Below are 60,948 nucleotides of genomic sequence, written 5' to 3' on the forward strand. Positions count from 1 at the left end.
ACTCCAACTTTAAAGTCAAAGTTTCTTTATTTGTTTAGACTAATAAATAGTTCTTACAAATCGTCATTTTGCTCTTAAGGAGCCTCTACATGTCTCATAATCTTTTTACCCTACCAGCGCTTCGAGACCAACATTTGGCAAGTGCTGAGAAGAAGCGCCGCAACAAACTCNCATGTCTTCTCTAGTACGTAGTACATTATAACTCAATGTTTATATGAGGGTAGTTGTGAATTGATCATAAATAATTTCCAAGTGAAGGCGCTCAGTCTGTCGCGAGTGCCGATGCGCGGTGGCTGCGTAATTAATTGTGATTATCGGTTTGGACAAAATCTTAATAAATTAATTATTTCTTTCTTATTTTAGTCGAACTATTTTATCAAATGCCCTGCGTTGTTAGTGATTTGTGCACTTTTGATTGAAGTGAAGTGTTGTGAGTTGTGAATGTGAAACAAAGTGACCAGTGGCTGGAGATTGAAAGGACGCCGTCGATAAGAAGAGGTATTTATAGCATTTACTCACTTTTTTGAATGCGTATCAATGTTTTAGTAAAGTAAAAAAACTGTCAAAAATCATAGTATACCTGCGTAGTTTGTATCGGACCCGTATAATAATTAAATTATACCAATTATTGGCGCAAATACGCGCAAGACACATAGTGTAAACACGCATTTCATGAAGCTTCGCCGTGTGTCGCCCATAGTTCGGTATGCATGCTCGCGCTTCGTCTCGGTCAATTTCCCGCTTAGTGTAACTGCGCAATATAGGGAATTAGTTATTGTCAGCTATTGTATTGTGTCTGCCTGTATTACCTACGACTATACACCTACGTAGGTTTATGTGCTTTACGTTGTTGCGGTTGTAAGAAAGTGATGTATTATTGCATATTATTACGCACCTTTTGTAACAGCTTTATATCGTGACCTGCAATTTGAGATACGCTCGAATGGCTTCGGAAGTGGAAGCATATTTCGCAACCCCATCATTATGAGGAGCAAGAGAAATTCCATTACATTATGTTACTTTACATTACTGTACAGCACACGCACAATTAATTACCAAGTTAGTATCCAGATTATTCTTAGAGTTAAATTACATCTGATCTATTTCTTCATCGTCTTCAGAACAATTACTTTACTGTTTTCTTTTGTTATTTTTAAACAAAATTATGGTGACACATATCGATTTAAATACTTGATTTTCTTGGATAAAATATTTATAAATTAAGTAGTAATTTATTATGCAAAGTAACGGTTGACTTGAAAACTTTGAACGTTTGACAATCCATTATGTCTGCTTTGTTGTAACTACATTATTTTCTTATAATGGGAAAAAGTAAGCATAATTCTTAAGTTGTTGCTATAAAATTCGCGTGTCACTCAAAATATCTTAGGACCAGTCAGGACAATGGTAATTCGTCAAGTAGGTACGTTTAGTTTGGCGGTCAATGACATCCGTGCCCATTACCGGGGCATTATCCTTTGCCCTTTGTGCCTCATGATACAGGCTGTCCGAGAAGTATCCGACTTCATAACATGGCAAAGCAAGAATAGAAATATCCATATTTATGTTAATGTATTGCAAATAAAACGTATTTCAGTTTAGTACTTTGAATATCGACTTATATTTTAATTAGCTGACCAGGCGAATTTCGTACCACTTATGTTCATCAGAAATTTTTAGACTATTCAAATCAGTCCACTAGTTTCGGAGATTATTACAAAGAAACAAACACTCAAATGTTTCCTCTTTAACATAATTATTAATGTAGATAAATTAAGCGGTACATACAGACAAATCTGCATATTGGAACTCAACTACTACCTAGGCTTCCAGCTACCAAATCAAAGTGCAGCATAAATTCAAACTTGTGTGTCAGTCAGTCAGTCTTCAATCTATCAATTTAATACTTATGTTATTATAAAATATTACCAGTTTAATTATTTCTGAATTAATCGGTAATCATAATGGTATGAATTCCTCCATACCTCTCATGTAAGTCGCAATGTTTTAATTGAGATATAAGGCCTTCTTTTAACCTAGATTCAGGAAATTCAGCGAAGCGACTGTGTTATGTAGGATTTTGACATGTTTGAAGTAGTCCACAGGCGACGTAATCTATACTATCTTACTTCTATTCTAATATTATAAATGCGAAGTAACTCTGTCTGTCTGTCTCGCTTTCACGTCTAAACCACTGAACCGATTTGGATGAAATTTGGCAGGGAGATAGTTTGAGTCCCGGAAAAGGACATAGGATAGTTTATATTCCGGTTTTTGAAAGTTTTTCTGTGACAGGCAAAATTCCACGCGGGCGAAGCCGCGGGCGGAAAGCTAGTATTTTTTATAAAGTTTTGATATCTTTGTCCAGAAAACATAGATGTGATCTTTAATGTCAGTCTTGTTTAACGTGTGCGGTCGGATATTACATGGACTAGTATTAAACAGCCGTCCGTCAAAAGTTTTGTATAACAAGTTAGATTTGTATCATACATGCTGTTTGCCTACAGCGCTATATCAGTTTTGCAAATCTTTGCAAAAAGTCACATGTTTTTATAAGTTTCCTCTCTTAGTTTAAACGAACTAGAGTAGCTTGTTTAAGTTAGACGATAAATGGTGTTGCTTGTTAATTATTTACAAAACACACGCTAGGATTAAAATGCGGTAAAAAGGCTCTTCATAAGGTTGTAACTTCACTGCAGGGCGTGCAATGACCGTTGATAAAACTAAGAAATTTTACCTAAGGATCCCAGGACCACCAGAACTGAACTTTTCTATATTAATAGGCCTTCTTTCTCGTCAATATCATTAAATTACCGAAAAATTTAATAAAACCCTTACGAATTCTCTTTAAACTGAGTGTACCTTGTCCGACACCTGATCTTCAACTACCATTAGGCGTGAAGAGAGTTGTTGAGTAATCCAAAGGTGGTCAACACAAACAAATGACATTTTCATCTAAAGCCTAGTTCCCACCATTATGGTGCTTGGCATCATTCAAAAACGCATTATATTCTTTCCCAACCCTTGCAAAATGTCACACGTATTTAGCCGGCCGGCACGCTGTCATATTATCCGACCTGTCGCTAAGAATGACTTTGCGCCTGTTCACGTAATTATGGGTCACGATGGGCTTTTTAAAATTAGGTACCGCAAAGTAGCTATGAAAAGTAGCAAACTTTCCTGTATACGAGTTTGTGCGTTTTTTCCGCGGCCTAATCTTCAACCACTGTTGTGGTAAGAGTTGCTATTACCGGTCAAGCAAATCTAACACATATGATGGTCAAAAACATAACCCTCTTCTGGCGCAGTCGGGTAAATAGGCTTAGTTCCCATCATCTTTCAAAAACGCATTATTCTTTCCCAACCCTTGCAAAATGTCACACGTATTTAGCCGGCCGGCACGCTGTCATATCCGACCTGTCGCGAAGAATGACTTTGCGCCACTCCTGCGCACGTAATTATGGGCCACGCACAGAGGGTCGCGCGTCGCTGCGGCCGACCCAGTTCGATGGGATTGCACAGTGGAGGAAAACCATGGGTCGTTTGCCGGTTGAACGAAGACATTGGTGTTTGCGTTAAGAATGGGTGTTTAGGGAAAGAGTGTAGAGCCTTTTTTGAAGTCGAGGACCAGTGAGAGAATTTAGGAAGTGCTGATCAATTTTGGCTTGAGTTTGGAATACCTATAGAATAATTAATGTTCATGGAAGGGTTTGCTACGAATTTTATATAGTTTATTTTTTAATTATATATTAATACCAAATACTTCATATCAAAATAATCACGTAAAAATAATTATGACGAAAACAATTTAAATTCACTTCAACCTAATCTCAAAATACAACAAAATATTTTTTAATAAAGAGTAGATGCTAATATAAAATTACTGCATCAGCTCTACTATAAGATTAAATGAATGGAAATTATAGCCACTGCCTTTATTAAGGTTAATGGAAAAATTGCATCCTTAAAAGCTCTGATGTACTACACGATAAATAAATTCATCCATTCACCGAAACATATATTTTAACAAGTTAATAAATGGAGACCATCTCCAAATACAGAAGCGCATCATTCAACCGATGCGTTTGCGCACGATTTCAAAATCATTCATCCATTTTAGATCAAAGGTCCTACTATGTAATCCGATATCGATATGTCGTTATCTAACGTGGTTTTTATTATTTTAGTAAATGGTTTCAGTAAAAAGTTGAGAATAGCGTACCTAAAAGCTCCACTTTTGTCATTTTTGCTTATGTGTTATAAAACATTTAATTAGTTAGGTGATGATAAAAAAGTTCAGTTAAAATTAAAACTCAAAAAAAGTTGTCTTTTTGATTTGGGAAACCACCACGTGAATAAGTAGTAGTGGTAGGTTATTTCATAGTCTACTCTTTGCTTAGTTTTGGGTTACAAAAATGACGGTTATGAAAATGACATTAGACTTTATGATTTTTTAAATGTCTTTTTTTTAATAGGAGTTTTTACTGTAGAACACAGGGTATTGTGTAAAAAAGGTATAGCCTGACCAGGAACATAAAAACCCTGGCATAGAGGCGCGTCAATTGCATTTGATAGTGCAACACTGAGTACAGTCGTACCTGTGTTAAATTAATAGGCTAACTTTATGTATCAGGATTTAGGATTACGGGCTAATTTGATATTTTTATAAATTAACGAANTGTGTCATGTGTTAAGCAGCCAGGGTCTACATGTTGACCACCAGCCACTCTAATGAGCGGTGCGTGACGCTAAGGAAACACTAGTGGAAATTGACGTGGGTCTTCTTTCGCCTGGGACTATCCCAGGACTAGTCTTAACACTCCAACTCTTAAGCGTTTGTTAGTCGTATACCTCGAAATCAAAACAATCTTGTAGCTTTTCACCTATTCGCATTTCGCCGCGATATCAAAATTTCTGAATAGATTTTTATTCTTGTAGTATAATTTTTGATCGCTAATTACAATTGTCTAAAAAATTCATAGTAGATTTACTTTCCTGCCGGAGTGAGGAATATGCACATAAATTACCATCCTTTTTTACAAAGCGAGACGCTCTGTAACGAAATCGAAAAAGGCACACTGGAAATTGTACTTTTCGAACCACTGCTGATGTTGTAATTCCAGAGCACTTAGCTACTGTTGTAAAAATCTGTTAAAAATATATGCTAGTAACAAAATATCCTACCGATATTACACGCTACAACAAAAAACGCTATCACGGTGAAATGCGAATAGGTGAAAAGCTACAAGGATTTTTTGATTTCGAGGTATACGACTAACAAACGCTCTTAAGTAGCCAGGTTCAACATGTTGACCGCCAGCCGCTCTAATGAGCGGTGCGTGACGCTAAGGAAACACTAGTGGAAATTGACGTGGGTCTTCTTTCGCCTGGAACTATCTCAGGACTAATACTAATTCTCCAACTCTTAAGTAGCCAGGGTCTACATGTTGATCGCCAGCCACTCTAATGAGCGGTGCGTGACGCTAAAGAAAATTTGGAAAGAGGCGTGGCTTTTTCGTCTGGAGCGATGATGGGCCTATTTCCACTGTTCTCACTCCTGTGTATCCAGGGTCTACATGGTGACCGCCGGTCGCTTATGTGAACGCTGCGTGACGCTAAGGAAACACTTGGAAATAAACATAGTTCTGTCGGCTGGACTCCAGGCAATATAACTAATTTGAGAATCGTTCGTTCATCCGTTTCAGGCAAATGACGTGCACTGCTGGACAAAGGCCTCTCCCAAGAACTTCCACACTAAGCGGTCCTGCGTTGCCCGTATCCAGTTATTTCTGACGACCTCCAGCGGANTAACCGGATCGTCAATCCGCCTAAAGTTCAGAAAAGTTCTCGAGTTTAACAAACTCAGAAGGATGTCTTTCAACGATGCTTCTTGTTCCTATTGAAGGTCTCCCAGATTTAATCTCTTTTGCTAATCGCAGTTTCTATCCAGTTCAAACAATGTAATCGGGGATCGCACTTTTCATATCGTGTAATTTTCCTATAGAAGCGAATCTTGATTTCTTTATGAAAATTACGCTTGGCCCTGCGCCAGCTAAGTAACTCATCTAAACAATAAAAACCCTTGAGGTGGCGTTTTTATTCGATTATAAATTAATTTTATTTACAAGCTAATATACTTCTTCCGCAAGTGACTGGCCAGCGCTGAATGAGAAATAACTAGAAGGAAAATTTCTATTTTTTACATTCTAATTTTTTATTGGGGTTAGAATTGTTACCCCGAAATGGGTACCAATTCTAAACTCCCATTAATCATCAAAGGTGACAATTTTAATTATTTAACTGATTGTTGATTAAATACAAGTATTAAAACTTTGGGGTCTTTAGGTTTGTGGTGTATCTACCTAACTAATAACAAAAATTCGAGGCACATTTCGAGGTTTTTGGTGCGTCATTTAACGTCATTCGGTTCTTCTATACTTTTGTTCTGCACACCAGTCATCCTTTATCTGTCTAGCTCATCAGCTGTTGTCTGATGAGGCAAAGCTGTTGTATCTAATCTGTTTCCTTATGTAATGATTGTTGCTAGCTTCTTCTCAGCACTGGCCCAGTCTCGAAGCAGTGGCCTGACTGGTACTTGTAAGCGCTTTTTAAAAGCCTACTTGCAAAAAATATAAGTTTTTTTTTATGATTGTATATTAGTGCATGCTGATAGGGTTGCTTTTGCTGCAGGACTTGGCTATTGAGTTTGACAATGAGATAATATGTGGCACCTATCGACCAAGGCAAAGTTCGTTTATTAGTTACATTTTAGAGAAAATAAAACGACTGTACAATTAACATTTTTGATTGTGCTTTGTGGTAGTAAACTACCTACACCAGTTTTCGCTAAGTTCAGTTGACAGTATGACACATTTCTTGGAATCAAGCGCAGGCGCAGTGTTTGATGTTCGTTCCCGTGAACATTGTTATTTGGACATACGTTTATTACTCACTGCAGTAACTACCTACAGTTTACTGAGGAAGTTAATGACTGTCTGACTTCAGTTATTAACACTTACGGATACCCGCGACTTTGTCTACGTAAATCTTAACATAATTATCGTGATTTATTATGATTTTGGATTTTATTTTGATTTTGTTTCTAGTGAATATTCACTCTTTCATATGAAAAAGTCGTCCTTGATATACCTACTTATCGGACCATATGAAACTTTGAAGTGTATTATGTATAAATAAAAAATATAAGCTTACACCTATCTTGACATTCTGCGTAATTTATACTCTCAACATTATATCTGGGATTGGATTTAATTAAAATTTTAATACAATAATTGGAAAAATAAATTGATTGCTTGTGCAATGCCATCTTTGTCGCAGCTAAAATGCAAATTAGCTTATATGCAATGATCGCCATAAATGATCAATAGAAAAAGTGTAACACGCAGTAAGTAGGTTGTGTATCATACTTATTTGTAGTAAATTGTAGATTATAATTATTAATCAACACGTGGTATTTATAATTCAAAATAACATCGTTTTTGCATAATATGATACGCAATCGCACATGAATGTACGCTATTCGGTGAAATAAACAATAATTCATTCGGTTATGTCTTGAATGAATATACATAAGAGTAGGTAAAGGTACTAGGTAGCTTTACTACATAGGTATTCGTATTTCTACTAAAATACTGTATTTAAGTGATTTCAAACAATTTTTCTAATTATTTCCGGTTTCATTTCTGGACTGGTCTTAAATTAAAACATTCTATTGCAGTTTGCAGTTTTTGCCAAAATTGCCTTGAGACTCATCATTTTTGGTATATTGTCACTACAGTTCGCCTGCTTGACCAGACTACGAATCACAAATGCACTTGGTCATACAAATTGATCGCCAATTATTAGTTTTAAAGGTGTATTTTCAGATATTGGTCCCATTAAATTACTGTATTTTGAGCTTAAGAATCACTCTCTTTCAAATTGTTTTTTTAAATACTGTAAAATTTGAATCAAGTAATAAGTAATTTGTCACCTTTGTGGTTACAAATTCAAGGTAATATAGAAATTACTAATCCTCAATAAAGCAGGAAATCCCTGAATGACAACCTGAGTCATCGCAAAAACAATAGTACTAAGTTCTGAAGTGTAGAAAGCCATACACATTATAACTTCCTGTACCTACCTATCGTTTCCATTTCAATGGGTGTTTTAGCCCAAAGTTTCAAAGCTCTTAGTATTTAATCTAATAATGTGGATAAAAAATACTTTAAGTTCCATTAATTCAAAGTGATAATCCAGTTTCAGTGAGCTAGGTCCTTTTACTTTTTAATAAAAGATTAAATGACAAAACATGTGACTCAACCTCAAGACTTTTTTTAAACCCTGCAAGACTGACAACTCTTTAAAGGAATAAGTCTCAGGCCCAATCAGGGATGGTTCTAGTCATGTTCTACACTCTATCACGTAGAGTGGATTGGGTGACATACAGTATACGTAATAGTGGATTCGCAGTTTGAACAATTTATGTGACACCTTCGGCCTGATCATCACTTATCATCAGGTGCGATACAGGCCAAGAGCTTCCTCGTTGTGGTTAAAAAAAAGGATCTCAAAATTAAATCGCTTGGGAATCAAACGTTCATAATCACCATAGGGACCTATAAATCTGATAATTATTGTTAATCAGCCTTCATAGTTTACAATGTCAATGTCAACCAGCGCAGTTGCAGGAGTCATGCACTCAAAATTCATGCCTTTATTGACCGTATGCATTATTCAAACCGAAGCGAAGATGATGATATAGGACAAATTAGCCAAAAGTGAGGTAATGGTTTCAGAGCACGTATATGCCCTTACAAGTGAGGCGATCGTATCGAATAATCGTGCGCGTGAGTTGAATTGTATCGGTATCGGAAAACTGCATCGTAATAAAATGCAACTTTGCATGTTAGGCGAGAGAATACTGGGTTTGCATTCGACTCTACACATTGGTTATGTTTGAACCAATGCAACTAATGTGTAACCAATGTAGTCATTGCAATGTGTTGTAGGCGTTTGAGCCAACACACGTTATAACAATTCTTTGGGCCATCTAGGACTTGAACATTGCAAATTGCATTCTATGCCTAAAAGTCTACTAACCATTTATAGAGTAGTTAGAAAGTTTGCTTCTCTTGACACTATACTCGAATTCTGTAGTTTTGTATGTGGTTCAATTGAGTTATTGCAGGTTCAAACTAGTTGAGAGATTGGTTGTCAGATTGTCTGTAACAAAATATGATTTTCTACCTCTGAGAGCATAATTATGTAGGGTTAAAACCCATTTGTAAAGTTGGAAAATGCAAATGGGTACAAAATACACTAAACTTTTAAATTATGTTACTTTATTTCAATAAATATAGTTTTGTGTCTTCAAAAGACATTACTATCACATTTTTACAGTTTCGATCAATTTCCGAATTCATCACATATCGTACATGTAGTTGGTTGTAACTTATTTAATAGATACATAGAAGAAAATTGATTAATTAAAATTTTACATTAAAGTATCATAGATGTACTTAAAAATATCTACCATGAAAGAAAATTAAATAATGACATATTTATTATATGGGACCAATATTTTATAAAGGTTTTCAAATAGCCAATATTCAACAGTACCTTACTAATAGCATGGTAGCAGCACATCTACGAGATATAAAATACGAGTAAAATACATATCGAGTTTAATTCCAAGATAAATATCTTTTTTTATCACCAGTAACCGAGTACGGCTCAATTGTGCAATTTCGAGGGACTTTTCCCAAAGTGGTTAATTTGGAAGTTGATGCCGAGAGCTGCAGGGTCCACTCCAGCGACCGCGGTGGCTACGGGCCTGGCCAGAGCCACTCCGGAGGAGGCCACTGCTGTGGCCACGGGCCGGGAAGCTGCGAGACCGTTTTCACCTATCACTGCTAGACCTGAAACCATTAAAATTTAAGTTAATATAATAGTTCCTTAAAGATTTTCCGCTCGCATCCAGGCACCAAATCGTCGGTCCACCTAGAGGGAGGCCTGCCCACGATAATGGATGCGAGCGCGCCCGGGACCGGTCTTTGTGGAAATTCTTGGGGGAGGCCTTTGTCCAGCAGTGGACGTTTTTTGGCTGAAACGAACGAAATATTTTGTTTGGCAGATAATTAATAATAATTCATCCCTTATTTAACTTATCCATGGATTCAATCATTCAGGCATCAATTTTATTATTATCAAGGAAAGGGAGGGAAGTATCTTCTCCAAAATAACTTATTAATAACCATTCTCTCTCAGCTATGAACAAATGATTTTAACTTGTGTTGATAATTGATATTGGATGGATGGATAATTGATTTTTTATACTTATAAAATATTTATAGAGGTTACTAACCGACTGGTTTTGCTTCAGCAATGATGGTGCCACCCAGTGGTATTTCTGCGGTTTCGTCATTGTCTGTAGGTGCTTCGATTCCTACTCCCTCTTCTTCGATCTGTGAAATAATAGACACAAATGTGAACAATAATTAAATGAAATCATTTTATTAAATTAACTAAGATCATTCTTTATCTTTGACTCTGGCGGTGTTGGACTTTGCAGCCCTAATAAAATATATTTAAACTTTTCTTCTTCTTAATATCGTACGTGACTTCATAAGGTAGGTATGTAAAACTGGCATCATATCTAGCGTCAGTTTTATGATATTTATTTTATTTGATGATTATTGATTTACATAATTATCTCATACTTACGTAGTCATCGTTTTCGTCATACTTTCTCTGTGTGACGTTGGTTTTGAATAGCATGTCCACGTCATCTCCTATTTCTTCTATCAACTTGATAATGTTCGAGGCTGCTTCTCCAACCGCTGCTAGCTGATTCCTAAACCTCGTTTTTTCTGTGTTCTTTAGAGAGCCTGTCTTTCTTCCCAGAGTTTGTAACTTCAGTAGATTTGTTGAAGTAGTTTTTAGGCTTATCAAATTAGCTGCCAGTACTTTCGATAGCAGGTTTTCATCGCTGTGTTTCAGTATATTGTCACTGCTTATTTTGTCTTCAGAGACAATCTTTTCGCTTGTTACAGTTCCTAAGCTGTCTTTCTTTACTTCTAGGTACTGGCCCTTTGCTCCTCCGTAGAAGGGAAGGTATTGAACGGATCCGCTGAGGAAGAGTTTATTTACTTAATTAATAAGTTATCTGAGTTATTTTCCAATAATTAGATAGATTATGCGAGTATGATATTTTAAACCTCTAACTTATCCAACCATATTTTAATACTTCTCTCTAATGCACCCCATGGAACATGTAAGTGCAACCAATGAAAAGCAAAACTTACGCTCAGTTTCTGAACCAGAAATAATTGGTGGCAAACAATCTTAACATTTATTTTGTAAAGTATGTAGTTGTTATTTTCTACTAGCTCAGAAACTAGCAGTAAGTTACTGTTCATGAAAATAGCTAATGATGATTATGAGATCAAAAAACCTTGCGTAACAAGAGAAATAGAAAATTTCTTTTCAGGATATTTATCTTGAATTTTGATTGATGGGAATGGATTTCAATCAACAATAACAACAAAAATTTTGTGTGTGGTCTCATACAAATCATTATTAACTCTTTTTTTCATTTGTATGTAATGCAATGTATTTCTACTTGAAATTATTGTTATTGTTGTTTGAGGAATGAAATGGGATGATCGGTTATGAATGAAACAAGCGCTTTGAACAACAATTTCAATATAATAAATTAATTAAACAAATAAATAAGTCAACTTTAACATTCGGAACATATTTTCAAGTTAAATGTCGAACATATTTTCCGAAATTAATGAACAAAATCTTCAAATAATAATAACTATACTAAAATAAATAGCTTATTGTATAAATGCAAACAATAAATTACTTAAATAATAATCAGACTATGAGAATGACAAAATAACCATTAATTTTTTTCCAATTTAACATAATGAAAAAAAAAATTGCATGTAAATGAATCATAGAAATATCATAGTGAGAGTCTACAAACAGTCTTTAAAATATTATAACAAACATAACAAAGTAACATAAACATATTTCTCAGTTTTTAAATTAAAATGTCATGAGCTATTGAGCAATAAAAATTAGAAAGTTAACCCTAATTTTGTAGGTCTAGTACCTAGGATAATATTCGTACACATAAAGGTCCGATTGAGCGTGGGCAATGCCTCCGGGCCCCACCACGGCAGATGCTACAGGGGAATGACCAACGGTCCCCAACTCGTTGCGACCGATGATCACATTAGACACTGGGTTAGCTATGGCCACTCCTCGGGGGCTATTGATAGCATTCGCCGTCGGCTTCAAAAATAAAAAGAAGGAGTCCGGTCTCCATGGCCCCTTTACAAAGCCCCCTCCGTTGTACTGGTACTCGTCAGACCTCCCGCTGAATCCAGATCCCTCTCTCCTGTACTCTCCTGGGTACTGCCCCCATCCACGGTAGAATCTAACAAACCGAAAGAACCAAAGTTAATTGACAAGTAAAAGGAAGAAAAAGAAGAAAGGTTAGAAAAATGGTCACGTTTGTTCGTTAGGATGGTAATATATTACAGGGCCAGTTGCAACAACTTTTCCTTCAGGTATTGCTTCTAATAATCTTGGTACAGAACCATCAGTCGCTGCTGATTGTTCTTGAAGACGCGCGACGATCGATGAGAGGTCGTGTTCTTGTGAGAGAGCGATGACTCGTGCCGATGGGCCAGCCACTGCTAAACCTCCAGGTTGAGTGTAGGCGAGGCCTCCAGGACCAACGATAGCAGTTCCACCTCTACCCGCAGTAGCCACTCCACCAGGTCCAGCTATAGCGACACCTCCTCTACGGACCTTCAGTTTGTTAATAAAGAAGCCTGGGCTTGGTGCAATAGGCTTTCTGTTTCCAAAGAGAGTCCAATCTCCGAAAAATGGAAACCGCAAGTCTCCATCATCATGATTAGCTGTTTTAGTGTCTTGTTCTTCTACGTAGACTTGTTTAACTGGTTTTGGTGTCGTCGGTTTTACAGAGAATATTTTTTTGATCTTTTTTATGTTTTCAATATTGTTGTCCAAAGTCTTTTCTGAAATGGTTCGTTTTTTCAAAGCTCTACCTTGTCTAGCATTTAATGCAAAATCAACGAAGTCACCATCATTTTCCGGTTTGATATCATCATTACTGATTTCCTCCGTATCTTCTTCAGAACCTTCAATTGCCTTTTGTTTTCTATTACATACGTCAGCACTCTGTCCATATTGAATAAGGTTATTCCAGCCACCACCTCCCATGAAGTTCAGTAAGGGATCTTTAATTAAAACAGGGAAAAATTGTGCTAAAGGCCATTGAAATGGGAAAGGTAGACCCGCGCGTGTTTGGTATGCCATAGAACTATCAATCATATTTGATTGGAAATCGTTATTGTTCATACTGTTTCCCAAAGGCATAACAAGAACTGGCATATTTGTGACATAAGGGACAGGAGTCATGTGGACTTGTTGCTCAGTATTTATTCCATTAGGCGTGGTAGGTGCTAGTCCAAATGGCAAGTGTCTTGAATATCTAGGGGCTCCTAAGTCTTCGCTCAAATAGTTGCTTTCCTGATATTTCTGTGCTGAAGGGTTAAATTTGCCTGTAGCAATAATTTGCTGAAGCTTCTCTAAGATGTCTTTGTCAATAACGTAGCCCCCTCCTGTTTGAGGCTGAGTATTATAATTGATAGGAGGTCTTCTTGTTGTCGTTTTTAATCCTTCATTGACTGCTTTGATTTTCTGTACAATATCTTCTAAGTTGCTATGCTCTTCAGGATTAACCTCGTATGTCAGTGAGCGTTCTTGTTTATCATTTGGGTCATCGAACTCAGCTGCTTCTGATCCGTCAGCTAAAGGTGTCGTTGCCCTGAAATATTAAAGGCAGGTGTTAAGTGATTTGTTTTTTGTTGAACAACTCCATTACCGTATCCAAGCGAAATATTAATTTAGCGTGTAATATATGTAAAATAAGCGGTGGTTTGAAGCATGAGTCAATATAATTTGAAGAGCCATACCTGAACCATTAGGGTCCCAAATGGTAGATTGCTTGAGTGCACTTTTTTTTTCAAAGCCACTTTGATCCATTGTTAGTTGTGCTCTTTAGGGTTGTGCATACATTCTAATAATATCATTATTTTGATTCCGTTATAGTGTTTAGGAAGAAGTATTATAATAATAAGAAGCATAGTGAAGTAAGATTTTTAAATTATTAATTATTTATAGGTTTAAAGTAAAGATTTTATTGGTTGGTATTCGATTTGTTTAATTTTAAAAAGTAAAGGTATTTAGGTATACTATTTATAAAAAAAAATCATAGTTTGTATTTAGAAGTTTTGATTTAATGTATTACTAAAAAGTTACAAAAAATTAAACTTACTCATTGGAAGGTCGTGCAGAAACTCCAGCCAGGAAAAACAGCGCCAGGACCTGAAAAAGTAATGATAAAAATACATTAATTAAAAGTTAAAAAACAGTTCTGCTATTGCATTTTCTGTTGTTTTTTAAAATAATTAACTGAATTTTCGTGTTTTTTTGTTTTTAAACATTACTCTCCTAAATTGTTAAAACATTGATTCGTCTCATAAAAGTCTCGGTCTTTATAACCTGTTTTTTAAAAGTCCCTTTTACTGATGTATGTTCTCTCATTTTGCTTAAACACTATGTACTCGTATGTGGGTATGAAAAGATAGCACTTACGAGCAAACTACTCTATTAGTGGAAACTGTCAAAATAATATTGGAACTAGTAAAGAAAGTTTATACCTACTCTAAAAATGTAGAGATGTTACAGCACAAACAAATGAGAGTAAAACTGGTATCATGTAAGAGTTACTTTCGTTATCAATAAAAATAGACAGAATACATTAATATTATTACAATCAACAACTTTCGCTAGACGAAAAAANAGAAAAAACTTGAATCCTGCTGTGGTTATTGAACTTGAATCCGTGCTTTGATAAATTAATTATTCTGACTTGACATGACTTGATAGATAACATAACTGATCGTATAATTCAGTACAGTACCAAACACTTTTCTTTCAAAAACAGGTTCCTAGAACCACTGGACTTACACACGTATTCACAAACGATGCTTGCTTAAGTGACGCAGCAAATCGGACGCACAGCGTTGAATAGAGCTTTGTGATTGGTTTGAGTGTGAGTTGTGACCCTGTTCTTCCACGCGCACTATGAGACCTCATAGTAATGCTTGTGAATACGGGCGTTAATTTATTTGGGTCGTTTTGTATGTTTTTTTTGTGAAGAGGAAAATCTTGACGTATTGATGGTGTACCTTTAATATTCTTAGAAGTGTTTTGATCCGTATACATAATTGACAACTTGAAAAATGTATCTACGAGGCAGGACACCTACACAGTATAGAGCTCTGACATTTTGTTTATCATTGATCGATGCCATTTAGTTTGGACTAGGAAGTTAGTAGCGACAGGACAGATGTTGGCATTTTGAACATCCGTATTCCTTCATGAACAAAGTAGGTAGAGCAATATATTGTCTAACTAGTTATTATTGTAGGTTATTGGTAAATAGACACACAAATATTCTAAGAAAAATTATTGGAAATTATCACAATGATATTATTTACGCAAAATGGTCGAAATTTGTATAATAGATCGACGATTGTTTTTTGCTTTTTTAGATGTTCACAAAAGTGTATAAGTAGTCAATTTACATAACGGTTTTAATATCTTTGCAAAATGCTTAAAATGCTTTTAGGCGCCTCAAGCGAAAGCACTACTTGTGCTATATAATTTGTAAAATATCTGGTCCATTTTTATTTGTTCGAGCATCGATAGATATTTATTCCGATACCGTTGTTTGCAATTTGCCCGAAGCAAAATTGCTTAGGAGGGTCTTTAATAGTCATCTAAAGGCTATCTTCTAGATCACAGGTTTTCCATTCGCATATTTTAAAGTTAAGAAAATAATATATTCTCAACATGAGCACTTAGGCTGGGTTGCACTATCTTACTTTAGCTTTAACAAACGTCAAAAATCTGTCAAACTCCATACAAAAAGCACCGGTTATCGTTATAGTTATCGTTATAGTTACCGTTAAAGTTAGGTGGTGCAACTCAGTTTTAGAATCTGCGTAGACACTTTTGTGTCTTGTGGAGTATAGTCCAGTGAATATTTTGGTTTCCTAAAATTAAAATTAAAACCACTTTCGGCGCATGCATAGACACTTTTTGTGTCCAGTTGTTTCTATACATTGATTTGGTTTTCTGATGGTGTACCTACTTAATCTAGTTAGCTTGTCAGTGAGCCTTATGTGACAGCAGCACTGCAAAAATTGCTCGTATTCCTCGAGGAATAAGAGCAATCTCAAGATTAACATGTTACATTTGATACGCTCTCTATGCATGAATTAATTGAAAGTCATCTCATAATATTTTGACACCTATGCTAATGGATACAAGAATGATCTGCATCGTGATAGTTTGTTTTCATTATTAGGGTTAGAGAATGTTTTAAGTGTTTTAACACAAAGCATTATCTTTTCACTTAACTGCATTCTTCGGACATGTTAACATGGAAGTATACCAGTTGACACCATCTTGTATACTCTCAAAACTGTTTATTTAGAAATGAAGAAGAAAACAGCTGTGCTATTTTAGACCCTCCGTTTCAATACCTTTAGATTGAAATTGAGATATCAGTGTTATTGAAGATGCATTTGAAATATTGGTGATGCTATGAGAGTTTGGATCATAACAAACTAAGAATAAGATGCAATTTGGTTGGTCGGTTAAACCGTGTCAAATTGCAAGTGGGCTAACTTACTTTGGCACTGCGCCGAAATCTCATTGTATTGGTACGGACTACAGCAAAAAATGTACATTAGGAAAAATTTGGTGCATTACCTACCTTAGATTGCCATGAAATGTTTTTTTTTAGAGTTTAACACTATAATATTAGAAAGTGTACGGAAAAAAGTGTCCCCAAATAATTGAAATCGAATTCTGGCAATGAATATATGAGTATACCTACTAATAATTTAAATGTGAAAACCACTATTTTTTAGTTACTTACATGCTTAAACCAATTATTAATAGATATTGATTAATTAATTTATACAAGGAGATACCTAGTTTGCAGCCTTGGAGGAGTTGGAAACAGAAATAATGATAAAATTTGTATACATATTTTTTCTTTCATCAACAAATTAATACAAATTGTAATTCTTTTTGCAAACTGTACACATTGTAAAAGTAAAGTTGTTAAAGGCAATTGTGGGTCGCATACATAAGCCGATCGGCGATTTGGCGATGGGACCGTTAACATTGTAATGGCATGTGTGGTGATGGCGTTACGATATCTGGAGTAAAGGTTCGGCCAAACCAACGCGATCATACGCGAGCAGTCTGCCCATCATATCTTGTGGGAACATGAACGTGTTATAATGCTTAATTCAATACAACATACATCTGTTTCCGCAATTTATTACACCGATCTTGTCGCGACAAGGAACAATTTCCGTGCTTTTAAGCGATTTTGTGAAAAATATTATTGGCAGGTAGTTGCTAGTTGCTCATAAGATAGGCCCCTTTAATTGATATTTTATTGTCCGTGGTGCATAATCTTTCCTTAAAGGTTTTAAACCTTTGATTGTCACCTGTCATCCGCTTTGCAATGGAGGGAAGTCACACCTTAATTTCGAACTCCTCCTATGTTCTTCTGATTAATATCGTTGCGGATCCAATGACAGTTTAACTTTCCCCGGGACAAACTTGACCTTCATTGGTTGGGTTTTTGTAGCGGTCAAGCTGTAGATCCTGGCTACACAGGAGTTGCAGTGGTGGGAACGAGAGGTGGGAATAGTCCCGATCAGTCGACGTGCAGCGATGGCGATCAATGCATTTAAGTCTGATCGCCATCGCCTCACGCCGGCTGATCGCGTGTGATCGCGTTGGTTTGACTGAATCTTAACATCTTCTGGTTTGAACTCATCTCGTTTAGAGTAAGTGGCAATTTACGGCGGAATCTTTGATCTGATCTTGTTCGGATTGATTTTGATAGTGAGCACTGAGCAGAGTATTTAATATGATGCTTTTTTGTTTTTCTTTTAATTTTAAATTGTTTTTAACTAAATGTACATTATCTGTCGTTTTCAGGGTTTTAGAATGCTCTGTTGTTTGTTAAATTGTTTTTGTACCAGTATAATAATAGCTTGATGATTTGACGTGCATATGTTATACAACAGGTGCGTATACGGGTTTGATTCCCGTTAGGAATTATGTTACGTGATGATTACCAGCTGAAGTCGTGGAAGCAAAGTTTCAGATTCAATTTATTCTGGGATAAAGTATCAGATAAGTACTTATTTGGTTTTATTTCGTGGCTTGTGAAATAATGTCTTATCTACGCGAACTGTAAAATGAAGTTGACATTTAATGCAATTCCTAGAAGTCAGTTTTTTTTCTCTTTGACTTTACTGGCAACTATAGTCTATCCAATATAGCTTGATTAGAATGACAGCTGTCATCAAAAGTAACGACATAACTTTGTAGTAGCGTTCAATGAGAGCTAAATATTAGCGGACAAGAAATAATTCACGTCTGACCTACAAACAATATTTTCGACGACAGTGCTTCCAATAAAAATGATAATTTCGTGTAAATGCAGCGTTAAATTATACCAATAATTAGTAATTCGAAATTATAAAAATCAAGCTAGAGTATTAACGACGTCTCTACAAGGTTATCTCGAGTTACAAAAATGTTAGTGTTGGGACATATCGACAAATGTCATATTAAATTAAAACTAATTTTTTAACATATTTAACAAATTTTTTTTCTAACTAATTTTTTAACATATTTAAGTCAAGTTATACGTTTTTCTAAATGTTCACTATTAAAAACCAAAAAACATTTCATTCTTAAATAATCAAACATCGGAAATCAATCACCGGTAATTTTTTGGGTATTCATAGCACCGTTGCTCTAGAAGAGATGCCCACCGCCCTAGCGAGAGGAAAAAACCACTGAAGAACACTGATGATAATGACTACGACTTAGGTTGTACACCCTTGACATGAATTTTGAATTTTACTGTCTTTAAAGGACAATGGGCAAAATGGTACCCGGCTCCAATAGATATGAGTCTAGTATCGTTTGAAAGGTCTTACTAAGATGAACAACTTTTACTATGACCACCAGCCTCAGATCTGGTTGTGTACGAAGATATACATACTTTTTTGCAGAATGGTACCCGGCTCCAATAGTAATGTTTGTAGTGTCATTTGAAAGGTCTTACCAAGACGAACAACATTTACTATGGCCACCAGGCTCAGATCTGGTTGCGTTTGAAGATAAAGATACTTTTTGTGTAACCTAAGTATCATACAGTATGAAGGGGGACGCGCTCGGGGCAGGGCACCGACGAGATGGTCGGACGCGGTGAGGAAGACGGTGGGCGGGAGTTTGCATCGTGCGGTCCACACAGCTNCTGCACGCCAGCTGATCGCGTGTGATTGCGTTGGTTTGGCCGAACCTTAAGTCTGATCGCCATCGCTGCACGCCAGCTGATCGCGTGTGATTGCGTTGGTTTGGCCGAACCTTAAGTCTGATCGCCATCGCTGCACGCCAGCTGATCGCGTGTGATCGCGTTGGTTTGGCCGAACCTTAAGTCTGATCGCCATCGCTGCACGCCGGCTGATCGCGTGTGATCGCGTTGGTTTGACTGAAGCTTAACATCTTCTGGTTTGAACTTATCTCATTTAGAGTAAGTGGCAATTTACGGCGGAATCTTTGATCTGATCTTGTTCGGATTGATTTTGATACTGAGCAGAGTATTTTATATGATGCTTTTTTGTTTTTTGTTTTTTTTTGACTAAAAGTACATTCTCTGTCGTTTTCAGGGTTTTAGAATGCTCTGTTGTTCGTTCAATTGTTTTTGTACCAGTATTAATAGCTTGATGATTTGACGTGCATTATGTTTAACAACAGCTGCGTATACGGGTTTGATTCCCATTAGGAATTATGTTACGTGATGATTACCAGCTGAAGTCGTGGAAGCAAAGTTTCAGATTCAATTTATTCTGGGATAAAGTATCAGATAAGTATTTGGTTTTATTTCGTGGCTTAAGTGGAATAATGTCTTATTTAGTTGCAATTCCTAGAAGTCAGTTTTTTTTCTCTTTGACTTTACTGGCAACTAGCTACTTTTTGTTCCCATATTTAATCCTTAAAATTAACCAGGGGATTTAACCTTTACTTATCTCGCACTTTTTTCTTTCATTATGACTTCGTCTGATTTGCATATTATTGCCAGTATCAAGAAAATTATTTCAAGTGAATACCTACTTAAATTCAAGTAATGTAGCATTTTACTGCAATTTCATGTGGACTTTTATCGGTAATCTTTCTATTTTTTTTTTATTATTCGGAAAAATAAAACTACAAACTACAAACATGACGCTTCACTTTCCCGTCAAGAAGTCTCGTCAAATCTTCAATTTTTCATCTTTATCGACTTTTTGCATGTATGTTACCTTTTGTGTGTGATTTATGATTAATATCCTCTTTTGTCTTCACAAGTTTGGGGGTCACGAGGTTGTAAGGTCGACAAACTTCTCAAATATGGAAGTGCCTATTGTGCTCCGATGTACAGTGCTTGTTTTTGTTCTACATACCTAAATCACGGTACAGTTGTGTTGAACACCGATAAAAAACATATTTGCTTGCCTATTGATTGACTACAGCTCAATTAGTTACGATTTGTAATAAGTTTTGTTGACTAATTGAGCAGACAATTACACATAATAGTGCCTCTAGGCAATTTAATTTTTTAGTATTGATTTCAGTACGGCAAAATCGGAGACGTAGATACAGTTACTCAAATTAGTAAAGTCGCAAATCGTTAGCGAATTTGAATGTGTTTAATGTTATAATTAGCTTTTTTAACAGAAGAGCAGTCTCATTCTATCACAAGTTTTATAAACTTAAATGGTGACACAACATTTGTTAAGACTTATAACTAGCGGCAGTATAATTAGAGACAGGTCTGCCAGATTTTATAATGATTCATTATATGTATAGATTTAATTATGATTCATGAGTTTGTTACCGCCTCAGGCATCTATGGCTCTAATCTAGACTGAAATCTAAGGGAAGTCCCAGGATTTTCTCACTGCGACAGATAAGCTAAAGTAAAACAAGTTTGACAGAAGCGATAGGACTCTCATTTCAAGATTAAATAATTTAAAAGATTCTGTTTTTTTTTTCAGGAAAATGTGTGAAGTATTTTTGACAGATAAAATGTTAACACATTAGGAGTCGGGGCCAAAGGCTAGTCTATAAAGTTGTCCCTAATCCAGCTATGGAAAGTCGTGTGCCCGTCTTGGGCGTTACCCGTCATCGCGAAAGAGGCTAATGTGTTTTATGACACGTGTTTTTGTTCTATCATAGCGGAGATCTTATTTAGTGAAGAGACTGTGTTGATTGTTTATCTTAAATTATGTGCGTGCATGTTCCGCTTAAATTACCTACTTGAGAATTATGAACTAGTGTTTGTGGTGCGCGTTGAAAGTTTGAAGCTGAGCCTGAAATATTAATTACTTTCCCCAATAAAGAAAATGTTATTCTTTGCGCAGGTTTTTTATTTATAGATTATTGTAGAGCAGCTTATTTTTGCTACGTGTATTATAACGTAAAAATAACCCAGAAAAATCCTCGAAGAATGTGAAAAACTTTGAAAAAATCTGAATGTAAATATACTACTTTATTAAGTCCCTTTTCTTGCATTAAACTACCATTTTACTCAAAAAGAGAGAGCAGTATTGTATTTTACTCTTTTAACATCAGTTTGATGGATTTCAATGCAATTTGTTGTTAGATTTGCCTTCATCTTTGGAAAGCTGTAAATCATCGCGTCATACAGATAAGTAGCGGTATTTGACAATTTGATTCCCTTTTGTGGTCACATCATAAAGTTCTAAATGTCCTGTTTACAAAAGGTTCGACCTTTTAGTAATATTGGCAAAGCTGTTAATAAAAATGTGCCCAGTCTGGTTTTGTTATTAATTACCACCTTGTTTACATGTTTTTAAGTACGAGTATGTAACATCATTTGCAATGATTACGGTGGGCTAGACTCTAATTTAGCTTTTCTGTAGACGGAGAAAAATAAAATAAAGATGTCGACAGTCAGAAAAAGAAACAATAAAACAAGGTAGATCTTTTGCTGTAATGATACAGTATGACGATGTTAGTACTTAAAATAATAGCAGATATACTCGTAGAATACTTTAAGGCTATCTACTGTTTCCACTTGATTTTTACTCCGTTTATTTTTTTTACAAAAAAGTTGCTTTTTTTTGCTTTTGTTTGCAACGTGTTGGAAAATGTGGATTGAAATATGTTAACCATCTCTATGGTCTAGTGGTAAGACCACCTGCTTCAGACGCAGAGGTCCCGAGTTCGATTCCCAGTGGGGGCAGATTTTTCTGTTCGGTTTGGTTGGTGGTAGGACTTTTTCTAAGTCCGCCTGGCTAGCTACCACATGTTAACTGCATTATTGTGTTCCGGCAGTTAGAGGTAAGATAGCCAGTTCCTCCGTGGTTGAGGATTCCGGGTGAAGCTTCGGCCTGATCGTCACTTACCATCAGACCATCAGGGGAGATTCAGGCCAAGAGCTTCCTCGTTGTGGATAAAAAAAACTTTGTGTATACTGTTTAAAAATCTTCAGATTTTTCCGCTCTACTCCTAGATACGAATTGTTAATCTGGTCGATCGTGTTTTTGTCAGGTCCCCATTATTCCTAAAGGTTAACCACTTCGGCCCAGCAGTGCATTGGAGTAATGCGTCTATTAAAATTATTAAATACATGCAGTTATTATCATAGAGAATGCAAATTGGGACATTGGGGCGGTCAAATTATAAAACTACAATATTGTTCAAGATTGAGATTTGATTTTAATATAAAAGAGAATACGAAATGATAGGAAAGCGCTAGTTTTATAGAGTTCATGAAAGACTGTAATTTTTGAGTTTACTCGGAGTATGCTTTTCAAGATTACATAGATCATGGCTTTTATTATTGTTGTTTTAACCGGAAGACAGTTCTTCAATATTACTAAAATTACAAAAAGTTTTTTAACTTTTCTATTTGGATAACATTACCATCTTCACATACCTCTATTAGCACTATTGTTCGTTTTTGCCTACTTAATCCATTTCTTCCCATTGTCACTTTCTAACTGCCCTATTATCAAAATTATTATTTTCACTTACCACGAATCCAAAGTAATGTTGCGCCATCTCTGTTGTCGATGAAACTATGTCGTGGGTCTTCTTCTTCTTTTCTTCGATAAAGTTGTGGATGAGTATCGATGTTTCGTGGGTGTTTAGTGCGCGTGCGTCCTGGCCGGCGTCCGTCCAGCGAGTTCGGATCTGCCGGCGCTTGCGCAGCTTTTGCTAAAGTCCGCGTGGGCCCTACCTCCTTTCACTTTCTCGACGGAATTTTGGCGCGACTTGTTACTTTGTTACATTTTTTGCTTTCGAGAACGTTTTTAGAACAGTTATTGGGCATCATGCTTACAGTTTTTTGGATTTTAACGATGTTTTCTGGATATTTTCTACGATTTGGAACATTTAATGTCATTATCATGAGTTGTGGCCAAAAATCAATAAAATCTTTTGATGTATAGGGTAACTGCGACTTATCTATGTACATATATTTCAAAATGATACTTTATGTAATTATACATTATAGGTAAGTATTTACTTTAAATACGTTTCATTCAATTTTAATTTTTCATAAGAATAGAGTTCCAGATACGTGTAACATATTTTTTTATAAGAATGATGAGTTCTCATAGTACTTTATCAGGGATGTGAAATTCGAAAGTAAATCCTGAGTATCTAATTAAAAACTATTTGTCATATTAGTGTTTACATTATTAATCAATTTTCACTATCGCTTTTTGTCAATTCGTCAGGTCAGTATTTGAAATTTTAAAGCTGTAATAAATGTGACCAGTTTTTCTAATAAAATGTTTATTTGTTCATAAAGAATTCTAAAGGATTAAGTGTATAAACACAAAACAACGATGCAAAGTGTAGGTGTGTATTGTAGAATAGGTAACCTACTTTCGTATAAGCACAATGCTTGAAATGGCGTTGTAAACATGAATAACTTTATTTTAATCTCTTATCTTTATAAATAAACGTAAATCTGAGTCACGGGTTTATTTTAGGCTTGATGGAGTTGAAACATTTAACAGTATCATATGCAAAACATTGAAATTATCTTGTGTTTAACGTGAAATATTTGTTATTTGGAATTTTTGACATGCTGGGATAAAAATAACCCTATGTCATCATCGTCATCATAATTTCAAACACAGGAACTCCTTAGCATCCAATCACATTGTCCTTTTTAGTATCTGAAAAACAATGTTCATAGCAAAATTATTTACAGCATAACACATTAGCGTGAACTGTCACACATCTTTGTTTGAGTATTTTTAAATGTAATTATTAAAATTATTTTGTTAAAATATTTTTTTTATCTATCCAGATCCAAGCGACCGGTGACCTGAAACTGGACTTGAGGTGACAGCACGCTGTAAGCATCAAAGCACCAAAAGGTAAGCACACAATTTCTCAACTTTTTTATCGATATACGCACAAAACTATGTTTACACCTCGCTAACACTCGTAGTCTTGAACTTGACTTTGACTCGTTGCTCCAAATATCGCTGTAGGTCCGATTTCATATCGATACTAATGGTTTCGGCAGCCATTAAGATGTATCGGACTTGATTTATCGATAAAAAACAAAATTGGACGTGAGAAAATTTGCTGCGGTAATTTATGGTAACGGAAATCTTGATGTGGGTGATCGTATTGCTAATATCGTGGTTATTCGCTCGTAAAATGTTTATAAATTGGTATAAACATTTATATCATTACAATTAATAGAAAATATTAATTTCATCTTTGAACTCTTTAAGTTATACAGGATTTGTAAAGAACTGGAGAACCTTATTGTGTCATTTTAAGCATAATGACCGAAAGAGTGCAAAGTGCATAATAGCATAGCAAAGCTGACTTCGATTAATTTAAACATTTCAAACAAACAGTAATCTGCGACAGTAAATAATGTGCTCTACAATTTTATTGATAACAAGGTAAGTACTTTTTAAATTATTAACAAATTATTTGTTTAACTCGTGAGGTATAAATAAGGCAACAGCCTTTATTATTGTAAGTTTGTTGTGAGTGTTTTTTTATAGGTGTTTAGATTAACAAAACTGTATTTTGCTCAAGACTTTTAAAAAAACTTTTAATATGGCAATTGCCATAAACTTGGCCACCACCATAAAACTATTTGACACCGATAAACGCAGCCTGATCATCTTTAATGAACCAATAAATTCTGTTACAGTTCTTCGTTTCCTTTCCACAACCAATTTAATACATTTACATGGAAATTATGAGAGCGACATTGATTAGAAATTCGTTAAAAATGTATCATGCAAATTTTTTAATGTTTAGTATGTTTCGAGATGTTTTAGGTCTGCTATATTTATTGATATTTTCATTACAAACTTGTATATTAATACAAGGAATTCTTCTTGTTGACCTGAAAAAAATATACGAGTATGTATGTGCGATTTTCCATTTGACATACCTATATTCGAACCAGGACCTCAAAATTAAGTAAACTTAAAAATCTATGACAATAAGTATCCATAGATTTAGATATACGAGGGGCGGCTGAAAAGTTTTGAGCCTAAGTATCTTCAAGTGTTATTATTGACTCGCACTAAATTTAATTAATTTGCCAATAACCTCCTTAGTATATGTACAAAGTTTCATTTCATTAGCGTCATCACGCTTTTAGTAATTAATTCGTAAACATCATCATGTCTCAGTCATCCGCGCAATGTACGAAATTGAAGTACACAGTTGTTATAAAAATCCTCAAAAAGAGGAACAAAACGCTGACGGTAACATTTGAAGAGATGTCTACAGTTTATGGGGAGTCTGGGCCTTCATTTGCCATCATGAAAGATTGGATCCGATAGTTCAAGCATGGCAGGGAGTCGCTAAAAGATGACCACAAGTCAGGGCGGCCAGATTTCGCCATTAACGAATAAAATAATGAAAATTTAAAGAATCTTGCTTTAGAGATCAGCGAATTAAGCTGTGACAGATAGTTGAAGCCATAGGCATTAGCAAGGAACGTATCGGCGATATTTTTCATACTCATTTGCACATGAAATAAGGGTGCGCGCTATGGGTGCCAAAATGCTCACGCCGCTCGACAACCAGCGTCGAGTCACAACTTCGCAGGAGTTTTAGGACATCTTTGGCCATAATCCTAACAATTTTTTTTCTCACATTGTCACTATTGATAAATAATAGATCCGGCAGTACGATCTAGAGTCAAAATAAGAGTCAATGCAATGGATTCAAAAGGGAAAACGCCGCCGCGGAAATTCAAAGTGGAGCGATCGACACCCAAGCTCATAACCACTATTTTTGGGATTGTGGAGGAAGTTTATTCATTGACTATCTACTTAAAAAAACTACAATAAACGGGGATTATTATGCTGTACTGTTGATAAGAGTGCGTCAAGTGGTTGTTGAAATATTAAGAGGCAAACTGGCGAAAGGAAATCTGTTATTTCAAGACAATTCGCCCGCGCACACCACGCATGTTACAAGGCTTGCCCCGGGTAAAACTGGATTTCAAGAAATTAATCACCTATCACACAGTTTAGTCCGAATCCCTAGCTATTTTGTGTAATTCTCAAATTGGAAAAAAGTCCTCCAGGAACAAGGATTTTTGAGTGACAAAGAAATGATGGCGGCGTTAAAGGCTCATTTCGAAGGCAAAGATTGCGAATTTTTTTTCAGTGGGTTAAAAGCTCTTTTACACAAATGTAATAAGTCCGTTGTAGTAGAGGGAGATTAAATAGAAAAATATATTTTTTATACTTTTCTATCGGCATTTTTAATACCCTAGGCTCAAAACTTTTCAGCCGCCCCTCGTACCTAATAGGATTTTAGGTGTCGTATACGATTAATAACATACGGTGTGAATAAAAATGTAATGGAGATAGCAATAACAGATTAAATATTATGACAGTTGATATCCGGCAGTTTTTCTTAACTCTATTTAAATTCATAAAGTAAATCATTATGGATTAAGACTTCATTAAAATATTTAGTCAGAATTAATTATTATACTTAATACCTTAAAAAAGTTGTGGTCTAGGGAAAACTTAAAATAAAATTGTAAATTGACTCCTAAGATTCCGATATGATACAATAGGGGTTTCTTACTATGCAGACAAAAGTACGTGGTATGTTTACAATTACTATTTATTATGACATTTATACATTAAACTAGGGAAAGAATTGTCTGTTAGAAGAACACGCGTTAAACAATCTTATTACTTTTATAAAACTTTATTATGGAACGAGAAACGTCTTAATAATTTATGTGAAAGGTTTAATTTAAAATCTATTTTTAAAACACTTTAGTGCAACGGCTTGTAACAAAGGTTTAAAGTGAAGAAAGTGACCTGTCCATCGTAAACTAGTTTCGTTTGTTTGTCTAAATAAGCATTGTACCTACGTGTGAAAATTCCATTTCAAATGAAGGGTTTGATGCTCGTTTGATGTCCGAGTACATTGTTCTTTGAAAGAGAAACGAAACAAACACTATAAACCATTTATCTTGTAGTTTAGAAACGCGAATTCAATCTGCACTTTTGATTTCATAGATCGGGCTCCAAATAAAGAAAGCTAAGTCTCTACATATTAAAGTTGATCCTAAAAGTAATATGTAGTAGAGTGCTTACTTTACAACCTATTATTATCCACTAAATACTCGTCGTTTCAAACCAAGCAAACATAGCTACACTGCCTACATTAACTTCAAGGACGTTACAATTAGAAAACTATAATATTTGTCTTTACATTTTTGAATCCTCGGCATGCACAGAAACGCTTCTGTAGCTGAATTAAGCCAGTGATTTTACAATTAAATAAAAATGTATGAAGACATAATAAAATGCTTCGAACTTACAAAACCAGTAAGCGACATCAGTATATAAAATAACTGATTTCAATGCTTAAAGCTCGCACAAAAAGTATTATTGGCCATAAACAATTCTTCGCGAAGGAAGAACATCATAAATGTAAATTGGTGCGCTTAAAAACTTGCACTTTTTTCTCGCTGTAGTAAAAGTACTGTTATTATTTTAATTTATAAAAACGCAAACTGTTCTTTGTGGCAAAAGGCCTTCGCTTTTGACTCAGAGAAAAGTATTAAAAACAATCATTAAAACATTTAATTTTTTGGTCTACATTAGCCCGAATCACATCTTCCAATTGGTTTACATTTTATTTATTTCTGCTTTAGTTCCTATAGTGGTATAAACCATGATCATTGATGATCAAATGCAGCATTGTTTTAGAGATTATCTCTTTTGAAAATCGCAATGAATCATAACAAGACGTTATGTTATAAAATTTATGTTCTTTCCATAAACTTAACTCGAAAACTAGATCAAATGCCTTGTATTTATAATTTATGCTATTAAAAGACATCAAATACCCTATTAAATGTTTTTTATTAACATTTGAAGGTTACCTCTATTAGGAAAAGCAGTGGGCCCAGTGGGGCAGTAACGGGTTAGACCATCAACACCAAATAAGGGATTTACAACTACCTTAAGCATCTTGGACCTTCCTGAGTCATCGAAGAAATTATCGAAGTGGTTATTATGACTTAACTTGGGTAGATTGGAGACAGTTTCCTGTTGCTACTAGGGATGTTATGGATATACATATAGTTTCGGTTATGGATACGGTTACGGATATAGGAATAATATTAAAGGGGAGCATGATGAAGTGTGAACGCAACTCGTTTTGTGTTGTCTATGGGACATCTCTACTCTCTCCGGTCTATGGTCACGGTGTGCGCGTTTCTTTTGTTAAATTACTTTGATAAAATAAAACCAAGTTTATTTCTATCTAAAGATTTATTATTTCATCAACCGGTATTTACGGATATCCATAACATCCCTAGTTGCTACTTATAGCACTTCTTATGGTTCTAAATAAATCAAATTATGGATGGCTATTTTGAAAATTGCTTACGACAAGAGCCTTATTTGCCTGTAACATAAAATAATCATATCACAGTCACTAGCAATAGTTCCTAACTTTAAATCATGTGTCTTGGATATTGTTATCATCATCATCATCATTTCAGCCAAAGGACGTCCACTGCTGAACATAGGCCTCCCCCAATGCTTTCCACGTTGATCGATTGGTAGCGGCCTGCGTCCAGCGCTTCCCTGCTACCTTTACGATATCGTCGCTGCGTTTTCCGATACGATATTGTTAAGCTTTAACAAAACTATTTATTTAAATTAAACTATTTAATAGTGTTGTCCAAATTTCATCAGTTATAGATCAACAATCATAAAATAAGATAAAGAGAATACTTTGTGCACTGACTTTTATTTTTAGTCCGTTTTATATTACGTGGTCATCAACCTGAACTGCCCCTTTTTTCTTTGATCAAACTAATTGCTACATCAGATTTGCTCGGATAGTTATTTTAATAGGGGTTTAGTTTATGCATGAATCATACAATATTTGAAGGACACGGCCACTTTAAAGTTTTTAAACTAAGTGGCACAATGGTTTTGTTGATGTATGTGGTGTGTTCGTTCGTTCGTTCGTTTCAGCCAAATGACGTCCACTGCTGGACAAAGGCCTCCCCCAAGGTTTTCCCTGCGTGATCGAATCAGAAATGAGGAGATCCGCAGGAGAACCAAAGTAACCGACATAGCTCGCAGAATTGCTAAAATCAAGTGGCAGTGGGCTAGCTAGATAGCTCGTAGAGACGATGGCCGTTGGGGCAGGAAAGTTCTCGAGTGGCGACCACGGGCTGGAAGACGTAGCGTGGGCAGGCCTCCTACTAGGTGGACCGACGACGATCTTGTAAAGGTCGCGGGAAGAGCCTGGCTGGATGCGGGCAGCGCAGGACCGTTCATTGTGGATGTGGTGTGTGTTACTGTAATATTGTTTCGACTTGTTTGGAGCTTTTAATAATGTACATAATTTAATAATGAGGTCACAAAAAAAGAATGGGTTACATTTGAAAACTTTATTAATAATCTAGAGCATTGCTGTTTACTAATAAACTATCACAAAGTCATAATTATTGCCCGTACAGCTATTATTACAACTAAATATTTATATTCCTATTAAAAGCTAATACAACTATTAATAATTCTGAGTATAATTGAACACTATGTAATTAAAATGTCATATTCAGTTTGCGATGTTTTAATTACATCTATAAATTTATTATTATAGGTTACATAGTATGCTAGCAAGTTATAAATCTAAAGCCATGGAATAAGTAATTAATGTCAAATGCTTTTGTATCTTAATCAATAACTTTAAAGTAAAAATATAGTCATTGGAAGTGATATGTAATTAATTCTCAATTGTATTTAACTTTGCCTATTTATAAACTAACCTACACTGACCGTTCAGTTCTTAAAAGCTTATCTTTAAACAATTCAGAATATGAATAAAAGTTTATAATTATGACGCTCTTACATTATACATTCACGTCCATACATACTCGTAAATCATAACTGACACCATCCATCTCCACGACATACATATTTATCACCTAATTAAGCTCGTCTATTTCGTGATCGAATGCATCAAACTTTAACTTTCTAATTGCTTATCAAACTAAGACAGATAACCTTCACTAATTATAAAGAAAATAAAATTTGCAACACGTTATCTCTTTTGCGACCTTCGCGAACATTTCTCTTTGGGTTCCAAGTGGCTGTCTCACACATTAACATGTCCTCTTCTACTTTGGCTTTGACATCAGTTACTATATTGAATGTTTGCTTCACGTCACCCACTTTAGGTTTCGAGCCTTTCTTACCGTCCTTCTTAACAGGCTCAAAATTTACTTCTTGGTTAATATTAAAGATGTTCTGAGCGGTACGATCCGTATCGTTATCATTCCTTTTCTCGAGACGGATATCACTATCTTGATGAGTCAAAGAACCCCTAAAATTAACAATGACTGTTGGTTTGACCACAGTTTGAGATTCTCTGTTGCCGATCTGGCTATTGCCACTTAAAGTATTCGACACAGGCGTCATATTATCTTGTAACGGTGTCTGAGTTTCTTCTTCTTGGTCTTCATTCTCTTTATTTTTGTTCACGACTTTATTTTTGTTGGACGTCGGTGGACGCTTTTGTTTCTTTGGCTTTTGAGTTGTCTTTGTAATTTTGTCTGTATCTACGAAAAGAACGATTTCCTCGGTTGTTACATTTACCACTTTTTCTTCTGTGTCGTTCAAGCTTTTGGGAAAACGGTATTTTAGAGGTAGAGTCGGCATTTCGATTCTGTCGTTTCTTCGTGGGATAAAGTCCGCGTCGCTCGGCAAGTGTGGTGGTTCGTTGTCGTATCCGTACTTATCGTAGTTTTGGGACAGATTGTTGTCTTCATTTTGGTTGAAATCTTCTGGTAGTTGGGCGCGAATTCTTAACGATTCGATTACGTCACGGAATAGGGACTTTTTCTGGTGAGGTGCCGCTATTTGCTTGTCTTTGGCTGGGTGTGCGCTGCACAGTATGATCATGTACGTCACACAGATGAAGCACTGCATCTGTAGAAGGACAGTAGACTCATTTTCACATCGTAGGAGTAACAGCAAACGAATTGGAACTAAATAAGAGGGGAAAGTATTGAATGACACCGAAATAGACTTGAATGCAGTTTTGGGACAACTGGATTAACGTAAAAGTTGCTACTTTCTCATGAAAAGGAAACGAGATTTAGCTTGTTTGTTGTAGTAATGCACGACTTTATACTCGAAAAATTCCACTATTACACTCCAGAAAAATCGATTCCTATTTGCAGCACGTACGAAACTGGTTTGGTTTGCAAGTTTATTAAATTTTGCGTTTATTAACTTGAGTATTTAAATTTTATGCTGAACTTCACGGCAGATCACACTTTTTACAAACAATACTTCAAGTATTTACAATTTTTTGACTTCGACTTTTGGAGACTTACAAAAAGCAAAGCAACACATCATCTCTCTATGAACAGATTGCTAATCCCAACCAAATCCATCCATCAAAAACCGTAGTATTAATTGCTATGCTAAATTATATGCTAAACTATTGCTATGAGAATAAAATAATTAAATTTTAATTTGAATCACGCAAATCGGATATTTACAATTTTAAAGGGATCTTAGGCATTACCCATTGAATCACCTTACTTAAATATTAAGAAGAAACACTTGGGTCTTAAGATAGGACATCACTTCTGGGTCCTAAAGTTAATTTTACATTTAAAAAAATGCATAGAAATGGTTTTACTTTAGAGGTTGACTGCTCCTATCTTATGCAGTAAATATAACTTGTGAACTCATGAACAATCACTCTCTTAGAGCGTTTTCACATTTAGGCGATTTAGTAGCGCGACAAACGCGCGACAGACGCGCTGCCGAAAATGTCATACTATGTGACAGATGCATGCCTTCGCATTACTAAAACGCCGCTGCCGCGCTGCTGTCGCGCTTCTAACGCCCTAATGTGAAAGCGCTCTTATAAAAAACTGGATATTTTTGAAAAATTAGTAAGAGATAATGTAATATAGCTAAAATATAGCTTACCTTTGACGATGAGCTCGCGCCAGCCTGTCCTGCGCAGGAGTGCGCGCGCGCCGACGGGAGCGCGAGGGTTGACTGAACTCGCCTGAACTGCGCCAGGTGTGCTGAATCCGTTGCACTATTTTATATTTTTCTATTTACTAGTCTAGGCACAATAAAAATAAGTGATTTAAACTTTCATGGTCACTAACATAATTATTATTACTGACAGGAATGCTACCATGAAAGAGGGTAGACCAATATGTCTGCCCATAACATCTCACCCGCAAGTTTCCTCAGTTACTTACTCCGTGACCATGGCGCTTGCAACAGTGCCGAAAATATCGGAAACTCAAGATTAAGTACAAAAAATAAATTGAAATATGCTGTTCTAATTTATTATAGTTCCACACAAAAGGTTGACAAAGGTGACTGAAATTTTCCGTCATTTTATCCCAGCAACATCCGATACGTTTTCCCAAACTGTTGGTGAGGAAAACTTCGAGTATATTAAAATTTGGGATATGTATAAGTATGTGTCCTGAAGGAGTATTTTCCATGCGTAATTATCTAGGATCTAGGTCTTTATTTTCTTGTGATAGGCTGCGATTATAGTCTTCTTTTATTTTCTGAGCTCATAGGTTCCATAAACAGCTATTGAAACTGCTTAAATAACCGTGATGTCAAACCTATGAGTTCCCATAAGCGTTTAACAAGGTTCAAGGTGTAGCCAACATAATAACAATGCCTCCTGCACTCACATATTAACATCTTTCCTGCCGAATTAAATCCTGTTTTTCTGAAAGCATTAGAAACCAATTCTGTCGGGTTTGATGCAAGCAAAATATGGGAAAGAGTAGGTAAAGGGAAGAAGACTGAGCACATATTATGTTAAAAATATACACAAGGGTTCATTAACCAACTATTTTAACCCTTGAAAAGGAGGCTGACAATAGTGACTGAGTTTCTTGCGCTGCTTCCTCTCAGCACTGGCCCTTTTATTGTCCCGAAGCAGTGGTAGGGTTAATACTGGGACGTGTAAAAGTGCTTTTTAAAAGCCTATTTGCAAAATTAAATGAGTTGTATGAGTTTTTTTTATTTGCTGAAAATAAACGATTGTTTCGAGTTTTTACTAAAAACAAGAAAGCTCCAAGTTTTAAACCCCTGGCTTCAACCTACAGCATACTCGTCTAAGTCGGGAACTACGAGATTCCCAGCATACGGAAATCGTTACGTTCACAAGTGAAACTAGCAATTTGAACCCTATTTCGTAATACCTAATGACTACTATAACCGCAGATACAGGTGGTGGTTTTTTGCTGTAAATAGGTGTTTGCATATTCACGCATGGATGCGTGGTTATCGACTTTTTATCGAGATAGTTCCATATCGAGTTAAAGGAACTGGAAGTGTATTTTGTGTTTTTTTCTTTATTAAACCTTTGATCGATTTTCGTCATCACCAGCTCCACAAATGTATGGTCACAAAATAAAGTCAACATTAACTTTAACACGACTGAACTACACTCAACATCAAATAAATCGCACCTTCCGCGACGCGAACTTTAAAGATTTTCTTCTGACACAATCATGGTGCCCCATCCTTAGAAAGACACATTTTTAAGGTAAAAGTGTAAAAACCTTTCCTTTAATGAAATGAAGTTTAGAACTAGGCTTTTAAATGGTGTCAATATTGGTGGGAAGTGGGGATGCATACGTTTGAAAGTGCTTGTAGCGGGAGGTGCGATTTATTTAATGTACTCTACATCAAATAAATCGCACCTCCCGCGTACATTGTGGCAACGAAACCATAGGTTTTTGAATGTCATAATATGTTTTCACTGTATTCACTGAACTCCGTCACTATTATAACCACAGCCAAAAAATTGACATCACTATCGGTAGAAGGGCTAACAGATGCGTTAGCCTTTTTAAGAAAGGGGTTTTTCATAACAATTTATCAATCAAGTTAAGTAAGGCTCGGTTTTTATTTTCACTTTGGTACTAAAAATAAATATAACAAAACAATTTGACCCAAATGTCATCAATTTTATTGTGATGTTTCACATAAAAAAATATTCCTGAAAATGCAATAGTGTTCATTGTAAACATTGAGATTCCTTAAGAAACGATCATACATTAATGCATTTAGGTACTTGAGTTTACAAAATACGAGTACTTCCCTAACTATCTATCTAGCTATTTTCAAAATTAAAGCATCTACTACTTAAATATTATACTTAAATGCACCATAATAATTGTTCTGTACTAGCTACTAAATTGTTTACCACATGCATCTTTGCTTGAAAAATTTAAATAGGCTTTTTATATTGATCTCGGCTCTTGGCTTGTAAAATACTAACTTATTAAAGCATCATTTTTTCAAAACTATCTATGATATCACCATTTTATATCACCAAACCGTTTAATGCATGACCACAACTCCTAGTGGAGTATCTTCGAGTCTTCATTGTTCCTTCTTTTTATTGTCTTCATTCCTTCTCCTCAATTACTTCTGGTCTGCAGTTTGACTTCGTAGTTATCAACATGTTTCATCATGACGTCGTATTGTAATCGCAGAGGCTCCTTACTACTGGTCCCTGAAGCGGGCAGGACCTTGTACTCCCTCACGAGTGATGTGATGATGGTCTTCATAGACATCATCGCGTACTGGTAACCTGGAATGTAATTTATTATAGTATTAGGCCCATATTTCTTATGTCTTACAGTTCAAACATTTACAGCGAAATTGTTATTGTTTGAAATTAAATCATGGAATACTTAATTACTTTAGGCCGATAGTTGGATTGGGCTGTTGATCAGTATGGTGATGTATGAAAGTGCGCACATTATACCGATTCGGTATCGACCGATTCTTCATACAAATTAGAATCGGTCCAACAAACTATCGGCCAACTAAAAGTCGGCTAAAGCATCTATTTGGCAAAATGCGTTTGTTACGGAAAGGTAGGTACATTTAGTTTTACGTGACTAAGTTCGATTAAAGTTATCTGTAGCTAGGTATCTCCAAAATCCGATGAGTAGTTTTTGCGTGAACGAACAATAACATTTATTTAATTACAGATTAGAGTACGTGTTGATCTTTTCTCTAAATTGTGTCATAGCATACTCGTATGTGTGCATCAAACATCAAACGGAGATTGATAAATCAGGCGCTTACAATAATATTCCACTTTCTGATCTATACTCCGATATAAAAACCCGTTGGGCTTTGGACAGCTGAGTTTCTTCCGTCACGTCTTCTCAGCACCAGCCCATAATTGTCCAGAAGTGGTGGGCAAGCTATTTGGGAGGTATACAGGCTGATTTTATAATCAGTATCCAAATTTTTAGGAGCGACTCAGAATCAGTAACTTAATCGATTTACGTAAAGAAAACATTTAACAAAATGATAGAAACAACTTTAAAAATATAAGATAATTATGGACAGCGGACCCGCGAATTAGATTTTCAATATATTATTTTTCGCGAAAAATACCACGATAAAAAATATTTAGGATAAAGTTATATTCTTAAATAGTTCTATAGAGCTTATTGAAAAAAAAAATTGATACTGATTGCAAAGTCCCCCTTTATAAGCGCCCTGGAAAGGGCCTAAGTACTGAATAAAAAGCCTTTGATCCTTATTCCTTACCAAGGCAGTTCCTTGAACCGTAGCTGAACGGCATATACGCAGCTGGGTGGGTCGGGGGGCTGTCGAAGAACCGCTCCGGCCTGAACTCCTCGGCGTCTGCACCCCAGTAGCGGGGGTTGCGGTGGATCGCCCACATGTGGATCACCACGCCCACTCCGGGAATGAGTTTTGTGCCCGCAGCTGTACTATCAATGTTAGTTAGATAGTATTATGGGTATACTAGCTTTTGCCCGTTACTTCACCCGCGTGAAATTTAGTTTGTCACATATCTTCATAAAATTATACCTATAATGTTATTCTGGGTTATAAACATAATACTGTAAAGTTTCTTCAAAATCCGTTCAGTAGTTTTTGCGTGAAAGAGTAACAAACATCCAGACATCCATACAAACTTTCGCACTTATAATATTAGTAGGAAGGATATTAGTAGGATTAAATTTTCAGATAGATCCAATTTATTCTATAACTTGTTATTGATACCGTTTGATAGAGCTCGTGAACCACTTTTAGGATCAGTAATATCAGTTTTTCGATGTCTTGTATAGTTTAGAAATAATCGAGTGAGATCACTTATCGATTCCACCCGGTATTGACGTGCGTAAATTATTAGTTGGCAAACTCATGCGTCAACCAATCTTCAAAAACCAATATTTTAATTTATTCCGCTCCTTAATAAAATTGCAAAGTATATCAGTGAAAAACTAGTGAATAATACATAGCACGCTTCTAAATGTCTGTCAGTTTCATTCTGTTGTATGAACCTGTAATTAACTATGGTCACGGTTAAATCGGACTGATGCGACTGCTTTTAATGTGTCCTCCGAATCATTTTTATTTCGAATAGTCAAGTTGATTAAAGCCTGTAATATCTTGACCAAAATAGGAACAAATACGCTATGTGCCTTAGAATGTACCACTAGGAGGACCAGCGATAATCAGTATGTCTGTGTCATATGATACTTACGGGTCACGCATTCTTTGTCTGCTTTCCTTGCCGTGATTGGTACTGGTGGGTACAGCCTAAGCGTTTCCTTTATGAAGGCTTCCAAGTACTTTAGGTGAGGTAGGTCCTCGGCTGTGATTGGCCTGTCCGAATCACCGAATACTTCCTGTATTCTGCAATAAAATTAGTTTCAAGCTTGTATTCGCTCTTTGATTAATTCTCGATATGAGTAGTGCATAATAGTTGGTAATATTGTATTTAGTTGTAATTAATTGTCTTTGTATTTTCTCTGTAAGTGGATTATTGGTTGGGTTCTTATTGGCGGTCAAGCTGTAGGTCCTGGCTACACAGGAGTTGCAGCGGTGGGAACGAGAGGTGGGAATTATTAATAGTCCTGTATACGTACTCTTTATAAATCTTCTCCTGCATATCAAGGTGCTGCGACAGCATGACGGTTACGAACGAAGCCCCCACTGCTGAAGTGTCATTGCCGGCAATCAGCATCACGAGAGACTCTTCCAGCAACTCCCTGTCGGTGTAACCGTGTTCCGCGCCACCAGACGATTCGATCAGTAGGTCCAAGAATGGTTTTGGAGTATACTCTGAAAGGATAGTCAGATACAGAAACGGAACTTAGCTCACTTTTCATTTGCTGCAATTCCTGTGTAGCTGAGATCTAGAGTGGAGAGTCAGCTATCATAAATTGGTTTCTCCCCTGCCTCTGCCTTTTTTATACTTTTGTTTTGTACTTTTTTGTTTGTAATTAAAGACGTTCTTTACAACAGCAATGACTTCCGCAGAATACCAGGGTCATGTTCTGGGTTCACAGTTGGAATGGATGGCAAAATTTTTATCCCTTATTATAACTTAAAAAAAAAGTCTCATTCATAAAAAAGTATTAGGTATTATTAATTTAAATACATATTTCATTGAATTAATGCACCTACCATCGCTTATACTCGTATTATTATTTTTCTTCAGCGCAGCCCTCCTTGATTTTATTATCTGAAATCGGAAAATTCATGTTTTATATTTATTATGTAAAGAAAATTATCATTAAACGTAAGGTTCCTTTCCAAATCGCACAACCTAAACTGAACTCGTATTTTGGTATAACAGGCTCCAATGATTATAAGAAAAGTAACAATCTTGTATCTCACTTAAAATCTCTTTGAATTAATTATTCATTTGTAGACTCCAAAGGTCAGCTTGCACACACGTTTATTAGTTTCATTTTTCATTAAATACATTAACATGAAAAAGTTTATATTTTTCATTGCAAGCATTAAGGTCTTTGTATTCATAATAATGTCTCTTTTATACTGTAGAATACCTAGTCATTTAATGTTTCTAACAGATTTAAGTGTGCGATTGTGGGTTGCCGACAAGGTCAGCCGTCTGTCATGTTTTCTGGCAAACAATTGAGAAATGGTGTCAGCTTTACTGACCACGTCACCGCATCTAGGCACTTACTAAGAATAATTTCATGAGGTGGGTTTAGACTAAACAAACAAAGAACTAGAATCAGAGTACAGCATTCATTCTTGATTTTTAGTGTAAACAGAACGTTTTACCGTTTACACCACGTGAATATCAACCACCCCGAGAACTAGGATTCTAGAGCATAATATGCGAGCATTCTTATAATTTTTGCAAAAAAGGTACAACAACGAAAGAATGCTTTGTATCTGTTTACATACAAGAAATTTGCTAGAGAATGAGCTTTCGCACGTTTGGTCTAAACCGACCCTAAAATGAAATGATGAGATTGCTCCTAATGGGCATGCAATAGTGCAATACGTGATATAAACACAAATCGATCCCATCTAACATGCTAAGACAGATTTAAAATTCATGGGCACTTTAGCTAAAGTACAGAACTAGCGGCCTCCCGCGACTTCGTACGCGTGGATCCCGTTTTAACCCCTTAGGGGTTGAATTTTGCAAAATCCCGTCTTACTGAGCACCTAAGTTCTAAAAGCAACCTCCATGCAAAATTTGAGACTCCTAGCACATGTAGTTTCTGAGATTTCGTGATGAGTGAGTGAGACATGAGTCAGTCAGTCAGTGACCTTTCGTTTTTATAGATGTAGTTTAAAAAAATCATGGGCACTATTCACCTTAGATACAAAGTCAGTGATGGCATTAATATATCTCATACACCGATCGTAATGGCCGGTGAGCTTGAAGGAGAAGTCAAAGTGCAGCCAAGGCGACAGCATGCGCTTGGCTATTAGTTCGGCCAGTTCTGCCAAATTTTGCAGGAAGGGGTGGTCTCCTTGCCTCTGGACGCCCAATTTGCAACCAAGTGTAGTTTCTGAAAATAATAAATAAATTAGATAAATGTCCTTGAACATTTTACACTACGCTTCTAGTCCCAAAAAAAGAAAAAGTAATACACCATCTTGATTTTATTGCCTTCTATCACTTTCTTCGAACTTTCGTTGAGTATCTAACGTAAGTAACGTAACACCTACTACCCGTTCGCGCTAAGTTTGCCGGTCCGTGGAATGTGCGTTCCCTCTCCCAACCGCGATTAAACGCAATTAGTTAGTGATTAAACGCAATTAATGTGTCTTATTTTACGCAAATACACAATTTTTATCAATAATAATAAATAAATAATATTTTAAATTAGTTTGTTAAGTTATAGACGCTTCATTTCGAGTGACGTCATATCGCCAGCGGCAAACTTAAAGCGAACGGATAGTACTACTTATTAAATACGCTTTGTTGTCTCTACATTACTTAGATAAAATACATAGAGACAATATCTGTTTCTTTTCATCAGAAGAAAAATGGTTCGTAAATGCCTTATTAACCACCATTAATTTTCATCGATACCAATTCTCCAGTTGTTGTGTCAACATCCCACCTGAACCCACGAATGTCCAAAGTAGCAATCATTATTTTTGTGACTTTAGGATTCGGGTTAAATAGTCCATAATGAACCTAAGTCCGTTTTCTAACTTGACTCAATATACGTATGCCGAGCGTGCTGATATCGTGCCGCTGCCGCGCCGACAAGTCAGAAAACGGCCTAAAATGACTTCCAAATAATTTAAATATTAAAAATGAGCTTTATTTACCACAAATAGAGTCCATAGTGTACGTCGTCATGAACTTCCAAATCGAGAAGCTGCCCTTATCAGCCACCTTGCGGAGTTCATCCACCATCACGGCTCCTTGTTCTTGGAACACGTGCATATACTGATTGAGCTTCCTCGGTGCGAAGGTCGGCGCCAGAACCTTGCGGCGCGGCTTCCATATTGGCACTGAAATATTAGAGGTTTTTCAACTTGCTGATAAAGTCCCTGATAGCAGGTAACTGACAGATAAACTGGTACTTTGTTTTTTTATTCATTGTTTACATAACAAACATAACACAACTGGAATGCAAAGACCGGAAGAGCTTTGATTTATACTCAGGGTCACGGTTGCGTAAATATCCATGTTTATTAGCACTAACTTCACAGCGTCTGTTAACTACTTCACACATTCGCACTAATTATTATGTTGATAGAGTTTACAGTAAGGAACAACATCAACAACAAATAGTGCGCAACACAAACAACATTAGAATTTATTTTAAATTTTTAGTCAGTCAACAATCGTCATCTATGTGTATGTATAATAGCGACAGGTCACTGACTGACTGACTAAAACGCGTGCAGATTGCCATTGCCGGCGCGATCAAAGGCCAATGACAGGTCGCGAGACCCATGTCAGTTCACGCGACCTGTCATTTCCCTATGATCGCTCCGTGATCGCGCCGCGATGGCGATCTGCTCACATTTGTGTGGTTGAAGCATGACTGTTTTAAAGTTCCATATTTTTACCAACCTGAGGCAAAGATGCTGCCGTTGCCTATGAGCATCTGCGTGAATTTGAGGACGTCGTCTTTCTCAAGATAAGTCTTGACAACAAATTCTACTTCAGCGGGATCACAGGCCACTGCAAAAAATAGTTAAAGTTTAAACAACATAGAGAATACGATATTTCGTTTCTTTATCTATATTGAAGTTTGGCAGGTAGGTTCCTTATTTAAGTGTTAGACATCCGCTAAGAACGGATTTTACGAAACTCCACTCCTAAGGGGGTAAAACGTGGTCCACGCGTACGAAGTCGCGAGGCCGCTAGTTACAATAAAAAAGTTTACAACGGGACAAAAGGCTCTACCCCAATAATTTTCACAAAGAAAAATGTCCTGCGCTGCTTGTGGCTTTCATCAGGTCGTCAGGTCACTGGGACTACGTAGTCCGGCCCGTGGTCGCCACTTGAGAACTTTTTCTCTTGCAAACTGAAGTTTGGCAATTCTGCGAGCCATGACGGTTTCTCGAGTTTGAATATTTTCTATAGGTGTTCCTTTTTAATCGTATGTTATGTGCATGCTGTAGTACAAATTTCGGTCAAAATTAAAAGTTTCCCACCTGCAAATAACTGCATTCCAAGCCACAAGTGTGTCCAGCCATTGTGTTTAATGGCTTCTCTACCAATGTCCATCACTGTTTTCATCTTGTCTAAAAAAAGAAGACAACAACAAATTTAAGTAAATGGTCTGCTTAAGCTACGAAAAGGTAGGTAGGTATATTTATTGATACAGCAACAGAATACAAATACAAGTTTCATTCATAAAATTGTTTCATAGAAAGTAAATACATACAGGCTGACTTTGTTATCAGTATATTTTTTTTTATAAGCTCTTTAGAACAATAATTAACTATAGAACTTTATCTTAATTATTTTTAATCTAAAAAGTCTAATTCCCATATCTTAAGTTTTAAAGGTTACTGCTTATTTTCGCTCACCATTATGTTTATTAAGCTTTGCAGTTTTTAACTGTGTGTATGTATTTTTCTATGATCGAAGCAATTATCCACGTGAGTCAATTTCGAAACCGCGGGCAGCGAATAAGAATAATTAAAATATGTTTTTTTTCCTTACTTTAATCGATTAAGTTACTGATTCTGAGTCGCTCCTAATACATATTATATTTGACACTGATACAAAAATCATCCTGTAATTATCTTCGGAAAATTTAAACTTTCCTCATTCCGGAATTAGTCCGGATTCTATTCCCGTTTGCAGTTGGCTATGGTACTACACTTAAAAGTACATTTAAGTTTGCCATTTTATGGGAGATCAACTGTTCTAAAAAACCACGGCCACACAAAGAGCAGCCATTTATGCGGTCTTATCAATGGCAAAAACCTCCTTCAGTCAACTAGGGGAGTTTATAAAACACAGTACAATGTAGCTTGTGATATTTAATATTAATTGCCTTATCTGCCTTTAATACTTCTTAAACTGATACTATTTAATTTAAAATATTAAAATTTAAGGACTTACCTTCATTGCTTCCAGCAAACTTGTATGCCATTCCAATGAATGGGTAGCAAGGTATATCAGATTTGATGTATTTGCACAAATCCCTTTTCCCCCTGTTCTGCCACCACAACATTGCCATCCATATAAATGCCGACACTAAAAATATTTGAGCTAGCATATTTTCTAATTTTTAAACTGTTATAACAACTTTTGTTCTAAAAAACTAGGGCAATAGTCACGTACACAAAAGTAAAAATAAAAATTATTCAAGTAAAGCTTCCAACTGATAACCTTGACATAGATGATTGAGACCTCCGCCACGTCTAAACGGTTAGGAGGTCTACGTTGAAATATTGTAAGTATAAACATGTTTTGTCTTAAAAAGTAATGCTATTCATAAAGAATAGAAAAGAGGAAGGACCTGCTTACCGTCACGCGGAAGAATAAGGCTGAGTTGCACTACCTAAGTTCGACTATAACTAACGATTACTGGTGTTTATTGTATAGAATTTGACAGATTTATAATATTTTACCTATGAGTTAAATAGTTTTTTTTGGAAATGCAAACGTACCTATTACGCCCTCCTTGACATTTCTTTACGCCGCGCCCCTTCCGGTTGGGAATTTTTGGTATAGACTATTACCTATGAAAAGTAAAAAAAGCAATTTATTTTTGCAATTATGCTTTTCGAAAGCGCTTTTACACGCCTCATTTAAATCCTATCTCTACTTCTGTGGGCCACTGCTGAGAAAAAGCAGCGCAAGAAAATCCCGAATAAAAAAATAAAAACAATTTATTCATTAAATAAATAAAATCAATTATCATGTTTTTAAAATTTAAATTTAATTGTAACTAGAATGTTTTAATATAAAAAATTCGTTTTCGTCGCTGCTGTCGAACTATAAACACATGGTTTCTGTGGGTACTAGGGCGGTTGGTACCGTGGTTGTAACTTCGTGTAACGGATGGAAGAAGGAAAAATATATTAATTCTGACTCTTTATTAAAATAGTCACTAATATTTAAAACATTCCAATTAATTTTTGTAACTAACATTCGTATAAAATAAAGGTGACGCCTTCAGATAAACCAATCATGAATGTCCAATAGGATTGCTGTAAGTGTAAGACATCATCATCATCACCATCATCATTTCAGCCATAGGACTGTCAGCAGTCCACTGCTGAACGTAGACCTCCCCCAAATGATTTCCATATGATTGATACCAATGGTAGCAGCCTGCATCTAGCGCCTTGCTAGTGCTACCTTCATGACGTTGTCGGTCGATCGGTCGTGTTTTGTGACGTCATTTACATAAAATACACAATTTTGTACAAACCAGTTTCAATGACCATGGTGATCAGTAAATCTGACCCACTTACGCAATAATAAGGTCAAAACTGTAGTTAATGTTACTGGTTCTTAATTAAATCTATCCCATGGTATTACATCTTAAACTATCTATTTTATTTATTTGGAAACGCAACATTTTTGTTTACAATTTGCTTGAAATACATGAATAATTTTAGCCCAGCGTTAAAAGTCCACGAATCCCTTAGGAAATCAATCACAATTTTAAGGACCCCTTTAATAAAAAAGCAGCAATACATTTCGGGATATTTGGTGGTATTTATTTATGATTGTTAAATCCGCCGTCAAAACCAGGGCGAACTGCTCTAGTCTAGTCCGTGAGCACGTAGAATTTTGTCCGATGACCCCAAGCTACCCATCCTTATCGCTCGCGCGTAATTATGTTGCTGTCGCGCTCGCACACTCACTGCGGGCACGCGTCGCACAGTCGCGACAGCAACATAATTACGCGCGAGCGATAAGGATGGGTAGCTTGGGGTCATCGGACAAAATTCTACGTGCTCACGGACNTGAAGTTGTCAACGTGCTTCAACATGATGTCGTATTTGACTTTTAGATTCTTGCTCTCGCTGTCAGAGGGCGCCGCGAACTTGAAGCTCAGCACTAGGTTTATCAGAGCAGTTTTGATGGACATCGTTGCATACTGAAACCCTGGAAAGTAATGTTATTAAGTGCCACGAGTTGTGCGCCAACTGTCAGTCGATTAAAAGTCTGTAAAGTCAAACAAATCCAATCCGATTGGTATTCTTACCAATGCAATTCCTAGGACCCCGACTGAAAGGCATATAGGCAGTTGGGTGTATTTCTTGTCCTTCTAGAAAACGCTCTGGCCTGTACACCTCGGCGTCAGACCCCCAGTATCTGGGGTTCCTGTGAATCGACCACAGGTTTATGTATACCCCTATCCCTGGAATCAGGTTTCTACCGGACGCTGTAAGAAAAAAATGATTATAAAATATTAGCAGCCGTCAGCGACTAATACAGTAGTAGGTATTTACTTTCAAAATAAAATTGCTCAAAATCCCTGCTTTTTTATGCATGACAAGGCAGGTCTTTGACACTTATCTTAAGACGTAAAAGGTCGAAAAATCGCAAAATTACACTAATCGTGCAATAAAAAGATAAAGTGAAGATTAGTGCAGGAGCCTTTCAAGAACGAACAAACGCTGGCAACTGCTTGATGATAAAAACACAATCGAAACTGAAATTGCTTTACTGATTTTTCCAGCACAGAGTCACATACCAAATTTTAGAATGTAAAAAGCTTTTCTAAAGCTCAATTTCATTCATTTTATTCATTAAATCCATTGTAATAACCTTTAAGACTCTTTTCTTTTTATATCCATTAAGCGTCATTTGTAGTAGTAATCTTACTTATATTATAAATGCGAATATTATTATAATTGAGAGATGTGAGAATTCGGAAGAAACGATTATTAAAATTTAATGTTTCTTCCGACTGTTATCAAGATTTATTTTAACCTGTTTTTCGCAGTAACTGTTAAATACATTTACGTCAAACTTAGTAGTTAGAGTCATAGTTAGCACCATTATTGTACGTTAAGCATTAATAGGTAAAGCTATTGAACATCATAAATGACGGAATTGTTTACCTTGAATGTTTTCGTAGAATTTATTAAAAACAGACAGTTAATGCCCCTGTGTACAACAACAAGCAAATTGTGGAAAATGTGTGGGAGATTATGCGAATATACTGTCTCCCCAGCTCTTTTGGTCAGCTTGGGGATTTTGCGAGTAGGTCAAATCTCCATTTGTCTCTAGTAAATTAGAGAGGGTTGTCCTCCTGTAGAAACTGAATGTCCTGATGAAGGTGACGATGACAAATCAAATCAAAAATATTTTATTCAATTTTGACTACTGGTGGTACTTATTAATATTATGATTGAAAAGGGATTGCGCAAAGGATTAATACAAACTATTTAGAACCAAATCAAGGTATTTAAACGAACATCAATAATTGTAATATTTACTGGCAATGTTACCTTGAAAATGCTCGTTCAGAAGTACAGACTGCAGTACATCAAATGTACATTTTTGTTGCGAAATAGCTTCTAACCTACAGGCCTACAGCTTAGTGTAAAGCTTGATGTGCTGTCTGTAGGTACTGACCACGTAGGTAGGTATGTGGCAGATTTTTTGCTGATGCGACGCAGGTTAGGAGTTAATTGCTAAATGTTATTCTACTAAATTACCGACGAGGAAAAAACATCGTGTACTAGTAATAGTAGGTAATAAACTAGTATTTTATGGGTTTATGATAGTTATCATACGTCATTAGTAATATGCATATTTTAGTAAACAGTTACTAGCTGTATGTTATATCAGTCGATGAAGCACATGATGTCGTGCCCTGAGTTCCCGAGCAACTGCACTCAGGAGGATTTAATGAATGCTGCTGGCAACGACACTCTTGTAGCGGAGTTTTGGGCTGACACTGTGTAGGTTTGTTGTCGACACGATATGAAGAAGCTGTATGTTCTCATTCCAGTAAGGTTTACTTAATGATAAAATTGAAGTGTTTACTTGTATCAATAAAATTAATAACTTCTATCTAATACTTACTTACTAGCATATAATATACCTCTCTAACTCGTGTATTACTAGTAAAGGCAATAGCTATGGCTATAGGGCCTATAGCCTATGATAGGCTATGTACCATCACGCTATGACCAATAGAATCGAAGCAATTAAAACCACTGGCCGACCAAGACTGGCCGACTCGTGATCCGGGGAACGCGGGTTCGATCCTCGCCGCCGCTCGACTATTGTAGTGAGTTCACTCGTGACATAAGCATAAATTACGAGGGGCTAACGGGAGTATTAGTAATTTGTGCAATAACCAATTACTATTAAACTTAAAAAAAAAATAGAAGCAATGAAAAATTTTGCGAAAACGGGAAAAAATATTCAAACTTGCTCGTGACATCGTACGCGTGGAAATCGTAAGTTATAACCAATAAAATCAATACTAACGGAGTGTAACATGCTGATCGATTTTCCTCGCGATCAAGGGCACAGAAGGATACAGCCTCAGGGTTTCCTTGATCACAGCTTCGAGGTACTTTAAATGTGGCAGATCTTCTCCCATCACTGGTCTGCTCGAGTCACCGTAGAACTCTTTTAGTCTAGAACATAAATTTCGATTGCAATGATCGTCAAGTAGGTTACTACCTATGATTTTTTTATTTGAAGGAATGGTATACAAGCAGGCAAAACATAAGTACATAATGAAAGAGATACACAAGCTCAGCATACATCAAGATCGCGCCAGGGCTTGTCTCGAAACTGATTTTCAGCGTATTTCAGTATGAGTGCATTAAATTAGCTTTCATTGAATATCCTTTGAGATATTTCAATTATACTACACTGTCTGTGAGAACACTTACTCAAGATACAACTTGTCCTGCACATCTTGATGTCGAGCCAACAGCGACACGGCAAAGGCAAGGCCCACTGCCGACGTGTCAGTCCCAGCCAAAACTAGCACCAGAATCTCTTCGTTCATTTCTACATCAGTAAACTCTGCTCTCTCGATGAAAGATTCTAGCATCGCCTTTGGTCGATCGTCTTTTGCATCTGGAATATCAATTTTGTTACTAAAGTGTAAAAAACTTTGTCCGACTTAAAAGGGGTTAAATACATTAGAATACTTACATAAATAATCTTCTACTTCATCTTCGTTCTTCCTGAGTGTAAATATCTTCTTTTTTTCAAGAACAAGCTTAAATACAGAAAAATAGGAAAGCTTAACGTAAGTCATGCTCTCAATATTTAAATAAAAAGTATAAAATGTAAATTATTATTAGAACTTAAAGAAAAACATAAATTCTCCAGTAGGGTAGAGTTAATAGCACATAAGAATATTCATATCGGTTGCAAATTCACTCCTATCACAATTTATTTAAGGTAGAATCCAATGATGCCTCTTATAATAAGTACAATCTGAAAGGAATTACCTATAAATACTTACTTCACTAACGAAATTTTTCATAAAGTTGCTTAACCTGTAATACGCGGAGCTGCATGGCCACAGTTGATAAAGGTAGTCGTTCTGAAGCCACGGCTGAAGGACTCTGGCTCCTTGAAATGCGCTGTGCTCCTCGAAGGCCTTCGGGAAAGGGTGGTTGCTGTTTTTCTGGGCATCCAAGTTTATGCCGAAGACAATTTCTGTGTGAGAATTCATAGTTCGTAATTAAGACTTGTAAGAAGCGCAAGGGTTACTATGTCCGATTGCCGATATTGGCATTGGCATAACCAATATGTGTCACCCAAGTGAAGCTGTAATATCACGTGGAAATTTCTAAGTACAATAATTAACTACTCATCACCTCATTTATAATGCGAACAGCTAGGGACTGGAATTCGCTGCCTGCTGTTGTATTTCCTGAACACTATAATTCGGGCGTTTTCAAGGCGAGAGTGAATAGGCACTTACAGGGCAGATTATGTATCATCCTAGACTGCATCTCACCTAACACCAGGTGCGATTGCGGTCAAATACCTGCCTTGTCTAGCATAAAAAAAACCATCATCAGGCCATTTAGTTTCTACTAAGAGCGAAGCTCTCTATAACTTGCCAGTTTGGCCTACAATCCCTCATTAGCCAGATAGATTAGGGAATTCTTTATCTCGCAGATTTCTGTTGCTCGCATAATTATTTCTAAGTCATCTTAGTTTGAGATACAATTCTTTATGCTAAAATTTTTGATAAATCCTTTCACGACTTTCAAGGGATATGGGTTATCCATGCTGTGATGATAGTTTTTGTAGCAGCAACATACAAAATTTTTTTAGGTATGTTTGTCACTGTATCTCATATTGTACACTCAATAAATAAATAAGAGAAGGAGTGCTATTATACTCTGCTGTAATCACACGACATTGGCTGCCCCAAAATAACAACTGCCAAGTTACATACCACCAATAGCATCCATAGTATAGTTAGTAATGTAGTCCCACAGAGAGAAGGCACCAGTCCCAACGTTGGGCTTCAGTTTCTCCACCATCACCCAGCTCAGTCTGGAGTGGACGATCACGAATTCTATTAGCCTTTTGAAGTTGAAGTGAGGAACGAGGATTTTCCGCCTGGGACGCCATATTGATACTGAAAGGGTTGTAAATACAAAAATATAAGAGCTTCTAGAAGAATATAGACGTTTCTGAAGACCTTTATACCAAAAGACGACATTAGTAGTCGAATAGGATGGCATATAGTTAGTTATGATGCTAGCTTTTGCCCGTGGTTTCATAATCTAATTTGAGATTAACAGCGGCTCCTGCACTAGGCTTGCAGGCCTGTATTGCAGCAGCCAGAGATTGATTAAACATGAAAACGTAAGGTAATGAGAAATTGTTGCTAAAATTTTTAAAAATATTTTTGAACTGCTACCTGGTGCAAAAAGACTGCCATATCCGATTAGATTACGGGTCACATCGACAGCATCGTCTTTGCTCAAGAACGTTTTGAGTACGAAATCGGCGTCAACCGGGTCGGCCATCACTGCAAACAAATTCAATGACATGTTACACAAAAGCTCCGCGTTGTTAGACATTACCTATTTGCCTATTTTTTGCATATTATGATTAACACACGTCGCTTTGACATATTTTCAATAAATTGCACAAGCTTTTGTTTCGTTCGTTCGTTTCAACCAAATGACATCCACTGCTGAACAAAGGCCTCCTCCAAGGATTTTCACAACTACCGGTCCTGTGCTGCCTGCATCCATGTACTTCCCGCGACCTTCAACAGATCGTCGGTCCATCTAGTGGGAGGCCTGCCCACACTACGTTTTCCAGCTCTCGCAATATTGTTAAAGGGCGACAAAGAAGTCTTCGGCAGTTCATATTTTTTTTACAATTCAATAAAATAACATGGTTACATGGTAAAATGAAGCGATGACTTACTAACGATCAATTTATTCATAAGCCAAATGCAGGTTGCTCCTCCACTCTTGATGCTTTCATTTCCAATTTCATGGATTGATTTCATTCGATCTGTAAAAATAAAGGGTGAAATTACATTTTAGCTTGTCATTCGCCTTTTTAGTGCTGTCGATTCTCTTGATCTTATAACTTTTTAACGATTGTTGAATTTATCTTTTCTATGTTTGACAGCTGCAGCTCAAATATTTGGAAATATGTTACCCACTTGATTCTTCATACCTGCGTTAGATCCAAGGAAATAATGCGCATGACCAATAATTGGCCAACTTTTCAGGCTATTTCCCATAGTTTTAGCTAATTTTCTTTTATGTCTGTTGCTCCACCATATCTTCAATACCCATATCAATATGCCCACTATGAAAAATTTCACTGTCATTGCTATACTTAAGAATTTTCACTTACAATAAAGTAGGCAAATGAGTTGAAAGAGACTTTAGCAGACAAATCAATAATAATGTGATCGTATCGAAAGGACCTAGCGTAAATTAAAACGTGATTTACGTGGGTATTAGTGTGTGTAATAAAGATTATGTTGTCACGAATTCATTAAAAAAAATGTTATTAAAATAAAACACTTTCTAGTGTAGGTACTACTGAATTATATTGATGTCATACAATTCTCTAGATTTTTCGTCACTATGAACTGTCGAAATACATAGTTTATTACGCTATTCATTGGTAGCGAAAGAAAATTCAGAATCGGGGGAATGTCTTGAGGTAAATTCTGACTGCGATGAAATTGATTTACCTAACACTTTTTTTTATAATCTTTATGCTTGTTTGTTCTTTAATCATTTATTAGGTTCAACCCACTGATAAAGTGACATCTATATTCTGTCGGACGATTCACTTAGTGGCATAGTACAGCAGACGGTACGGAACTTCCGAAGGCTTTCATGGGTACCTACTCGTTGGATCGACGCTTGGAAAGATGGCGCTTTTTGAGAGAATAAAAAAGTCGTTCAAAATTATAATAAAGGTTTGATTTAGGTACTGGTAGTAGTTGTTATCTATACAGTGTGTCCGGCATGTAGTGATCAAACTTTAAGGGCGTAATCTATGGACAATTTTATCGATGAAAATACTTCCAATTTGGGGCCTGACCCATTTTTCGAAAAATTACATCGATTTAAGTTTTTAATTTTTAGTTTACACCTCTTCTTTAAAAAACAAGTGAAAGCGTGGGTAGCTTAACATTAATAGGCAAATATTTTATATCATGCGATAGCCAATAAAATTATCTATTAGTAGAAGAAGAAAGCAGACACAAGTTTCATACATTTTATGGGAGTAAGAATGGATTTAATTAGAAAAATACATTACTTTTTTCACTTCTTTTTCAGTTATTTTCCAACACAAGAAAAACCAGGTCGTTAAGGTATGTTTTATTTGCATTGTATTATTAGTATTTGAGCTATTCTACAAAACGAATGTAAATTTATTAAGTCCGAGCCAGAGCGTTATTGAGCACGGACGTATCGCTGTCCGTCACCGCCGGACCCGCGATTTACGTAATGTTCTAAAAACTAAATATGTAATCGCGTATTGGTGAACCCCGCTACCGGGTGAGTGTTGCAAAAGTATTTTTAATGCCTAGATTTTATACTTGTGCTAAATGTAAGTACCTAGCCGCCATTTTGTTCTCCAGGTGTGCAATCCATGTGCTCAGTGTATCTGGACGATGTCATTTCGTAATTTTAACTGTTTCTACAATTTGTTACTCGTAATATTTTATATCTTACTACATAATAAAATCAATATTTTATGAAATGACATCGACACGTCATGACCTTACATGACCTTGGTCGTACTGTAACGACACTTTCTAAAATCTATTTAATTTACTAAATTGAACTATTCTAATCTTATTCTACTTGTCCTAATTATTCTAAATTATTGCCTACCTATATTGTTTTACAAATTAATTGCCTACATAGATGATATGCTAAATTATTTTCTACCTACGTAATTTAATATTTTTGCCTACTTCACTTTGCAATCACTTTCTCTGCACCTACTGTAATTCTGTTTGACTGCCACATCATTACATCACCATTTATTACCAAAATCATTCCATCTGCTTCGCTAGTATTTTGATGTCGCAGTCAAACGGACAAAAGCTAGCAACTGCTTTAGTGTCCGCTTTGATTTGCAGGGTTCACGTTCGCCCTCACCTTCATCTCCACCTTCATCTTCTTCTACCTACTACACCATGCATGGTCACCACTGCCGATCCTACCACCTGGCTCTTCAACCCGGCAGAGCTGCCTGCCGTGTCGGACGGCCCGTGCGCACACTCTAAGTGGCCCTACACCACAGTGCGTACGGCCCTAGCCGTCCGGCGCGTCGACGACTCTGCGGGCCTACCAACTCGAGGAACCAAACCACATAACCATCAATGCTAGCGAGGACAGTGGTTTGAATATACTACCACCGGTGACGAATCTCGTGCGATACGATAGTTTGCTCGTAACCCACACCCTTAAGGTCTCTTGCTACTTTCTCCTAAATAAATTACTTGTTAACCAAATCTATCTTTTATTTATCTAACTATTAACTAAAATTCTAATCATGTCATGGCTCTAAAGCTAATAACCGTGACAGTTACGGTCAAAGTGATAAATGTGAAAATTATTAATAATCGCCGGTTATTATGAATAATTACCGCATGATTTTGTAAATGTGATTAATATGAGGTCATTTATGTCTGTATAAAACTAAATAGGCGGCTTAGGGGTGGCCCAAGGGCCACCCCCGCCGCACCTTAACCTATTTTTTACTTTAAATCAAAACAATGTGTTATAGGCATTATGGCAAAATAATGTAACGCAAGAAACAGTCCAAACTAATTTTGCCAAATTATATTAATATATGATATCAAAACGTTCAAAATGTGAGGCTCTACATGAGCGCTGTACACGAGCCGGTGTTCTCTTTTATGATATTTGTTAGTATTAAGGTTACATTATGAAATAATCACTGATAAATGTGATTAATTTATCACTTTTACCTCGCCTGTCGGTAATTATTCATAATAACCGACGATTATTCATAATTTTCAATTTATCACTTTCACCGTAACATATATATAAATGAAAGTCGTGTTAGTTACTCCACTTATAACTCAAGAACGACTGAACCGATTTAGCTGAAAATTGTCAGGGAGGTAGTTTTTATCCCGTTCAAAGTAAAAAAAAGTCTGCTTATTTATTGCCATTAAGGCGGAACAAAGTTCGCCGGGTCAGCTAGTTGAGAATAAATTAAGCGATTGAGTATTTACTACCTATCACTTGATTGATAAGGGTTTAGTAACGGGAGAGACTCATTCCAAAAATAGGAAAATAGCCCTTTTATACCTCTACTTATCCAATCAGTTTATCTTCAATTACCTACTCCATTTAGTAGAGTTTGACATAAACCACTTTGTTTTTTTGTATATGCGTAAGTCTGTAGTAGATATTAGGTACAACATATAAGAATTCAGACATTACAAATAACCTGACACCTATTCCCACTTGGGAAAGTTCTGCAAGTAAAAGGCCTATGCCCAATGAAGCTATAAATAAACCGCTATGTGACTGATGTACAAACTCGATTCGATCTGAACGCCATTCCTGAACGCAAACTCTACGGACCCGCATCGCCTTCCTGTCCAAAGCCAATCAATCATTTGCAAGTATCTCGAACATTAAGGCACCTTAGGCAGGGTACTCACCTGCCATGTAGCACGTAACGTAACATGTAACGTAACCAACCTGCAAGTGAGTACGGCTCGTCCACGGTCATTGCGTATCTGGCTGCGAGATCCTGGATCCTACTGCGAGCCGCCTTTGTGCTGGCAGGGATACCGCCAGTCGGTGGGTTGCTGCGATCTCCCTGCGAACCACGCGCGAGCAGCTCGCAGCGGGCTCGTGCCTTTGTACAGTCGCGGAATGAAAAGGTTCGTCACCTTAGTGTCGGTTTTCGCTTGCACTAGGTACTGTAAGAGTCAAACCTGCCAACATAACAGTGCAAGAAACAGTGCTGCTAACATTTAAATAAATATGACGTTTGGTAATTGGAATAAGGTTTTGCTTGTTTATTTTTCTATCCCATCAGTCCAATGCAATGATGACATTGACCAATTGACAATAGTTTTTTATTTTATTTAATAAAAATAATAATGGCAATGTTGAACCAACAAGAAGGTTTTAGTTTATCAATCATAATAATCTTCTTGACAAGATAAATCGTCAAACAACTTTGATCTGAATAATTTTGAACTTTACTGACGAACAGTTAAAGATAAGGAATCAATTTGAAAACTGACGAACCTTTTCATTCCGTGACTGTACTCACTTGATACAGTATCTGATACATTACATGCTACACGGCTAGATGAGTACCCTGCTTTACCTCAACCCCCCTCCCCCTCACACTTCCCCCTTCCTCCAGCCATTACTTCTCATGTCGTCGGTGCACGTGCTCTGAATCGCAACAGCATGCTTATTGAAATGCACACCTCGTTCCTCCTTCATTCGCTCTTAACACAAGCACATAAGGTCTAAGATCCCTCTAAAAACAAAAGAGGGTAATATCGCCCGTAGTTCTTTGAGGATCAACATAAACAAGCGTAAGTGAGTCAAGGACAAAGGGAAGTGCAATTTATAGGGAAGTTATTTTTGTGCATGATAATGAAAGAAAGTTTGTAAGTTGGCAATAGAATATAGTGTTTATTACCAGGGGAAAGGGGATCTGGGGAAGGGTAGGCACTTATATTCCTTGAGTAAATAAGCTAATAATCAAAACAACTACCTACTATTGAAAAGTTCCGTGCTTTTAAGTGATTTTGTGAAAAATATTATTGGCAGGTAGTTGCTAATTATTGCTTATAAGATAGGCCCCCTAAATTGATATTTATTGTCCGTGGTGCATATCTTTTCTTAAAGGTTTTTAAACCTTTGTTTGTCACCTGTCATCCGCTTTGCAATGGAGGGAAGTCGAACCTTAATTTCGAACTCCTCCTATGTTCTTCGCGGTCCAATGACAGTTTAACTTTCCCCCGGGACAAACTTGACCTTCATTGGTTGGGCTTTTATGGCGGTCAAGCTGTAGATCCTGGCTACACGGGAGTTGCAGTAGGGGGAACGAGAGGTGGGAATAGTCCCGTACTATTGAAAAGGTCCGAAAGTTAGACTTAAGAAATTAATTTGACGATGCTCACTAAACTTGGAAATTGTCGGTTTGCAGAATTTGTGAAATGGAAAATACAATAGGCACTTTTAAGATTTTAAGCTTTGGCGTTCCATAGCATAGCAGCCGAAACCTCAAGCCGTGAGTACATAATGTAACTCAGTCTTTAATGTCACGTTTAGACCCGTGTCTTTTTATTTTAGTACAAAAAGCACATAACTATTCGCTCATCAAGAGGTTATAAGCACTGTTTTTTGTTGCCTTGTGTTAATAGACGTGCTTATTTTTCTACTTAGCTCTACATCTGCTTAACAGATTAGACTATTAAAGTAGGTATAATAAGTACCTTTTATTGTTCAAAAAGAGAAAAGTAGATAGATAGATAAATCATTTATTTGCATACACTTAACACACATGAAGAGTAAAGTTGCACCATAACAATATCAAGAAAAGAATAGAATAGGTACCTACAGCAGAATACTATACATATAAGCATGCATAAAACCAACGAAAGCAGTTACAAGTGGAAGAATACTTACTGCATGATATTATGTGTCGCAGCGATGCAATAAGCAAAGAGCTCAATGTAAACACTGCTCAGAAAAGGGCAGAACACTGATTTTCAGCTCTTGCTAGGGAATCCGCGAAGCGCACGAGAACGAAATGAACCCTCCCGCCATCCGCTATCAGTAAAAATGTTTAAAAAACGATGTTTGTTACTCCTTCACGCAAAATCACCGAACAGATTCCGCTGAAACTCCACAGTATTATTGTAAGTAGGTAAGGCAATCTCAAAAGTGTATAAAGTTCTTGTCAAGCCAACTTTTAAGTTGGTCATGTAGATTTAATAATCATAAATGATCATTGAACAAAAATGAATATTGTTTTGGATGTTGCAATATTGTTATATTGTTTATCTCGTATTGAAGTGAAAAATATCCCACCAAAAACATACGAGTAAATGTAAAAAACCAAATCGGCGCTGGCTAGCCAGTTCCTTTGCTTGAACTTTGCTTGACACGCTGCCGCGTGTCTAGATTATCTGAACACACGCAAAAAAAAACTAAAATCGCCATTAAAGGAAATTATAAATCAAGCGTTGAAAGCATCACCAATTAGCTAGCTCCGCCATTTCCGTTCAACACCGTATTTTTCCCTGATCCGAAGATCCGAAGGAGCATTTTATTTCCCACTTATTTATCGGTGTCCCGCTAAGCAATCGTAACCTGCGGGATTTGGGGAGTCCGTAAAGACCTCTTTATTGCCTCACAGCTGTACCTACTAANCTAAATATCCGGGGCTTGTCCCTTAATACGGGGCTTGTCTCGTAATACGGGGCGGGGGTCGTAAATTAATTGACTCACGGTATCTTTAAGCTGTGATAGAGCAAGAAATTGCCTGTTTTATTCGAGTGTGGGCAGGTAATGGCTATGGTTATTATTACGTATGAACTATGATGATAATGAATCATATTAATATGAGAAAGTTGGGGAGGATGGATGTTTGTTACTCTTTCACGCAAAAACTACAGAACGGATTTCGATGACACTTTATAGTTGTTTATGTTATAGGTAGGTAGGCATATCATAAATCTATCTTTGTAGCTGTGCTGTAATGCGAATCGTCGTTTACAATGAATATACTTACCCCGTAGGTACACTGTGACCCACTCTCCCCTAGATACATAATACTTGTACTAATTGTATTGCCCTTGTCTAGACGTCCTCAATTACTCTTACTTCTATTTTCTTTAATATTATCATGCCGTTCGACAAACGATCAATATTGTTAGTAATTTATTTTCACAAAGTTATAAAGTGGTTTATTTTGTTACGACACGAAAAACGCCTTTAGCTAATTTAGGCGCAAAGAAGGCTACAGTTCGCTCGTTGCCTGTCATATTATGTAAGGCGCGGAATATTACAAAAGTATTTTAGCTATTACGAAAATAATCAAATCGTGACGTTCTATGAAGGCTGGAACAAAGGAGGCTTTGATGTTTAACGAAATGAAGTTAATGTCTGTTACGGACTAGAGTTGTTATTAGGTTTTTCCAAAATTACTTTGTCTTATCAAATAGTTAATATTAGAAAAGAAGATTTTTGGCAGAGGCCTTACTAACTGAGATAATATTTAGGTATAAGTTCTTACATTATTACAAACTAGCTTTTGCCCGCGGTTTCACCCGCATGAAATTTAGTTTGTCACAGATCGTCATAAATTATAGCCTATATGTTATTCTGGGTTATAAACAATAATACTGTAAAGTTTCATCAAAATCCGTTCAGTAGATTTTGCGTGAAAGAGCAACAAACATCCAGACATCCAAACTTTCGCATTTATAATATTAGTAGGAAGTAGGATATTATTGAAGTTTCCATTGATGTAGATTATAATATATTATTAGGCAGAGCTTTAGGTCTTTTTAGCTTAAATAAATCTAGGCGATCGAAGTGCATTTTCGTATATTCAAATCAATGCTCATTACTTCCACTCGAATTCTACCATTGGGTCCATTGAGGGTGCCATCCAAATAACAATGGTTATTGAATTGATTCAGTTTGTATACAATTCTTAATACAATTTCCGCAAAGCACAATAAAGATGCGTAAAGTAAGCTCTTATTTCCACAAGCTTTGACGATATTTGATTGCTAAAACATTTTAGATTTATTTAGAAGTGTTTATGCATTTTTAAACTTCGCAATGAATTATGACGAACTTATAGCCAATAGGTAAAGTAGAATATTGAGTGATAGTTTTGCAGATTAGTGTTGACACTTGCCACATAACTTTAGCCATCTGAACTCTAGGTTACCATATAATATAGCTAATAAATGTTCTTTCAGTAGAGAGACGTTTATTCTTGAACTAAGGCCTTCGCCAAGAATTTTCAAAATGATCCGAATGGTCCTCGGCTATTACGGGCAGCGTAATAAGAGGTAAAAAAGTCATTAGTACCTAACTTTTGCTGCTTTGAGAGAGTGAGAGAAACCTAAAATCAGTATAAAGCCCACATCATAGGTTGAAATTCGTTTATAACATTAGTATGTGATACATATTTACGATTTTTTGTGTCGCAGAATAAAACATTTTCATTTTCAATTTAAATTTTACAAGATAACATTTTATGTAGTACTTTTTGCACCGCCTACCTAAATTCTCTGTTTAGCCTAAGGTCAGCTGGTAGAGAATGCTACATGGCATTAAGTTCGCCTTTTTGTACGGCTTTTATTGTGTGTGTTGAAATAGCATAATTGTAGATTTAAAATAAAATAAAAAATTCTAGGCTGTTTGAGCCTACTGCGAGCTCTCTTCATCTTTCTTCTTTGTCGCGAACTTACAGACTCGATACTTAGACAATGGCTCGCTCCCAATTTAACTTTTTACAATAAACAAAGGGCGGAACATAATTTGGAGTTGTTCAATGACGGATCCAAACAAGTTAAGTTTGACTCAAGTGGCGCGGCCGCGCTCAAGTCACGATAAATCTTTTACTTAGTTATAAGTTTAATTACGTTACCCACAAAATAAGCAATATAAATCTCCATTTTGCTGATTAAAGTAAACTGTTTTCATTAATTTCTTTTATAGGGCTAACTTGAGTTTCCAATTATCTTCTCAGGCTATATTTTATTGAACTACTTATTTCCGAAACTTCGTACACGTGGAGATCGTTTTATAGAGAATTTCGATTTTATTTTTCTTATAATAACTGTGGAAGGTTACCTACCTAATTTTTATCTTAATATACCGCATAAATCATTCTAAAATATTTAAATGGGAGTTTGGGACTAATACTTGTCAAAAGAGGGTCTGACTTTACACTGCACGCTTTTGAAAAACTACAAAACTTAATAAAAATAGTAAATAATGGACGATAGCCAGACATGCGGGAACAACATGTAAATCGTGAAAAAAATACCATAACATTTTTAGCAGTTGTTTTTTGTATGAAAGTAACTTAATTTAACCTCATAAATTATTCATATTAACGCTGCTCCAGACGGATAGTTCCAAAACACGAAAATAACATCAAAATTCAATTTTTATTATGTTTTTAGTGGCTCGTGCGCCGTCTGATTTGTATATTGGCCAATAAAACGTTTTTCTTGTACTTTCCCATGGATTAACGATTCCCTAGTCACGTTCGCGATTTATACAGGGTGGCTGAAACAATTTCAAAAATATGCTTCTTATGATACTGCCTGCAGTTATGAAGCTTCTATAAGATGATTACCAGAATGCAGGCCACCAATTAGTTTTTACTATCGACTCTCAATCGCAGATTCTATAAGAAAACTAATTGGTTTAAGCAGGCCTCCCCAACTCGTCTAGCCAGAAGCAACGTGGGGAATGTACGCCAAATTCTTATTTGCATCTGGTGACTTAAAGATGTGCATGCTCTTGCCATGGGGAATTAATGACTTGATGATGGAATACTTTTCCTCGCAACTACATCATTAAGCAGTTAAGGTGCTTATAAATCTATGGACAATAATTGGACATGGACAATGGTACATAAACCTTTAACTATGAAAAGAAGAGTCGATCGAGGGAAAGTGACAACATTTTGAATATTGCTATAAATCAGGAATGAAAATTGTAGAGTGGATATTTTTTGTTTTGACGTAATTTCTGGGACACCCTATATTTATATTCAGTAAGAAAATTTTCTTCGAGGTGACAATTTACCTAATTTACGCTGGCCTAATTAATTCATAACGCGCACAGAATATAAAGAGATAAGAAACGCGTTTGCCGCTTTAAAAATAATAAAATTCAACATTTTATTTTAGGACCAATCCAAGGGAATAAAGGATTCACAATTCTTTCAAACTGAAGGTGACTCGTAATTGCATGAAGTTATTAAATTCATGTGAAAATGTATAAAATTATAATGAGGTAGGTATGTACTTTGTAAATATTAGTATAGTTGGTATTGTGATAGTAAGTATTTAATTAAAATTATTATTACTTCAATAAACATTATTTGATATCGTTGCGCTACGTAATCGCATCGTTTGCTTGTACGATCATTTGCCAAATAAGACGACGTCTAAGGCTCTAGCTATTCCAGCTTTTAGTCATTATTTTGAATTCCCAAGTAAGAATTGATTAAATAAAGCCTTAGGTACGATTATCTGCGTTAGCAGGTAACCTTATTAACAATCACTTTTTGGGAAGAAAAAAATTGGTCTCTCTAGCGTAAGTCCACATCGAAATCCACAATTTTATTGCAAAATAACTTCTAATTCAACTATTATAAGACACTGCAGTACTTCGCTCGAACTGCCGTCGTCTTCAATGCATTGTGAAGCCACTCAGGTAGGAGATAATAGGCTACGATTTGCACATTGTCCAAAGGGAAGATAAGTGCAGTCTTAAATCAGCGCACACAATCGCGGTGTATCTGAGACGTGTTCGCGCATTGTGCGATCCGGAACTCCTCCGTATCTGTCGCGCCTGACTTGGCGGAGAGGTTGGGGCCATAGAGCTTACTCAAAGGGTAGTAAATGTTAACTAAAATAGTAAGACACGGGTCTTAACGCGACGTTTATTAATGAGTTACATTATGTACTCACGGTTTGACGTTTCGGCTACTATGCTGACGGATGACGCCGCGAGCCGCCAGTCTGCTTGTGACCACGGCTACACCATAGCGTCAAGCCGTGAGTACATAGGTAACGTAACTCATTAATAGACCCGTGTCTTTATATTATAACCTTGGTGGTTATTGTGCTGTGTGCTATTATTACCAAATAAATAAATTTTGAAATTTGAATTTTTTTTAATTTTTTTATTTTAGTTCAAATGG

At 36.3% G+C, this 60,948-nt stretch overlaps 3 protein-coding genes across 3 annotated transcripts; all 3 read right to left on the bottom strand.

Annotated features, from left to right (window-relative positions):
* Window positions 1-9,403: 9,403 nt before the first annotated feature.
* LOC114353136 (uncharacterized) lies at window positions 9,404-23,393 on the bottom strand. Its single transcript, XM_028304976.1, has 7 exons — window positions 23,257-23,393; window positions 14,381-14,430; window positions 12,527-13,870; window positions 12,143-12,451; window positions 10,726-11,131; window positions 10,367-10,466; window positions 9,404-9,920 (listed from the first exon to the last, which is right to left on the bottom strand). The coding sequence occupies exons 1-7, from the start codon at window positions 23,281-23,283 to the stop codon at window positions 9,736-9,738; spliced, it is 2,421 nt and encodes an 806-aa protein (XP_028160777.1). The 5' UTR covers window positions 23,284-23,393; the 3' UTR covers window positions 9,404-9,735.
* Window positions 23,394-30,788: 7,395 nt separating this feature from the next.
* LOC114353135 (uncharacterized) lies at window positions 30,789-32,738 on the bottom strand. The gene is made up of 2 exons (XM_028304975.1): window positions 32,721-32,738; window positions 30,789-31,703 (listed from the first exon to the last, which is right to left on the bottom strand). The coding sequence occupies exon 2, from the start codon at window positions 31,701-31,703 to the stop codon at window positions 30,789-30,791; it is 915 nt and encodes a 304-aa protein (XP_028160776.1). The 5' UTR covers window positions 32,721-32,738.
* A 2,452-nt stretch (window positions 32,739-35,190) lies between these two features.
* On the bottom strand, window positions 35,191-50,065 carry LOC114353129 (cytochrome P450 4d2-like). The gene is made up of 19 exons (XM_028304964.1): window positions 49,921-50,065; window positions 49,403-49,513; window positions 48,932-49,117; window positions 47,984-48,180; window positions 47,668-47,734; window positions 47,400-47,589; window positions 46,987-47,138; window positions 44,744-44,923; window positions 44,494-44,643; window positions 42,643-42,804; window positions 41,724-41,813; window positions 41,137-41,247; window positions 40,383-40,568; window positions 39,414-39,610; window positions 38,241-38,298; window positions 37,700-37,895; window positions 37,315-37,466; window positions 36,351-36,530; window positions 35,191-35,373 (listed from the first exon to the last, which is right to left on the bottom strand). Exons 1-19 carry the CDS (start codon window positions 50,003-50,005, stop codon window positions 35,201-35,203), a joined length of 2,823 nt encoding a protein of 940 aa, XP_028160765.1. The 5' UTR covers window positions 50,006-50,065; the 3' UTR covers window positions 35,191-35,200.
* Window positions 50,066-60,948: the final 10,883 nt, after the last annotated feature.

Source organism: Ostrinia furnacalis, unplaced genomic scaffold, assembly GCF_004193835.3.
Source record: "Ostrinia furnacalis isolate ACB-3 unplaced genomic scaffold, ASM419383v2 OfSCF1629, whole genome shotgun sequence".
In the NCBI taxonomy this organism is placed as follows: domain Eukaryota; kingdom Metazoa; phylum Arthropoda; class Insecta; order Lepidoptera; family Crambidae; genus Ostrinia; species Ostrinia furnacalis.

Excerpts from the sequence above, each read along its gene's own strand:
- LOC114353136 (XM_028304976.1), bottom strand. The coding sequence starts at position 23,283 with ATGGCGCAACATTACTTTGGATTCGTG. Across the intron at positions 12,452-12,526 it reads TACCATCCTAACGAACAAAC|ATTCTACCGTGGATGGGGGC; the intron begins GTGACCATTTTT and ends TCGGTTTGTTAG. Across the intron at positions 10,467-10,725 it reads ATGACGAAAACGATGACTAC|ATCGAAGAAGAGGGAGTAGG; the intron begins GTAAGTATGAGA and ends ATTATTTCACAG.
- LOC114353135 (XM_028304975.1), bottom strand. The coding sequence starts at position 31,703 with ATGCAGTGCTTCATCTGTGTGACGTACATGATCATACTGTGCAGCGCA.